The 52,462-nt window shown below is 38.1% G+C and overlaps 1 long non-coding RNA gene across 1 annotated transcript; it reads right to left on the bottom strand.

The window, feature by feature from the left end:
- Window positions 1–16,857: 16,857 nt before the first annotated feature.
- On the bottom strand, window positions 16,858–48,882 carry LOC122142558. Its single transcript, XR_006158678.1, has 2 exons — window positions 48,724–48,882; window positions 16,858–17,057 (listed from the first exon to the last, which is right to left on the bottom strand). It is a non-coding gene; the product is annotated as an uncharacterized LOC122142558 (long non-coding RNA).
- Between the last annotated feature and the right edge of the window lie 3,580 nt (window positions 48,883–52,462).

Genomic DNA, 52,462 nt, shown 5'->3' with positions numbered 1-52,462 from the left:
TATCTATCTGTCTCTCTATCTACGCATGCATGCCACGATACATACATACATATTTATATACATACATGTGTGGATAGATAGACCCTCCAACATAAAAACACTCATCTCACCCCCCACCCCCATCCCCAAACACACACATACACATACACACATATATATAAGTATATTTGTTGCTAGCAATAACGTGCCTGTGTGAAGTTGAAATTAAAAATACTGTTGTTTATGCACATGCACACAAATGAACGCACACGTTCTTAAGTTGTCTTTAAACGTTTTGTTTACTTACGCGACGCCACCGGCAAACAGACAGCTTCTTTTCTTAGCGGTTGGCAACCAATACAAATTATTCTTCTTATCGATGCTTCTTCCTGTTTCAAAATGATTGAGAATGTGACGTATTTTGACATGGGCGTGGTCTGTGACGTCACACTTGGATGTGGGCCGGGTTGGATGTCCACCGCAGGCTGCAGCGAGACGCTCCTCAAACAAAGGGGAAACTGAAGGCGGCCCATTCAAACCAACACAGACTCTGCTACATGAGCTTAAAATATCATCTTGTTGTGATGCTGGGAGCCAGAATTGACATAATACAGCCTCAAGTTAGAAATCTGATTGCATATCTGCTGCCACTGCCAGACAAAAAAAAAAATATAATAATAATGACGACAGCTGTGGTTAAACTAAAATAAGTAAACTGGACAGAAACGAACTTCAAAAATGCTTCTTATCAGAAAAGGTTCAATAAAATATTGTCTTTTGTTTTTATGGACACGTCTACAGATTTCTTGCCATATGTTTCTTGCATCTCACGATAATGTCGTATATGAAATAATGTCTGTGTGCATGTGTGAAAAACAATAAACTGATTATTTATATATAATCATTTGTAATTGTATATACATTGTGATTAATTGTGGCCGGAACAATAATGTAGCTGTAAAAATAGTTGCCTGCTGAAATTGAAATGTATATACATCTTCATCATGACTAGATAGACACCTTTTCGACATGTTTCATGTTTCAACCTTTTCGACATGTTTCAGTGCTGTTGTTACTCAATGCTCAGCAGTGGCACGGACGTGATGTTGTCTGGGTGTTTGACAGAAGGAGAGTGGGACGGTGGGTGGTGCTCGGGATGGTGACTGAAGGAGGTCACTGTGTAGTTCTGACTAGGGCTGTGTATTGCCAAGAATCTGGCGATACGATACATATCACAATACATGGGTTGCGATACGATGTGTTGCGATACATTGCGATACTGTCAGCAAGGCGATATATTTGGATATTTCTTATTTTAGGAATAGGATATGTTTTTAGGAAAGCTGTCGTTAGGAACACAATTCAATTCAAGTTTATTGTATAGTGCTTTTTACAATACTAATCGTTGCAAAGCAACTTTACAAAAATTTAAGTTTCTACAATATTTAGTAGTAGCTTATCAGTGGTGACTGTCAGTTTATGTACGTATGGCAGAAATAAAAAAAAATACGACAGAAATGTACAGAAAAATCAATAAAACACGTAATCAAACAGACGATGGACACTATTAACAGGAATTATTATATGATGCAATCAAACTTATAGCAAAATTTGTTAGTTCTGTATGTTGTAAGAATACACCACAATATGGAAACCTTAGCAATAAGTTAATAAAAATTATTTAACCATAACACGGTGGGATCTGCATTTGCAATAATCAGTCCCTGTAACATTCAACGTGAACCAATTTTTGTGCAGTACGAGTAAAGGTTGGGGGTGTTGGGAATTAAAGTGCTTGCAGTATCCTTTAGTTAAATCAGAAATCAGAAAGAGCTTTATTTGCCAAGTATGCTTGCGCATACAAGGAATTTGTTTTAGTGACATAAGCGTCCAGTAAACAGAGACAACAACACACAGAGAAAATAAAAAAATAAAAAATAAAATTTCACATAAATTGTATGAACAGTTGTGCTATAGATGATAATGGAATAGAGTAGAGTGAGATGCAGAGATGTACTTGGATGAAGGGGTAACAAATAAATATAAGGATATTGCACATTTTTATTGCACAAGTGGGGAACATTTAACTGTTCATGAGGTAGATTGCCTGGGGGAAGACAAACTGTTCTTGTGCCTGACTGTCCTGGTTATTTTGCGGCTCTGAAGCGCCGGCCAGATGGCAAAAGTTCAAGAAGGGGGTAACTTGGATGAGAGGATCCAGAGTGATTTTCTGAGCCCTTTTCCTCACTCTGGATGTATACAGTTCTTGAAGGGTGGGCAGGGGAGCACCAATAATCCTTTCAGCAGTGGTCCGAACCGTTCTCTGTAGTCTTCTGATGTCTGATTTTGTAGCTGAACCAAACCAGACAGTTATTGAAGTGCACAGGACAGACTCAATGACGGCTGAGTAGAACTGTTTCAGTAGCTCCTATGGCAGGTTAAACTTCCTCAGAAAGGAACGAGAGTCGAGAGTATAATACATATTAAATGTATTTTATAAAAAGACCATATACAGTAGGAGGCCAACCAAAACAGTGGTTCTACCGCCGCCCATACTGCCGCCGCGGCGTCTGTAAAGTGCATTTGCAGCTTTTGACCGCTGATGTGTTACATTTGACAGCTGCAGTCGGAAAAAATGAAAGAAAACCACTGTAGTTAAAATATTTAATATTCACAGATGAAAGTTTGGTACTTATGAAGTTATGTGCATTTCTTAGAACGAATTCAAGCAGGATACATGTCAAGCCTGTGCTTATATTTTCTCTACACCATATTTTAGATTTGACACATTTAATAGGTGTGCAGTATTATTTATATAATATGAATTATGTGTTATATTATTCTAAATTAATTGTGGTTTACTTTGCATCGGAGCATTAAAAGTGCGGTCCCTTATTTTTAGTGAGCTAGGCTACATGGGTTTATATGCAAAATGTCAATATTCTCATATATTAGGCCTATATTTTAATTTATATTTTAAAATTCCTATAATAAAACAACATGCATTTTTTTTATTCAAGTCAAGTCAAGTCAAGTCAAGTCTGCTTTATTGTCAATTCTTCCACATGTACAGTACATACATACAGAGAATCGAAATTGCGTTACTCTCAGACCCCCGGTGCATACAGATAACACTAACAGTACAGCCTAAAAATCTAGATCAAATATAAAATATAAGATAAAAGTATACAACAAGGGAATGTAAAAAAAAGACATAATAGAAAAAAATAAAATAAAATATGGTGGTTAAATAAAATAAAAGCAGCGCAAGGCCACATGGCAGATAGAGTGCAAACCAGTGAACAAACAGTGCAGATAAAAAGATTTTTAGTGCATAAAAAAATAGCTTATTCAGTCTGATTAAAGTGACAAAGGACTCAAGAGCATTTATTTTATTTAAAACTGACTGATGAGGAGCGTAGAATGACGTCAGTTCCATGGTGAATGAGGTAGTGAGCAGACCAATGCTGACACAAAAGTGACTGTGCATGTCATCGTATGTTAGGAGGGAGGGGGGGTGGAAGGACCTGGAGATGTGGGATCTGGGGGGGGGGTGGTTCATAGTTCAGTGGTGCCTGGGGCAGAAGAGGACGGACGGGGGGGGGCAAGTTCGGGAGCGAGTTCAGCTTCCTGACAGCCTGATGGATGAAGCTGTCCTTCAGTCTGCTGTGTCCTGGCCTGGAGACTCCGCAGTCGCCTCCCTGATGGCAGCAGACTGAAGAAGCTGTGTGACGGTGAGTGGGATCACCTGCATGCAGAGGGCTTTGTGAGTGAGACGGGTTCCATAAATGTCCTGGAGGGAGGGGAGAGAGAGACACCAATGATCTTCCCAGCTGCTCTCACTATGCGTTGCAGAGTCTTCCGGCAGGACGCGTTGCAGGCGCCATACCACACAGTGATGCAGCTGGTCAGAATGCTCTCGATGGTGCCTCTGTAGAAGGTGTACATGATGGGGGGTGGGGCTCTGGCTCTCCTCAGTTTGCGGAGGAAGTAGAGACGCTGCTGTGATTTCTTGGCCAGTGCTGCAGTGTTGTCGGTCCAGGAGAGGTCCCATCTGTGATGTGCACACCCAGGAAACTTGGTGCTGCTCACTCTATCCACAGTCGCACACGTTGATGGTCAGAGGAACATGCTGAGTGTGTGCGCTCTCCTGAAGTCAACAACAATCTCCTTCGTCTTCTCCACGTTCAGAGAGAGATTGTTGTCACTGCACCACCCGGCCAGGGGGCTCACCTCGCTCCTGTAGTTTGTCTCATCTCTGTTGCTAATGAGACTCACCCACAGTCGTGTCATCCGCAAACTTAATAAAGAGGTTGGAGTTGTGTGACGGTGTGCAGAGTTGTGTGTCAGCAGAGTGAAGAGGAGGGGGACTCAGCACACATCCTTGGGGGGCCCCAGTGTTCAGTGTGATGGTGCTGGATGTGTTGCCCCACACACACACCCCCAGATCTCCCACACACAAAGTCCAACAGCCAGTTGCACAACGAAGTATTGAGCCCCAGCTGCTGGACCAGTTTGTGAATGAGCTGTTGAGGGATGATTGTGTTGAATGCTGAACTGAAGTCTATGAACAGCATTCTGACGTATGAGTCTTTTTCCTCTAGATGTTGTGAGTGCTGAGTGGAGGGTAGTTGAGATGGCATCATCGGAGTCGACCGGTTGGACCCGATATGCAAACTGGAATGGGTCCAGGGAGGGGGGAGAGCCAGACTTGATGTGGTGCATGACTAGCCGTTCAAAGCACTTCATGAGAATAGGAGTAAGTGCAACAGGACGGTAGTCATTGAAGCAGGATGGCTACGGCTTCTTCGGGACTGGAATGATGGTGGTAGCTTTGAAGCATGTGGGAACAACAGCTTGACCTAAGTGAGATGTTAAAATGTCTGTGAAGACATCAGAGAGTTCTGCTGCACAGTCTCTCTCAGTACACGCCCAGGAATGTTGTCAGGACCCGGAGCTTTGCGTGCATTGATCCTGCTGAAGGATCTCCTCACGCTGTCCGGGGTCAGCGTCATCACCTGGTCACCAGGAGGAGGTGGAGTCTTCTGTGCAGTGGTGCTGTTTTGTTTCTCAAAGCAAGCGATGAAGGTGTTCAGCTCGTTCAGCAGAGAGATGTTGCTGTCACAGGTCCGCTGTGGGGGCTTGTAGTCCGTAATGGTCTGTATCCCCTGCCACAGGCTCCGAGTGTCTCTGCTGTCACTGAATTGATGGGCTATCCTCCTGGAGTACTGTCTCTTAGCCTCTCTGATGCCGCGGGGATAGGTTGGCCCTGGCTTGTTCTCAGGCCCCCCTCATCTCCAGCTCTGAAGGCAGCGTTCCACGTCTCCAGGAGTCCCCATACCACCCACGTCATCAACCTCCTCAATCTCCTCTCTAAACAAAGTAAAAAATGTTATTACCTCGTGTTGGAAAGTTAATGTGTTGGTGTATTTTAAGAAACACACTCTTAACTCTTTAAGTCAGCATGGTTTGAAATCCCAAGCTATGATGAGAAAAGCACCAGGGTGTGCTGTCTGCTGCTCACTGATGTGCTGGTACAGTTCATTTAGTGCATCGTTCCTGTTGCTGTTGTTGTTGTTCAGGGGAATGTAAACCGAAACGAGCAGTATGGCAGTATATTCCCTCGGCAGATAGAACGGCCGGCACTTAATAATCATAAACTCCACCAGGGCTGAGCAGTGTTTGCAGATCACAACAGGATCGCGGCACCACGTGTCATTGATGTAAACACAAAGCCCGCCGCCGTGGGTTTTTTCCTCCCGCAACTAGAGCTCTGTCTGCTCGATAGCACGTCAGCTGGTCGAGCTGAATGGCGCAGTCCGGAACGCTGTCACTGAGCCATGTTTCCGTGAATACCAAACACACAACAGTCTCTTACAGTCATCTGAGTTGAGCGTAGTAATCGGATGTAGTCCAGCTTATTGTCCAAAGAGCGTACGTTAGCCAGTAAGATGATGGGGATAGATGGCTTGTGTGGGTTAGCCGTTAGCCTAGCCCGGATACCTCCGCGCTTACCCCTCTTCTGCATCCTCTCACGCCGCTTGTGGCGCCTCCGCTGTGGGCGAGATGCAGTAGTGGGGGTCGGTGATGATGAAGGCCTCCGGAGCAGACCGAGGGCCCGCAGCTGTTCTGTGTGCGCGGAGTTTAACTCTAAAAATGCGGCCCTGACGACATCCAGCAGAAACTCGCGACTGTATTTGCGCTTAAAGACAGATAGACGCGATGACGACGTACATAAACACTTCGACTCACAAGACAAAAACACGAAAACACCGTTCTGTCGGGACAGAGAGAAGCCGCTGCGTGTGGACGCGCCGCCATCTTGGTTCTAAACTCGTTACCGGTCCTTTATTTTGACAGATAACTTCTTGGGAAAATATATTTGTCTGTAGACTGATTAAGAAATTGTTGCGTGTTTTATAAATTATTTTCTTTATTTTAGTAAAACGTGAGGCACTGTATAATTTCGTTCCCATTATTTAGGTCTAATTAAATCAAGAAACGAATAAATTAAACCTGCACGATTTAGCTAAATCATTGAAATTCTAAAGAATGGACGGATTAATAAAACGTCCTCACGATTAAACTCAAGTTCTCTCATTATAATCAACAAAATACACACGACGTAAATAAGAGCTTCATTAATAGACAACTTCAGTGATTTTAAAGGGAGCCTTCTTTACTTGCTTTCATATAATTTAAGTAAAAAAATAAATAAATTGCTGCCGCATTTAAATGCAGGTGTGTAAAATGTCTGCGTGCAAGATTTGCGCGGCACGAGTGATGCTGAGTGCGACGTGCAGCATTTATTCTTATTTGTTTTATCTTCATTACAAATCTTGTTTGGTTTTATTTTGGATAGGCATGGCCCAGTATGAGATTTTGACGGTAGGATAACCTTAAGCAAAAATATCACGGTTTCACGGTATCACGGTATTGTTGTTATAGCTCTGAAATATGTTATTTTTAAATGACTGGGTAAAAAAAATAAAAATAATTCTGCTGGACACAATATATTTTGTTTTTGAGCAACATGCAGAATATTAGAAACTGTAGAATTAGTTTATTTTTTCTTTGATTTGTTTCCTAAAAAAATAAAAATAAAGACTGACATCTTTATTTAACCTAAATCTGTAATTACTTAGTTTTATAATTCATATACATATCATTTCATATAATATAGTTATATAATAATATTCATACACATAATTTGATTTAATAATAACCCAATTTGAAGCAAAAACAGAATGTTCTGAGTCTGACAAGCTTTGTTAAATTATACTACATGCCTGAAGGAAACAAACAGCAGAAGCTCTGAATGAGATGCAGATTCACTTTCTGACAGCAGGAGGCGCCTCTGGAACACCAGACACAGACCAGATACAGAGCTGCGCTGCTGAAATGCTGCTATTGTCAAGTCAAGTCACCTTTATTTATATAGCACTTTAAACAAAAAAGATTGCGTCAAAGCAACTGAACAACATTAATTAGGAAAACAGTGTGTCAATAATGCAAAATGACAGTTAAAGGCAGTTCATCATTGAATTCAGTGATGTCATCATGCAGCTCAGTTCAGTTTAAATAGTATCTGTGCAATAATTTGCAATCAAGTCAACGATGTGTATGATGAACTTACATTATACAGAGACGATATGAAAAGAAAATACCACGTAAACTCTTCAGAAGACAGTCAGCTCCCCTCAGAAACACATTCATATAAACCCCCAAATCAATATTGAGAATTTTCTTCCAATAGTTCATGCATCATGAACAGTGAGTGATCTGACTGCTACAGTATTTTTCTCTGTGTGTCCATCTTCAGCGTCTCTGGCCTGTGTTAACAGGCATTAACAGACTTCATATTTTCACATAAATGACATTTTGAAAAATTACAGCATTAAAACGCAGTTTGTGCAAGTCCAGAACAGAGAGTTGCAATAAAGCAAAACATGGCCACTTGCCGCTTGCGTAAAGGCCAAAGTATATTTGCGCGCACTGTCGGTATTACGTTATTTTTGTCATCAAGAGGGCTCGCAGACAGCCGCACACCCCGCGGTACTGCACATGTGTCGAGCTCATCCGTCCGCGCTCATCGGTTGAGTATACTTTTGAAAGCTGTGCGGACGCGGCTGTGCACGAAACGGAAAGGAACGCTGAATGTGAAGTGTGCCCGGGCCATCTTACACAGACGTGACTGACCACTCGCTCACACCAACAGGAGGAGAAGGGGTCAGTGTTACTCTCTACACTGCACTCAGCCTGAGGGATTCCTACTCTTTCAGTCTCTCAGGAGACATGGAGAACAGCGCATACCACAGGAACGGTATAATGGAAAATATTAGTGGTTTTGAAACCGCGACATTTTCAAATCGCTGTGTACCTTGAAACCGGTAATCGGCCCATGCCTAATTTTGGATAATTGCATGTAAAAAATAATTTACGTTGTAATGCATATGCAAAATGTGAATTATTATTCATATTCAAATGTTTGTGCGAAAATTATTCATGCGCGTGCATGACAGGGAGGCGCCCTCTAGATCACGTGATTTTTTTCCTAATAATGAAATAATTTAAAATTGTGGTGTTTCACATACATGAGAAATATATCTACAGAAAGCTTGAAATGTCTTTTAAATGAATCAATTCAAAACGAAAGCATTATGTAATCTGTGAAGGTTGTATTTATCTCTAAAGGCTCATCCATGTGGAGAGAGCCAGCACTGTGAATTTCATCTTGCAGCCGACAAGAAATTAAAATGTCTCCTTTTTCACAATTATTGGGCTACTTCTGCCTGTGCTTTGTGGCAAACTTAATGCATGTGCTTGAGCGCGGAATATATTAAGGCTCATTATGGATTATAGATGTTAATTTAATATATACCTGCAATTAGTTGAATAATGACAAATGAACGACTAGTAACTAGAAAAATCTTACGTGGGGGCAGACCTATTAAATACCCTCTAGACATCTCTGTTAAAGTTTTTAAAGCATTTTATACACGTTTGCATAAATTCTGCTTTCAGAACGGTCTGTAATGGAAAGATGCCTTAACACTGATTTTTCCCTCTGAAAACACAAAAAACGAAATTGAAATAAAATTGATATTTTATGTTTTGAGAATGGCCAACCCTTCTCTGCAGATATTGTTGCTTCTGGTTTGTGCATTGTAAATAGGCTACAAAAAAATGCATGTGTATTTCCCAAATCTAAAACAGCCTATAAAACATGTTCATAAAACATGATGTCTGGACTCCGTTTGGGATTTAGAAAAACATAAAGAGATGGTTCAATATATTGGTTATGAATAGGCTACATTCTGTGAGAATTTATATTTCATAGTCTAAAAAATATTGTTTAGACGAAACAAAATAAAATTAATGCAACAGTTTGCATCTTTTTTTTTTTTTTTTTTTTTTTTTTTTTTTAGTTAGGCAACTTCCTCTGAAATTAAGTATCAATAACTAAAAAAAACGATATTGCACTATACAGTAGTCAACATTTGAAGTGGATCAAAACCTTTCTTCAAAGTTGTCCTAAAACCAAAATGAGAGTCCTATCTAAACCTGTTCTGCAAGTTTGAAACCCTCAAAAGACAATGTGCATATGAAAAACCAAGAGATTCACACATTTATATCAACCCCCACAAGCTATACAGAACTACCCCCCAAAAACCCCAACCACCTTTTTTTTTTTAAACTTGAACTTCTATACTATTAAACTGACTTTAAAATCTCAAGGAGTTTATAAGTTAAAAAGGGTAAAATGTCACAGTGCATGTTAAATAGCCTAAATTAACTTGTGTTAACAATATAATTAGAACTAACAATATATTTCAATTTTTTTTTTAATGAACATTTCCTGTATAAAATGGGACAGCAACCTTTATATCAAACATTTTTAAATCGTCCACAGCTGATCAACGCTGGAGGCGGATCTGCGGCAGAGCGCATGAAGTGAATGTGCTGCACTAAGTCATTTTCAGATGCAATGAAAAAAGAAAAAAAAAACCTGGTTAGCCTAGATTAGGCCCAGACTCTGTTCCTAAGTATATAATAATTATAAAAACTGTTAACCCACAGTAACAAATTTTAACTGATTAATCACCTATTTTCGTTTGCTGCATTTTTTTTTATTTATTTTAAACATGCTAAAAAAATTAATTAAGTTTGTGAGAGGAAAAAAATATATAAGTCATGTGGAAGTTGCATTTTATTAAATTCAGAAATAATAACGGCTGGCCTAATAATGTAATAATGTGCCAAACAGGATATTTTTGTTCCCTTCACTTTACAACAAAATCCTATTAAATTTAACAAATTTATCAGAGCCAGAAACACGAATTAAAAATATATAAGTCTAATGGATAAATATAATGCACAGTATATAATAATATAGGCTTAGCTAAAACAAACAAAAAAATAATAAAGAATAATAATTTACAGCGATAACACTAAGGTAAGGTTGGGCTCTCATTCGGGAGAAATCCAAACGTTGCCATATTCGTGATGTTGTCCATTGGAAAGCTTAACTATTATTCATTAGGAAAAATAGGCTTTGTAGTTCACGCGTGTTTCAGTATCGATGGGGAAAAAAATCATAATTAGCAATATGCCAAGGTGGACCACTGCTCGCGCCAGATGGCACGGTGAACGACTGTTTACAATGAATTTGTGCGCGTGAGGCTCCAGCGCGAACAAACAGCTGAAACAAATAATACTAAATTTTTGGTCTCACAGTTAAGGCATAATTCAAAAATGCAAAGCGTTAGCAGTTTGAAAAATCAAGAATAATAACAGAGTTAATAATAATTATTGCTAAATGCTGGACCGTGTTTCATTTCCGATCTGCATATGGAACCTGAAGATTTTTTTTAAAACCAAGAAATGAACGCGAAAATGAAAACATTTAGGCTTTTTAAAATCACCCGTGTGTGTATATATATATATATAATATATATATATAGGCCTTATATGGTAAGGACTGTTTAATAACAATAGCAAGCAGAGAGTCCTTTGTGGTAAAGGGCTCTTCATATTTTTGATGAGTAGACTGTAGCCTAAGACTATCCTACCTTTTGAAATGAACTCACTGTAGGTTTTTTAATGGTTTTTAAAGATGTTACAATGTCATATCATAATGTTATTGTTGTTTTACTTCCTCTTTTCATCTCATTTTACAATTACATTCATTTCGCAATCCGTCCCTTTGCGCCACCTGGCGATAGTTATGCGAATGATTTTAACACGCGACTGACTTGCAGTTAATGCCGCGGCGGTCGGCGGTACATGCGGCGGTAATACCCATTCTGGTTGTCTACCTATTGTATATATATTAGAACCTGCTTTAAAGGTTCACAGTTTCAGTTTACAATTGTGACATACAATGTCATAACATTTTGATCTGAACAAAAAATTACATCTGCTTAATATCAATAAAAAAGTGCTTACAGGATTCTTAAAGAAAACAAAACAATTGTAAAACAATAAAATAAATACATATGTCGAACCTTTTCACTTGGATTTCGCAGGTTTTTCAGTTTGTATTTATGGCCCGTGTGGAATCGCCAAAACCATGGCGCGAGCACCGCCCCAACTACACAAAACGCCCCCAAAATGACAGAAAGCTGCAGTCGCGCCGTGCGGCGACCCTACCGCCCACCTCGACCCGCCCCGTGCGAGCCCCTCTTCACACAGGATGCGGCGTCCTTGCCACGGTCCCGCGGTGGACGTTACCGCAAAAGCCCAAATGACGGCACACTTCATCTTTGTACACCGAACCAGGAACGGGGACAATTCTTTCATCTTCCATTACTACCAGCGAATAGCGATATTAATGCTAACATTAGTGGCATGCCCTAATGCTAGTATTTCCTGTTACTCTCACTGTCGTTCAGAGATGAAGACTGCCGTCTAGCGATCAGGATGTAAACTCAAAACGAAACAACTGCCATGAATCTTGTATGATTTTTATTTTTATTTTTAATATCAATATTCCATTTTTGAGAATCGATACAGTATCACCAAACAAAATATTGCGATACTCACGTGTATCATTATTTTTTATACCCCTAGTTCTGATGTCAACTTTTTACGGAAGCCACAACACTTTATCAAGGCTGTTGTGCATTTTACTGTGGACTGACTGTTTTGAAACGTATATGGTATTTAAATAACACCTAGACCCTAGTTATCCTTTAAAAAGCCAGGAAACTTCAGTTTTGACAATATGGGACCTTTAAACCCATTATATAGAAGAACCTGGGTGCCACCCATAAAATTCCCAGTCACATTAGCAGTACTGTGATAATATTGATAACCATGGTCATTTTGCTCACTATAATCATGATGCAATTTCAATGTCATTTTCTCTCAAATAGCTATAGCTTTGTAAAATAATTCTGATAAAAACGTTAAATACTTTAAGATAATAATTTAGGCTGAAGGGGTTTAGCTGACAAAAAAGTTTGAACACCGCTGTATTAGAAAATATATAAAACATTTTAATAAGTTTAAGCTATTAATTAGTGTATAACATCTGTAAAATCTTTTGTATTTTTTTTAGAAAGTGCATAATTATATATAAATTAAAAGTATAATAATATTTGTAAGCATTTTAATTTACATCAGGGATGTGCAAATGGTGGCCTACACAACGTGAAAACTAGGTCCGCTATTTGGCCGGCTAACCAAGACCCTATTTGGACGTCAATATGGAGTTCAACATTTGAAAGTCGGACTAGGTAACTTTTTTGGAAGTCTAAGACGTAGAGGAAATTGACATTATTAATGAATGTAATATTTATTTGATTTAAGACCAATATCAACAATGTTGTTATCAACATTGTTAATGAATATCAATATAGGTTATTTGTGATGAAACATTATTTGTTATTTAATTATTTATTTACTGAGTATGTTTTACATTTTACTGTTTTATTTGTATTTTTTTATTTTATTTACTTGCTTGTCTCTTGACCGGTTTATGTCATATCGTCTCCGATTGTTATCAACGCAAATACAACACTGTAGGTTAGAAAATTAAGCATTCTAACTTTTGAAGCGGTGGAACTTGCGTTTGATAGGCAGCATGTCATCATAACCCAACCAGTAAACGCCACTCTGATTGGCCGAGGCAACAAGCACTCTTTTTATGTATTTTATGTATTTATAGTGTAAGCTGTTTTAATTAGCTTTGTTGTCTTAACTAAACCTGATGTGGCTAAGTTACAATTAGCATTGCATCTCTCAGTGATTAACAACAAGACTGTATTCCCTTCCAAGATATAACGTTACAATATAATAATATAACGTGTAATTTGATCTGTTTCTTTGAGAGTTCAAAGCACAGCGCGACTGTATTCGCGTCCATCATAAAACGTTATACACTATAATCATGCATTATGTAGTTTCAAAACAAGTTATAATGTGTTTTAAAAATGACTGAACCTAATATTTGCCATATTCTGCAATTCAGAGAGAGGAGCAATGCCTCTGTGATGCACAAGCCTTTGATACCCTGGCAAGTTTTACAATTCTGGAAGTGATGGATAGCTTAGCATAACACAATTCAGTGCACTCTTACAACTGTAAGGTTCCTCTGGGGAGTACCAGTCAAATTTATCATAGATTTATTCCAACAGGTGCTACAGATTGCAAGAATTGGAGGGACGAACACCAAGGACTATGTCCACAAAGTCCTTGACAGGCAAGAAAACCTTTCTTTGAATGAACACACATATACTTCAGGGCATGTTGTTATTGTTTTTTTTATATTGTCTTTTGTGTATTATATATGTTTTATTCATGCTTATGATAGATCACTAGTTAATATAACCTCATCTATACAATGTTTGGTACATAAGCAATATATTAGTGTTCTAAGAGCCTTTAGTAATTTTTCATTAACTCTCTAAAGTTCCATATGCAAATTACCATGCTTTCAGACAAAGGGCTGTAAAACTCTTCATTATTTCCAACCTCCTGCTTGGAATTTCAGCCATTCTCATTGGACAAGCCCATCCTGAGAGGTGTGAACCTTCGCAGACTTTAAAAGGCTCACAGTTCCGCTCCGCCTCGGTTCTTCTTCTACTAGTTCTAGTTCTTCTAGTCCTCTGTTCTTCTACTTCTGCTAAGTCTTCTGTGTCTGTGTGGAGAGCCTGAGCTGGTGCAGGCATGCCCCGGTGGGTCCCAACACATAGCTCACCCAGTCTGTGGGTTGGTTAGACTCTGAGCAGTGAGGATGCAAGCTAGAACGCTTCTGCAACCAGCTAAGTCTGCGCCAGGCCTCATGCCTTGACTTTCCATTTACCAAAGGTTCTAGGATCTCAGCTGATGTCTCTTTTAGCTCTTTTTCACCTTCCACTGGGAAGAAACTCCCAATCACCATCAAGTCAGAACACCTTTAGGAATTCATCACTCTTCAAAACCAGAAGAACATGATTGCGACTCCTACACCACACAGCAAAATCTCCAGTGTTAATTTAACACTCTGAGTGTGGACTCATATAAACACTGAAGTAGTGTTAAAAGTAACACTGAAGCAGTGTTAAAGTTAATGAGATAATTAGGTGTTTGATTGAGTGATGATTGACCATTATTGAAGACACCTGATGTTAACAAGCAGAATCAACAAAGAATAAAATCACAATTTGTGTGTCACCATTATAGTGGTCAGTATTAGCTTTAGTTGAGATCTTGACACTTGACTTTTTAACATTAAATTTTGTTTGGCTGATATAACTGAGTTATAACAGACAGATAAGCCGAGAGTAAATGTCATCAGGTTGTGATGATTATGTTTTAATGTAATCATTATGTGACCTGAATCACTGAACTCATTCAGAGTCTTTTCTCTGAGTTATATTTCCTTGATTGAATATAACAACTTTTGATGCCACAGTGAAGAAGTCTGTATCTGCTATACATTTTGTAAGAGTCCCTTGCAAACTGTTCTGATTTCTTTTTCAAGATTTATTATTTTAGGCACACACAGACATCAAGAATCAGTGTATGAATCTCAGCATGTTTTATTGGCTATAACATGCTTTTTTGATGGTCACCATTGTTGTGATGCTCACGCTGATTCTTGATGTCTGTGTGTCTAAATAAAAACGTATTTATTTATTATATAGCTGTAACTTTTAAAAACATCTGTCTGAAAATGCAAGGTTTTGTATTTTTTATTTAACTTATGTAATAAACAAAGACAATCCAACTCAAGTATTCAGACCCAAAACATAATCAATACCACATGACCACATTTCCTCTGGTCTGTCTGTTATAACTCAGTTACCACAACCACACAAAACCTAAAGTTAACCACTAAAGGGTCAAGATCCCAACTAAAGCTAATACTGACCACTATAATGGTGACACACAAATTGTGATTGTATTCTTTGGTGATTCTGCTTGTTAACATCAGGTGTCTTCAATAATAGTCAATCATCACTCAATTAATCACCTAATTATCTCATTAACTTCAACACTGCTTCAGTGTTACTTTTAACACTACTTCAGTGTTTATATGAGTCCACACTCAGAGTGTTAAATTAACACTGGGGATTTTGCTGTGCACCGAACCTCCAAACCATCAAGACTTTGCATCCAGACGTATCATCCATCAAATCTCATTTGCCCTTTCCCCTGTATGAGTGATTGTATGTATGTTTGTTTGTTTGTTAGACTAGTTTTCTTTAGTGTTTAGTTAATAAAAGGCCTGTGCACAAATTACATTTTTTTACGAGTTTCTGATTCTGCCTTGCAAATTAATGTCCCTTACGATTTTGATCCTCGCTACAGTACATGCTCTGATACGTTATAATAATGATAATAATAATAATAATAATAATAATAATAATAATACATTTTATTTGAAGCACCTTTCACAAAACTCAAGGTCATTTTACAACAAGTATGAAATAATAAAAAGACAATAGACAACAATACAAATAGAGCAGTGCAGTTACAAAGAATAGGCCATTTTAAGCAGAGGGAGAGAGTCAATGTTACAGATGTCTGGTGGAAGAGAATTCCAGAGTTTGGTAACAGAGCAACTGAAAGCTCTGTCACCCATGGTGCTGAGGATCTAAGGATGGAGGAGGAGGATCTAAGAGAGCTAGAAACAGTGGCAATACGGAGAAGATCGGACGGATAAGCAGGGGCAAGGTTATGGATAGCCTTGAATGCAAAAAGGAGGATTTTGACTTTAACTCTGGATTTTATCGTAAGCCAGTGCTGATTATGTAAAACTGGAGTAATGTGGTGAAAGAAGGGGGTATTGGTGATGATGCGAGTGGCAGAATTTTGGACCAGTTGAAGCTTATGGGTGTATTTGTGAGGGAGGCCATAGAGAAGAGAATTATAGTAATCAATACGGGAAGTGACCAGATTATGAACAAGGATAGAGGTGGAACGGGAAGTGAGAAAGGGGCGGAGACGATTAATGTTATGAAGATGGAAATAAGCAGACCCTCATTATTAATATGTGGTTGGAATGATAATAAACATCTAATACTGATAATTATTAGATAAGATAATTAATACTGTATGAAAGTATTTTCTGTGGCCACAAAAATATCCTTTCGTAGAGTTGATATGAAATTACACTAATTCCTGTGTTCCTGTGACTCAGTGGTAGAGCATTGTGTTAGCAGCGCAAAGGTTGTGGGTTTGATTCCCAGGGAACACATGTTAGGTAAAAAATGTTAGCCTGAATGCACTGTAAGTCGCTTTGGATAAAAGTGTCTGCTAAATGCATAAATGTAAATGTTCACTGGATGAACATACTGGCAGCTCATATAAATAATTGTAATTAATTGTTATATATATACATTTCCCCTTTGAGCTTTAATTTACTACAGCATAATAGGACACCTTTAATAACTTTTTTATGAAAAGTATTTTAATGTTTCCATAATTTTGTTGTGGCTTCACCATTGGGTGAAAAAATTGAACATTTATTTATTTTTTTTAAGTAGGTAAAGCACCTGGAATGAAGGAATCCTCGCGGCAGTCATACAGCATACCAGGAAACAGAGGTCTTCCTAGGGCTGCCAGTTCAATGGGTTTTGATGCCATGTCTGTAGTAAAAAAAAACGCAAGAACAAAGAGAATATTTTTAAATTGTAATTCTCATAATTTTATCATTTTAAACTTCTTGTTAAAAACTTGTTAGTCAAGATTTCTAAAAAGATAGTTACAGTCTAACACAGCATAGCATGGCATACTGCTCAATAAGAGGGTAATTATCAGATTCTGTTTACAAACCTGTCAGTCTAACACACTACCTCCTGTGTTTTGATTTTGTTCCTTGGTGTGTCCTTTTATCTTACACCTTTAACCCTAACCGAGATCAACTTGGTTAGACATTGGATATTAGACAAATATTCAGCCGTGAAAAACTGAGTATAATAAAAAATTGAGTTCTGGGACTAAAACTCCCTGCCCATCCATGCAGCTTGTTATGAATGAGCAGAGAGAACAGCAATAATAACCCCCTAGAGTAAACAGAACAGAACAAAACAGATATCATTAATGTTCTTGATATTTAAGTGTTACACAATTCAAGGGAGTCTGATTCTATGAAGAATATCAGAAAGCCAAGTGCCGGCTGTGGCGAAAGGAGGAGTTGGGGATGGAGGGGGGTAATTTGCTCCTGAGCAAGCAAAATAGCTGCTGAATAATACGGAATAGAGCTGATATTGGTATGCCGTGATAGGTGTCATATTCTTATGGGCAGAAGTGTATCAGCTGAGACTAAGCCAAGGAAAGCTTGACTCACGTCACCCGGCAGAACTAACGCTATACGCTTGATATACTGTATATATACACTCAGGGGCGCAGATAGGATTTTTTAACTGGGGGGGAACCAAGCTATCCAGCAGTCAATTTTTTTCAGTCCAGAAAAATCACCAGCTCAGTCATAGATGATAGTACAGGTGCATCTCAAAAAATTAGAATATCATAGAAAAGATCTTTATTTTTTTGTAATTTAATTCAAAAAAGCAAACTTTCTTATATTCTACAGTCATTGCACACAAACTGAAATATTTCAAGAGTTTTTTTTTCTTATTTTAACAACTAACATCATAGCAATACAAAAATCAAAATACAAAATAAAATAACTCAAAAAATTCGAGTATTCCTTTTTGAGCTTGATTAGTATGATTAATTTTGAGTATAAATACTGGTACTTCTTGGGCTAGTTTAGAACATGCAACAGTTATCCAGAAGACGATCATCGACACCCTCCACAAAGAGGGTAAGCCACAGAAGGTCATTGCTGAAAGGGCTGGCTGTTCACAGAGTGCTGTATCAAAATATATTCATAGAAAGTTGACTGGAAGGAAAAAGTGTAGTAAGAAAAGGTGCACAAGCAGCAGGGATGACCACAGCCTTGGGAAGATTGTCAGGAAAAGCTGATTCAAAAACTTGGGAGAGCTTCACAAGGAGTGGACTGAAGCCAGAGTCAGAGCATCAAGAGTCAACACACTCAGACGTCTTCAGGAAAAGAGCTACAGGTTTCACATTCCTGGAACCAAGCCACTCCTGAACCAGAAGCATCTCACCTGGGGTAAGGAGAAAAAGAACTGGACTGTTGCTCAGTGCTCCACAGTCCTCTTTTCAGATGAAAGTAAATTTAGCATTTCATTTGGAAATCAAGGCCTGGAGTCTGGAGGAAGACTGGAGAGGCACAGAATCCAAAGTCCAGTGTGAAGTTTCTGAAGTCAGTGATGATCTGGGTGCCGTGACGTCTGCTGGTGTTGGTTCTTGTGTTTTATCAAGTCCAAAGTCCATGCAGCCATCTACCAGGAGATTTTGGAGTACTTTAGTCAAGTCAAGTCAAGTCATCTTTATTTATATAGCGCTTTATACAAAAAAGATTGCGTCAAAGCAACTGAACAACATTAATTAGGAAAACAGTGTGTCAATAATGCAAAATGACAGTTAAAGGCAGTTCATCATTGAATTCAGTGATGTCATCATGCAGCTCAGTTCAGTTTAAATAGTATCTGTGCAATAATTTGCAATCAAGTCAACGATATCGCTGTAAATGAAGTGTCCCCAACTAAGCAAGCCAGAGGCGACAGCGGCAAGGAACCAAAACTCCATCAGGAGAGAATGGGAGAAAAAACCTTGGAGAAACGAGGCTCAGTCGGGGGTCAGTTCTCCTCTGACCAGACGAAACCAGCAGTTCAATTCCAGGCTGCAGCAAAGTCAGATTGTGCAGAAGAATCATCTGTTCCTGTGGTCTTGTCTCGGTGGTCGTCTGAGACAAGGTCTTTACAGGGGATCTGTCTCTGGGGCTCTAGTCCTGGTCTCCGCTGTCTTTCAGGGCTGTAGAGGTCATTTTATGCTTCCATCTGCTGACAAGCTTTATGGAGATGCTGATTTCATTTTGCAGCAGGACTTTAGCACCTGCCCACAGTACCAAGACCACTTCCAAGTGGTTTGCTGACCATGGTATTACTGTGCTTGACTGGCCAGCCAACATGCCTGACCTGAACCTCACGGGAATCTTTGGGGTATTGTGAAGAGGAAGATAAATAACATCTGAAAAACAATACAGAAAAGCTGAAGGCCGCTATTTTGAGAAAATATTCAAATTTTTTGAGATACTGAATTTTTTTTTTTTTTCTAAACTGCAAGTGGTAGCCATCAGAATTTAAAAAAAAAAAAAAAAAAAAAAACTCTTGAAATATTTCAGTTTGTGTGCAATGAATCTAGAATATAAGAAAGTTAGCTTTTTTGAATTAAATTACAAAATATAAAGAACTTTTCCATGATATTAAAAATTTTTTGAGATGCACCTGTATATGATCACTATGGTTACCGCTACAGGCACAATTGAGGCAGCTACCAGCTCCTCATAGGACCCCGGGGTCAGGAGTCATAGCACATACACACACACACACAGAGAACATAAACATCGTCATGTGTGTTTATTGACAACAGAACAGCGTGTAGTGAGAAGGTGGGTAAAAGTAATGTTAGATTATTATTGTGCTTCAGTCTGCATCTGTCCTGATCCGATTCTTCAGCACCAAAACAAACACATCCATACCCCAACAGGACCTGCTACGGTGGCCGAGAGAGCTAAACACACTGCAAATGACAAAAACACCTGAATATTAAGAAAACATCTTCATCAATTTGACAACACGTGCTGCAAATATACACAATACAAACAAATAAAGAAATGTGCTGCAAAAACACAGACCACATCGAAATATTTAAGGGAACCGTAAAGTTCCCTTAGATTCCTTAGCTTTTGTTGTTGTTGTTGTTGCTTTTCTTGTGTGGATATTATTAGCCTAAGTAAGCTGACTAAATACACAATTACTGTAACTGTGAACGGTTATGTAAGCTGGCTAACTTCCTTTTACAACTTACCTTACAAAAACTAACCATAGCCTGTGGTTTTACTATTGAAATTAATTAATTAATAAATACATTTATTATATAAAAAAAGCAAACGAAAATGGTTACTGTAATCATGCGCAAATTAACCATGGATTTACTACTCTAACCATAGTTTAACCATGGTATTTGTACAACTGTGGTTATACAAATGGTAATTTAAGTTTTGTTGGGGTAATTTTGTTTGTGTTGAGTATTTGCAGCTCGTTTCTGTATTTCATTGTGTTGCGAGTATTTGCAGCACATGTGCTGTCAAACTGATGAAGAAGTTTTCTTAATTTGCTGGTGCTTTTTCTATTTGAATGTGTTTTGTGAAGTTGCAGTGCGTTGAGCTCTCTCGGCCACCGTGTGCCGCGCTCATATTTTGAAATCTTAGCCCCACAAGTACATACGCAACCATGGCAACGACGATCGCGGAAACAACACAAGCATATTCAAACAAAAGCCAACATGGATAATCCGTTGTGAAACAAAGCAAAATCAACGTCACTCACCTATCAAAAAGAAACAAATCAACCTCGCCGTCCGATTCGAGCCCTTCCCACTCCTTGAGTTTCTCTCCACCGCTGGAAAGCTGCTCCGATATTTACGCGGGTCCTGCCTCTTGCCTGATTGCAACCCTTCTTTTTAATGTTTTGTTTCTCTGATATTTTCCTCTTTTTGTATCTGCCATCTCTCTCAATCTACAGTCGATCTGCTAATATGCTAATTTTGAATAAAAGCGTCTGCTAAATGACTAAATGTAAATGTGATGTAATATGCATCCTGTGCACTCAAATTGAGCGCTCTCTTCTCACTATCAGGACAAGACACGCCCCCTTACCGCTGATTGGCTGGAAGTGTGTTTTGGGACTCGATCAGACACTGCGGTTAAAAGCGTGTTTCAAAAATCGCTTAGTACACGTTTAAGGAATGGCGGGCAGGTTCGCCAGTACTTAGGCTAATGTACATAGCGGAAACCCTGATTAATCCTCTGTTTACCAATAGAGCCTTTCATTGAGACAGTGAGGGGGATGGATCGGGTCACTATGAATCTGGGGGGATCATGTCCCCCCCGTCCCTAGTGCCATCTGCGCGCCTGTATACACTACTGGTCAAAAGTTTAAAGAATTATCTTCTGCTCATCAAGCCTGCATTTATTTGATCCAAAATACAACAAACGCACAAAGCAAAATCCCCAGTGTCAAATGAACACTGCTGGGTGTCTATATCTGTCCACAATACAGAGTGTTAAAAGTAACACTGAAGCAGTGTCAAATTAACACTGCTAGGAGTCTATATGTGTCTAAACTACAGAGTAAGCCTGTCAAAATGGCTGAAAAGCTAAATTTGATTTTTTTTCTTAAATATTAGGAAAATTCTAATTATATTCAAATTCTAAAGGCAATTCTTAATGTTAGAGGAAAAAAGTACTGTATTGTCTGCTATGCCCACAAGAGGGCGCAGACGAGCGCAATAATGAATTATAAACCAAACCAAGCATTGCATCTTTTATTGAAATTAAATGACATTCACTTTTTTGAGAGGCACAACTTTTCAACAACAACAACAACAACAACAACCTTTATTTATAAAGCACATTTAACACAATAAAAATGTATCCAAAGTGCTGTACATAGTGCATAACAGTAAAACGAAAAAAGAACAACAATTACAAATTTCCAAAAGCTAAAGAATAAAAATGTGTTTTCAGAGTAGATTTAAAAAATATCCAATGAAGGAGCAGACGTCACATGATAAGGGAGAGCATTCCAAAGCTTGGGCCCAGCCACAGAAAAGGCCCGATCACCCTTTAATTTGTGGCGACTTCGTGACACATTTAAAAACAAATGATTTGAAGATCTAAGTGCCCTAGCAGGACAATACGGCACAATAAGATCACAAATATACTTTGGTGTACAGCCAGACAACGCCTTATAAACAAACATAAGGATCTTAAAATCTACTTGAAACTTAATGGGAAGCCATTGAAGGGATGCCAAAACAGGAGATGGTCCCTCTTTCTAGACCCAGTCAAAAGTATTGCAGCAGCATTTTGAACAATTTGTAATCGAAATAGTGAAGTTTGGGGAAGACCACAATAGAGAGAGTTGCAATAGTCCAATCTTAAGTTACAAATGCATGAATTGCAATTTCTAAATCTTTGCTTGAAAGAAGATTCTTCAACTTTGCAATAGATCTTAAATGGAAAAAGCTTCCTCTAATAATCGCACTAATTTGTTTATCAAAAAATAGTGAAGAGTCAAAGATCACTCCAAGGTTTTGATTTTTGATTCAAACAATTGTTCTTAAATAAAATATAATTTCCTTAATGTACATGAAAGGAAAATTAGGTAACAATAGTGTGTAAAATGGTGTATTGTGTAAGTGTATCAATAACCCGAGAAAACCCGCTTCAAGAGACAGCGTAATGTTTGTACAACATGAACACAAAATAGCAAGCTGCCATTCAGAAACAATTAAATTAATGCATTTAGCAGACGCTTGTATCCAAAGCTACTTACAGTGCATTCAGGCTATCAATTTTTACCTATCATGTGTTCCCGGGGAATCGAACCCCCAACCTTGCACTTGGTACCGCAATGCTCTACCACTTGAGCTACAGGAACACTGTCACTGAAACAATCTGCTCACTCACTACACATCTAGCCTACATATTGTTCATCAAAAAGACCAGACGGTCCACTTGTTCTGCAGCAAGTGCTGGGCGTTTTTTGTTGACAACCCAGAGAGCAATATAGTGTTGGCCCAGATCCGGCGTACATCTGGCCCGCGTAAAATCCATGCGGGCCAGATGTGGGCCGGATCTGGGCCGAAACTGCATGCTGTGTGGGAATGTTTCCAGTTGATGAAAACATGCGCTCAGCTCTGCCGATGTGCCAGGTATGGTCAAGTATGTCTTTGCCAGCTGCGCAATATGTGGATACATGCTGCACGATTTTTGCCACCAACTAAGAGGGTTTTCGTCAGCGGGTAGCATAGCTTCTTGTTCATACATATCCATCTCATGCTCCAAAGCCCTGATGCCTTCTTCTGCATTGCTCTGGGTCTGACTGAATACGCCATCCAACAGGTTGCCCATGGCAGACAGCGCAGTCTTTTTTCTTGCGTCCAGTTGTTTTACAACATCAGCGCTCTCACTTGTTTACTCTTCCATCATTCCAGTTGTTAACTCGGATAATACCTTCTCCTATACTTGTTTTCTGTGTTCCATGGGCGAGCACCCCTAAAAAGGGGCTCAGCACCCCTAAAACTTGGAGTAAGAAATATTGTTATTCTAAAAATTTTGTTCGTCTTTGACAAGGTTAAATAATGTCCAAAACATACTCCGTAGTTTGTGGTTTAAAATGTATATGTTAAGGATGAAAATCATCCCCGATTAGGAAATGGTGTCATCCTCTTCTCTTCTTCTACTTCTCCTGTGTACCTGCATCGCGCTCAGCCCGACCGTCATCCACCGCGAAACACACGCAGAGTGAGAATCCGTTTTGTAGTGTTGTGATGCAACTTTTTTTGTGTTCAAAACTTACAAAATGTTTATGTTATGTTTATAATGAGCGACTACATCATGTTACTTATCAGTCTTCCAAGCCGTGTTTTTGTCTTATCCTGAATCACCATGGTACACCTATAATAATTGTTTATTTTTAGGACGATATTTTAGTCCGGCGGGTTGCCGCCGCTGCGGAGTAGCACAGTACCTGGGTGACTCATCCATAGACATAAACGGAGAGAAGCAGCGCCCAAGTAGGGCTCGCTGCAGCCTGCGGTGGACATCCAACCCCGCCCACATCCAAGTGTGACGTCAGAAGTCACGCCCATCCCGACACAACCCCCCCCCACATCCCAGTGTGTAGTCAGAAGTCACGCCCATCCCGACACAACCCCGCCCACATCCAAGTGTGACGTAAACGAAAGCCACGCCCATATCAAATACGTCTCCTCATGTGATTTCCCCATCCCCGTACCTGGAAAACCCGGGAAGTATGTTGAAGCAATTTATGGAAGTTAATGGGATCTAAATAAAATAATATTGTCCTTTCGTTTTACTAATACACGTTTTCTTATTTTTGTAAAGGATGTCTAGGCTAAAATGGGCACAACACTTAAATCTAATATTATATTTAATATGTCTAATATACGGAGCTGATTTCATCATCATAACAGCTCCTAAAACGCTTATGTTGATTAAAGTAGGCTAATTGTCAATTAAAACTTTTAAACCTTACCTTGTTCATTTATGTAGTGAGATAAATTCTTTATTATTTAAAAAACGATTTTGACCTACCCAAGGCAAAATTTGAAATGCATCAAATTTAAAGGGGACAATCAGATTTTGGTATTGTAAAAGTATGCTAAATTATTGTAAAAGTTGGTATTGTATAATTGTCATTTAATTTTCTAAAGATTTTATTCCACTTATCATAAAGTGTTAACATTTGAATGATAGAAATCAACAGTTCCCCCATATGCAGTAGGCTACACATACTTAGGCTGAATAAAGATTGCATTGATAGATTATATAAGTAACATGACATTGACCTTCAGGCCTTGTTCATCACAACTTGATATGAAACATGTCCAGGTCCTCCACATACTTAAAGATGAATGAAAAAGACATCCATTGTTTATTGGGCATTTTTATATTTATTATTTTATAAAAATAATTACATGTACAATTTTACAAAAAAAATAAAATAAACAATAATAATAATATACACCCACCAGTTTTTTGAACAGTAAGATTTTTATTATTTTTTAAAGTCTCTTCTGCTCACCCAAGCCAGGATTTATTTGATCCAAAACACAGCAAAAAACAGTAATCTGAAATATTTTTACAATTTAAAAGAACTGCTTTCTATTTGAATGTATTTTAAAATGCAGTTTATTCCTGTGATCAAAGCTGAAGTTTCTTCATCATTACTCCAGTCTTCAGTGTATTAACATAATAATAATAAAATGTTTTTTGAGCATCAAATCAGCATATTAGAATGAAGGATCATGTGACTGGAGTAAGGCACCTTTGAAATCAGCAGGAATACATTTCATTTTAATACAAATATAGAAAATTGTTATTTTAAATAGCAAAATATATTACAAAAGCAAAATATTATACAAATATTTTAAAAATTGGACTGTTTTTGCTGTACTTCGGATTAAATAAATGCAGGCTTGATGAGCAGAAGATATTTCTTTAAAAACATAAAAAAATCTCACTGTTCAAAAAACTTTTGACTGGTTGTGTTTAACAAAGATATGCTCCAAATATTATAAGTCTGAGCAGCTGAATGAGCAGCTGAAATGATCAGATAAACAGTTCTTGACATGCAGTACACACACATACATACATAAGACTACACAGAGAGATTCCTTGCTTCAATATAACTCCTCCGATTCTCCCTCCAGGTAGTCTTTGATGGCATTCTGTTGAATTTTTACTGTCCATCTGGAGAACGGCAGGTCCCTGTCACCTCCCCACAGAATAACCCACGATGACTCTGTACCACGCTGGACCAATGTCCCTTACAAACTCCACTTTATGTCCTCTTGGCGCTCCTGTTAAAAATAGAGAATACATACGTGTTGGGGGTATATGTGTCCACTAAAAATTACTTACCTCATCATTCTACATAAACATATTTATGATTTTTAAACAACAAAAAGTCAATCAGTATCTAAAGAAATGCTCTCACCATACCTCCATGCACCACTGCATGCCTTATGTGGTCCTTCAAGTGAACTGTAACAAGTAATTTTCTTTACTGGTGAAACTGCAGCAGGGACCCCTTCACCCGGGAGAACTGCCCTGAATCAGGCTTGAAGGCGATGAAGTGTGTGTGTCTGAGTGGGTGAGATGAGTGTTATGTGTGGGGGGAAGGGTATAAAAATATTGCACATTGATTCATAATTGATTTTATGTTGTAAGACGTGTGCCTTCTATCTATCTATCTATCTATCTATCTATCATCTGTCTCTCTATCTATCTATCTGTCTCTCTATCTATCTACACATGTATGTATGTATATATGTATGTATTTGTGTGTGTGTGTGTGTACGCATGCATGCCCACGAATACATACATACATATATACATACATGTGTGTATAGACCCCCCCAACATAAAAACACTCATCTCACCCCCCACCCCCAACACCACACACCACACACACACACACACACACACACACATATAAGTATAGTTGTTGCTAGCAATAACGTGCCTGTGTGAAGTTGAAATTAAAAATAACTTAGCCTGTTTAAAAAATACTTACTGTGTTTAGTGCACATGCACACAAATGACCACACGTTCTTAAAAGTTGTCAACGTTTTGGTAAAGACCAAAGATATTTTTTTTTACTTACCGACACGGCAAACAACAGCTTCTTTTTTAGCGGTTGGCAAACAATACAAATTATCTTCTTATCGATGCTTCTTCCTGTTTCAAAATGATTGAGAAGTGTGATGTATTTTGACATGGGCGTGGTCTGTGTGACGTCACACTTGGATGGTGGGCCGGGTTGGATGTCCACCGCAGGCGATGTGCGCCTTCACACTAGAGCGCCTGTTACAATGTTCTTCCGCAAGACGCATGCAGTTCTGTTATTAACCCCTAGAGTGTGAAAACAAAAAACAGCAGCGCGACAACAATAAACTGCGTACCTACGTTAATCTGAGACTCATTTTTTTTTCGTATTCAAAATGAACAAACCAGGTAGCACAACAGGACATATAAAGAACAGAACAAATAGAACATCTACAGGAATTAAATTATATCAAGAATATGTAAAGCTTCACATATATAAAACAAATATAATAAATATATATATATATATATAATATATATATATAAAGGAATACACAGAGGAAACATTATTCATCAGTGGGTAATACCAACAATATCATAATATTTCAGGAATCTGCCACTTTTCTTGTTTTTAATTAACCTTAGAGACTTCAGACATGCATCAATTTCAATTAAAAAATTAGGAAAAAGGTAGGCTGGACGCGATTTAGAGAATTTTTGCTTGCGAATAAAAAACTTCCCAAACAAAATAAAAAAAATAACAATATAATTAATTGAAGTGCTAGCTTTATCTTCTTTATAGTAACAGATTATATCCTTTAACTGAAAGGATTTGGAAGAATCAAGGTGCTTGCCAATATGAAGATATAACCTATTCCAGAAGTTATTAGTTTTTTCACATTGGAAAAATAAATGAATCAGTGTTTCATCCTCATTCCCACAAAATGAACAAGAATTGTCAACATCCATATATTTTGCAACAGTATCATTCACTGGATATATTTTATGTAAGATCTTAAAATGAACTTCCTTAGTTTTATTTGAAATACAATACTTATGAGGTAACATCCAGGCTTCCTTCCAGTCTATATGTTCAATAAAAGAGGCCCAATAAAATTTGCCTTTAGCAACATTATATTTTTTTACTCTGAAAAATATGTCGAATATGCTTATTATTACATTTCTTACTAAGTATATTTATACCATCTAAAATCAAATCAGGTTCTTTGGTGACACTCTTATTAAAGGTTAGATGACATTTAACAAGTTGACTTAGACCAGAAGGAATTGCTTTAAGCACTGCATTATATTCTTTAAATGGTAAAGGGAAATTATGAACAGACATAAATAAGATAATTATTATGAGATAAAAAATTACCAGATTTATCAATAATTGAGAGAATTCCAATTATATTTCTGTTAAACCAAGAAGAGAGAAAAACTGATTTATTCCTAATTTTTATATTAGAGTTGCTCCATAGAAAGGTTTTATGAGGTGAAAAATTGTGGGTGTAGCATAACTTCCAAGCAAGAAGGGCCTGCTGATGAAATTTAGCAAGTGCAACTGGCAATCTGTCCGGCAAGTAATTACATTTCAATAGAAAGGGAAGGCCACCAATTTTGGTAAATATTTAATTGGGGATAAAAAAATATATAGAATTAGGATTTGTTAAGCACTTTTTTATCCAATTTATCCAAAAGGTATTCACTGTATCACTAAAATCTAACACTTCAAGTCCACCTTTTTTGCGACAATTTGAAAGAACTGTTTTTTTTTTAGCTTGTGAGGTTTGTTTTTCCATATGAAGTCTAGAAAAATTGGGTTAATTTTCCTTTAGCAGTAGAGTCATTAACAAAAAGAGAAAGCGAAGGATATACAAAACGAGATAACCCTTCTGCTTTGGACAAAAGAACCCTCCCATAAAGGGAAAAATGAACTCAGTCGCACAAATTTAACAGGCTCTTCAAATATGCTTCATTCTTTATTAATGTTTTTCAAAGATTCGTTTTCGCTAATCGTGGATTCTGAATGCATTGCCACAGATTTCGCTTACGCTTCGCAAAGCTTTTCGTTTGGTGTTTTGACACAAACTTTCTCGTGGGGGCGGGCTTAACAGTGATCTACTCTGATTGGATAGTGAGCTTTTGATGGGCAGGTGCTCTCTGACCGGGAAGCACAGACATCACTCAGTGGCGCGCATATTTGAAATGCTCTCGCGGTGATTTGTATTACTAAATATGTAAATAATATTTGACCTTCGATCGTCTCAGTCTGTAAAGATGAGCTCTTGTCCTTCAAGGCAGCTTGAAGTAAGCTTGTGTTACTGAATGACAACAATAACCCACAACGAACCGCTGCACACTGTAACATGAATAAAACTTGTGTCGATGTTATTGGTTACTTCAGTAACACAAGCTTACTTCAAGCTGCCTTGAAGGACAAGCGAAGGAGGAAGATGATGCCGCTCCGTGTGTCTTGTGAGAGCTCATCTTTACAGACTGAGATGATCGAAGGTCAAATATTATTTACATATTTAGTAATACAAGGCACGACGTATTGCATACAATCACCACGAGAGCTTTCTTTTTCTTCTTTTTTTATTAATGCAGAGAACAAAAACATGAAAAAGTATAAACATACATCACATAATATCAACCTCAACAAAATATTCTTCTTTATTCTTGTTTTCTTTAAATAAAGAATATAAAATAGAACTAAAGAAAAAGAGGGCCAAAATCTAAACAAAATTACACAAGGAGATCAAAGGCGGTGCAAATTCTAACAGTCCTTATAGCTTTCTTATTAGTAGATACTGAGATTACATTCAAATAGTTTTCCCATTTCTTTTAGGAAAACAGAGAAGACAGGTTTACAGTTGGAGAATTAGCATTTGTGAATGTGAAATTTGTTTAGGAAAAAATTTAAATTAATAACAAAACTGATATTTTCGTTTGTGGGGTCAGAGTCATAATACCCAAATATAATTAGGGTGACCATATGCGCCATTCATACACGTCCCGGCCAGGATTTTAATACTGCCTAAAATATCCAGGTTTTGGCTGTTTGCAGGTCGATCGTTGTGTGACATTCATGAGAGCTAGAGAGCAGAGCAGACGGCTCCCCTTATGCCTTCGGATCGCTCTCGCACGAAACCTTTGCTGTCTTGGTCTTTTTTTTTTTTTTAGCAGCGACGCTTCAAAGGTCAAACGAACGAACAAACACGTGCTCATATTTGCATCGCTTTGATTGTTCCCTGTAGATCTCCACCTTCTCACGCGCTCAGCCGGCCCCCACGATTGGCCGATTATGTATAATACCTGCATGTTATTGGTCAAACTGCTTTGGTTGTTTTAGGCAATATTAAAATCCTGGTCGGGACGTGTCCCGTATGTATAGAAGCCCGTTTCCGCCACTGTTGAGTAAAAAAAAAAGATTATTTAAGTCATAATAATGAGAAACTTTCTCATAATAATGACTTAACATCTCATAATAATGAGAAATATTCTCGAAATAATGACTTTCAACCGTCGTAATCGTAATGAAGAAACTTGAGAAACTTTCTCAAAATAAGACCCTGACTTAACCATCTCGTAATAATGAGAAACTTTCTCAAAATAAGACTTAAAATCTCGTAATAATGAGAACTTTCTCGAAATAATGAGAAACTTTCTAGTAATAATGACTTAACATCTCGTAATAATGACTTAACGTATCCTATAATAATGATAAACAAATTGTGACGGCATTGTGCGCTCGAGCTACCCCGTCTATCGAGCTACCCTACAGACTAGGCTCCGGTTGTTGCTGATGCTGATTCTTGCTAACATTGGGCATCTGCGTGATCCATGGATTTTAAACAAATAGAGCAGTATTTCAGAAGAGGACTAACAAATCGTGAAATACTAACTCTACTGAAAGAGGGTACATGGAGTCAATTTAGCAATCGAACCCTTGAGCGACTTTTGAGTAACACCACCAGCTTGGAGGAGGAAGAACAAGACCGATGAAGCTGATGTGGCAGCTTTCCTTCAGCAACAACTACAAACATCAGGACAGTCGCATGGTTACAGGTGGATGCATCAGAAATGCTGGCTCAATGGAATTATCACTGACAGAGAGAGAAGTGGCGGGCTGATTTTACGGTTGCTAGATGGCGAGGGAGTTGACCTGAGGTCTAGGAATCGATTTCGCCGCCGAGTGTATTTCAGCCGTGGACCTAATTATGTGTGGCATATCGATGGATACGATAAATTAAAACCATATGGAATTGGTATAAGTGGGTGCATAGACGGGTTTCAAGAAAAATGATGTGGCTTTGAAGCTTACAGAACAAACCAATGATCCTCGGGTTATTGCTGGGTACTTTATGACAGCTGTCATAGAGGCGGAGGGCTGCCCTAATATGGTGAGATTGGATCTCGGCACAGAGAACATCAATGTTGCAGAGATGCAGAAATTTCTGCATCATGGAACGCATCCCGACTCTGCTTGCGTCAGTTTTGGGCCAAGCACCAGCAATCAACGGATTGAGAGATGGTGGCTTACACTTAGTAAGTCAGTGCATCCTTTTTGGATGAACCTGTTTGACAATATGAAAGAGGATGGACATTATGCTGACACTTTCCTGGACAAATGTTTTGATCCAATTCTGTTTTCAAAAACTTAATACAGGTAAGTCTGTTTTATTTTGTTAACCCAGTTGTTTTTTAAAGGGAAAGTTCACCCCAAAATGACCATTCTGTCATCATTTACTCACCCTCATGTTGTTCCAAAACCTGTAGGCCTAAATATGTTTCTTTCTTTTGTTAAACATAAAGGAAGATCTTCTTAAAGGATGTTTTGTCCCCTGTTTGACTTCCAAATAGTATTAAAAACTAATATGGAAGTCAATGGGGACCCAAAAACTGTTTGGGTTATCAAACATTCTTCAGAATACCTTTCTTTTTATGCTCAACAAAAGAAAGAAACTCATATTTAGGCCTACAGGTCTGGAACAACATGAGGGTGAGTAAATGATGACAAAATGTTCATTTTGGGTGAACTATCCTTTTACATCTAAACCTGTTGACAATTACTTTGTGTCTCTAAAGTAGTGAGTAGATAATTTAAGAAATGCAATCTGGTAGTTACATGGCACAACGCATTAAACCCGTGCGCAAGACTCTACAGAAGTTTTGGTTCAATGACTCATTAAGGCAGTGGCTTTTTGCCACTTACTGTCAGTTTTTAATTGTGTATTTAAATGTATAATTGCATATCTCTATAGACTATTAAACATTTTTACATTTAAAAAATTTATCTCATAACATCATTTCTGCAACTGTAATTGTTATGTAAATGCATTGTCACTTCTGAGATAGATTTTTGTTGATACTAATTTCATTTGAATGGTTAAAACCTAAAGTGTCTTTCTATTTTTTTTATTATTATAAATGTAAGAATTTGACATAAAAAGATGAAAAGATACATTTCATAAGGCTAGAAAAAAATTTGTCTCTATAAAGGTTAAAAAAAAGGTCCTGGATATCAATTTAAGGGGACATGGACCCCACAGCCCCCTAAAACCTGCCCTGCAGGTTAAGCAATCTATGTATTCAAGTAACTGTAAGCGGCAAACATGCGCAGCCTTCAACTGCCCAACACTGCACACAATAAAGTAACTGGTAAATTATATTATGGAAAAATAATATCTTTTTGTAGAAGTGCTTTGGTATCCTTTCTGACTAAAATGATGAACCCATCATGTAAAATAACCTTTTATTCATTTTATTTTTCAGGAGGAACTGGATCAAGTGACTTCATCTTGGAACAATCATAGAATAAGACCAATTCATAACTCTCGATCTCCAAATGGCAAGAGATTACTTACACCCTGTAGGCCCACAAGAAGTTGAAGTGTGTCTGGAGGAATGTGTATTCAAAGACTACCCATGTGACAAAGACGTGTTTGATGCCTGTGTTCACCTCATTACAGAACACAATCTGGATATGCCAAAAGATGTCTATTCAACTGTGGATTTTTATATTATTAAACTTAGGGAGTTGATAAATAATGAACTAAGTGCCACAGACTAAAACTATTTGTGAAGCATATCTAAAAACAAATGTTATTCGCTGCTTAGGCGTCGTAGACAAAATGTCGGGCAGCAATACCTTGATATGATCACACAGCAATGCATCTCATTTGACTTGTACAATGTATTTCACTTTATTGGTGTCACCTTTACATAAAATTTTTAATTCTGTGGAACACATAATTGAAATGAAAAGGCAGGCCTACTAATGTTCAAAAAAAAAAAAAAAAAAAAAATGCTGTATGGGTTTTGTGCTGCATAAGCAAAGCAAGCAGGCAATTCTATAACCAAAAAAAAAAAAAAAGTGTAAAGTTTATGGTTACAGTATTCATGAAACAGGATTGGGTGTGTACTGTTGGAAAACAGCACAACATATATTTGCATTGCAACATATCCTTAAGACATAACATATTGAAAGGAAAGCAATGCTCACTGTAGTCAAAACAAATTTTTCAACTTACATGTAACGCTATAAAAACAGCAACGCTAAAAACAGGTTTGGATGTAGTGCTACTGGGTCAAAGAAAAAAAAAACATCCATATCTTTACACTGAAATTGTGCAATATTTGTATATCTGTAAGACATCATATAAGTAAAGGAAATGCTCATCAGTGAGCAGCAACTGCAAACAGTCTTACAACTGACAATAACATTGCCACGTTATAATAGTTACAAAACTCTTTAAACCTTTTTTCAAATGAACAGTACAGATGCATGTACATTCAAACAATTCAGAAACAACAGTTTAAAACAAACAGTGCATAAGGCAAGACAACTTTTATGGTGGTACATAATGTGAATTCACAAAGACTACAGTCTTACATTTACAAGCAGTAGTCTTTTCTAATTCATTAATTAGATAAAGTCCATCACCCACACATTGCACTCTAAGACGTTTTAATTTCGGATTGCTGAAATCAGGATAAACTGTCATAGAAAACTGACAGCTCCAAGACAACAACCACAAGTGTGTGCAACTGGGCGTCGTTGGAAAGCCTTGAACCTGTGTGAAAGTTAATGACGATAGTTTTCCCCCAAAAAAAAGATCCGAACCAGTGCAGAATCTAAGAAAACCGAGACAGACCTTGTGTGCCAGATTCCCTAAGGTAAGCGGTTTAAATACCTTTGAATCTCCATCTGCTGGGTATTCATGTTCTCTGGGAAAGAAAGAGCCCTCAAAACCTTTCTCACAGTGGGGGCTGCAAGTTTTCATACACAGAGGAAATTTTCATCAAGATGACTGATGGCAGTGGAAAGCATGTTTGCCCACTGCTCAATGACAAAGGCAGGCTCTTGAATCAGTTTTGTTGTGGGCAGTTCTTGTAAGATTTCCTCTGCATTGTTCTCTGTTGGAGTTTTAACGACAGCTATGGCCATCCAAAACCTCAAGCAGTTCTTCTTTGTCAACAGTGGTGAAGTCGGATCGCCAGGCTTCAAAGACTGCTTGTTTCTGATTCTGGAACAAATTTCAGGAAATTCTCAATGACATCGCTTTTCGCACTTCCAAAAGCGGCCTGCTCCACGATTACTGGAGCTATTTTCACAGGAAGGTACCTTTTCCTTTTTCCATCCAAAGGCAATTATTGACGGCCTACACTTTCCCGTGCATTTGTCCAAAATCAATTCCAAAGGAAGGCACCTTGAAAGAGCTGCCCATAGTGCACTGTTTATCAGCGTAAACTCATTCCAGAACTCAGAAAGACAGTCTCTCACAACTCCTCCTTCATCATGGCCCCTCTCAAGTTTTCCGTCTGGTGCAATAATTTGAATCTTTATCTCACACCCTAACATGCTTTCATCCAAAAAATGAGCAATGAGTTTTCTGGGAGGACATGACCACGGTGGACAACTAAGATCCCATTTTTTTGTTCACTATGTGCAATAGTGTTCAGAGGTGAGAGAGCTTACACTAAGGTATCATCCAAAATTTGATCATCCACCAAATAAAATGAGTCTCCAGTGTCTCCAGTGTCAAATGTGACAGTGTTGGCTGTCATCCAAGCACATTCTCATCTAGGGTGGAGGAAATTATCTCTGTTGAATAAAGGAAAGGCATCTCTGGTTCCATGTTGCTCCCTATGTAAATCACATCTGTGTTATCTGTATTTCCTGATCTTTCAGCTGGCATTTTTGTTGGGGAACTGTTCAGTTCTTGTGTAGTGAGAGCCACATCTATTTCCTGTTGCATATGTTGAGCCAGAGTTTACTTCTCTTCTTTGTTGTGAGGTAGAAACCGTAAAATGGCAACCTGGTGTCTCTGCATACAGTTTTCCAACTGTAAGTCTTTCACAATAGACATTTCTTTGTAATCCTTTAAATCTACTTCAAACTCAAGTGATGTCTCCCTCAAGGGCTTTTTCCATCTGCTGCAAAAAAACAGCTTGACTGCTTGCTGAATCAAATCAGATTTCTTGGATTCTTTTGATACATCAACTTTTCGTGTGCCACCCCTTCTTGTTTCTCACTTGTTAAAAGACTTCATTTCTGTATCGTAATTCATCCATCCTCCTTCTACCTTTCTCATAGTCTTCTGAGCATTCTTTGCTGTGTGTTGTTGACTTGTTGTGACAGAATCATCATACTTCGATTTTTTGGATATTTTAGATTTCAATCGCTCAAAAAGTTTTGATTTCCTTTTATTGGGATCATTCCTGTTACTGGCTTTTCTGTCTGCAAAATCCCAAAATGGCCAAACGATCACCATGTGTGGAAAGTATGTCTTTAGCTGTTCATCTGTCATTTGATTTCGATGACACTGGCATCAGTCTAGAAAAAAAAGGAAATGCAGTTTTATATTTGACATTGAGTTTGCCTGTCAACATACAATTTTCACTATAAATGTTGGGTGCAAAAAAGTGTGTGTGTGTGTGTATATCATTGTATATATATATCTATCTTAGATCTATATATACCCACACACGACCCCTAAAATATATATACACATAATACATCTATATATACAGACATTCGTGCTGTCAATGTTTAACCGCATAAGATAGATTTTTTGTCCTGTTTAAACACGCGCTAAAATATTTAATGCAGCATCGTGTTTTTTTAACTGGTCCTCCTTTAGCTAGCAATTACATAGAGGATACCATGCTATCATTCATGCTTTAAACCATTCTTCACTTGCGCTGCCTGTGAATGGGTTTGGGTGCAAAAAAGATGCGTGCCAGTTTGTGTTGCGGCAAATAGAGTTATATATCGCACTTGAAGTATACACAATAACACCCACAATAAAAGGTATCATACAGTGATCACCCCAATACCCTCTATATACTAGCCGACACTTAGCAATGAGGCTGGTCAATGATCTACACGTGTAACCTCACACAGCTCATCGATTTGTTAATGTCCTTCGTTGTAACGCTGCTCAAAGCAAATATGTGTACATCCAGGGTCAAATTTCCCTTCCTGAGAGAAAGTATAATGGGTAGTCATTTAGCGCGTTGATCGCATAATCCTAAGCCCTGCAGTCTTTCATCGTGCCATGAATACGTTATTGCTACATTCTCTATGCCTTTTCTTGTTCCAGTTTCTCAACATCGTAAGAGAACGCGACATTGGCGCATAACTCAATTAATCATCCACCGGTAGACATACCTAGGATTTTTATGCTCATTAGGCCCTGCGGCCCATATGACAAAGTTATATTACGCACTATGAATTAACAGATAACACACAGACACTTGATTAGATGCTATCAAAACATAGATACTACCCCAACCATGGTGGATGTCAGGCATGGCGGTTGATGTGCAACTCCTGATGTGGTGTCACGGTTTTTCTCTGAAAACGTTGTTTAGAAATAGGGCCTGTTTTGCACTTGCTTCCACACTGCATCATTGGGGTTCTTTATGGGCAGAGTAGGGACATCCCTAAAAACAACAAATTAATAAAATCTTGTTCTACCGTGTAATGTTTCTAAATCCGGCCTTCTACTGTGAGCTCGAACGGTCTGCAAGTTACCCCCCTGCTCATTTCCTTCATCTGTGGGCCTGACATTTTTGGGGCGCAGGCTAGCATTCTCTCAAGACGAACTTTTCCTCCTTGCGTGTCCCACGTTTTCTGCAATTAGTTTTCCCTGAACTCTTCAAGATGTGCAGCCAACTTATTAACACCATGTAGCTCATCCATCTGTAAGATCAACTACATGATTCACACCATGCCTCTTTTGTGCCTTTACGGTCGCATTCGTTAAACCGTACAACGGTTCTTGATATATCAAACTAACGCATAGTGGCCTATGATTACTACATTAAACCTTCACTGGTCAGGAGCTTTTGTGTATGGGCCGCATGGTTGGATGTCGTACAGTCACTTTAGATTGATATCAGTTTTGTCCTGGCTCCGTTGGTTCATCTGAAAACGTTTGCACAATGCAACATTGCTGGTTTTGATTAAGTCTTATTACGACAAGTTTCTCCTTGCCTCATATGAGATCTTTATCGATCATTAGGGACAGTCCCTTCGTTCTGGGGCTCAGTGTTTAAAAAAATGTTTTCTCGTGGATACGTAAGTTAACCATTATTTAGTTCGAGAAGTTGATTATGACATTACTCTATTTTAATTCTTATATAAAACTCAGTTTGCTGCATTATTAGAGTAGAAAGTTTCATGCTCATTATTACGAAAAGATTTGTCATTTTACGAGCGCTCGGCGCCGTCTATGTTTTCAATAGCTATAGGCGACTATTTCATTACGAGACATTATCTCATTATGTGCGATGTTTATTGTCATATTTCGATATAAGTTCTGCATGATTTTGCACACGTTATACTTATTATAAACGGAGGGTCAAGCTTAATTACGTATTTTCGTGGCGCATTTTTATTCAATTTCTCTTAGTACCATCTTATTCGAGACCAATTTCTCATGATTTTGAGACGGTTTTTTCTCACAACCAAGAGAAAGTCTTGTCATTATTACTCAATGCAAGCAAGGGTGACAGAAAGTTTCTCAGACAAATCGAACACACACACACTTCTCATTATTACGAAAGAACGTTTCTCGTTATTACGATAAGTGGCAGAACGTGTTATCTGATATTGCAAGTCATTATTTCTTGGCCGTAACACTCATTATTTTACGAGAAGTGTCTCAGCTGTTTATGATGCATAGCATACTTACATATTCAAAACAGTTCCTGGCCTCATGATCTGGCAGGCACTCATTGCTGCAAATGCGGCATCATGCGTGCACTCCATTGTCATCACCATTGTTGCTCATTAAGCATGTGCGCTTGTCGAGTTAGTTTCTCATTAGCCGAAGAAAGTTTTCTCTTTCGTTCGTTAAAGTTTCTCATGCGCGGAGAAAGTTTCGTCGTATTACTAGATTTTACGTCATATTTCGAGAAAGGTTCTCGGGAGACGAGTAGTTTCTCCGGCTTTTATTACCTAATGTATCTCATTATTTTGATATACTTTCTCATGTATAAGGAGATGTTAAGTCATCTTTTCGGAGAAAGTTTTCCATCATTATTATCGAAAAGTTTCTCATTATTAATTACGAATGTTAAGCAATATACGAGAAAGTTTCTCATTACGAGATTTTACGAAGATTTGAGAAAGTTTCTCATTAGATATTTTGAGAAAGTTTTCTCATCTATTAGAGAATATTAAGGCTCTATTCGTCCCCCTCTCATTATTTCGAGTCAGAATTCTCATTAATTAAGAACGTTTCGCATTATTTGACGTGATTCAATTTTCCTCCATTTTGTTTGGAAAGTTTCATCATAGTTTGAGAAGTTTCTCATTATTTACGAGGATGTTAAGTCAATTATACGAGAAAGTTTTCTCATTTATTACGAGATTTTTAAGTCATTATTTCGAGAAAGTTTCTCATTATTTTTGAGAAAGTTTCCTCATTATTACGAGAAGAGTTTCTCGTTATTACGAGAGAAAGTTAGTCCGTTATTACGAGATTATTAAAGTCTATTTCGAAGAAAGTTTCTCATTATTACGAGAAAGTTTCTCATTATTTTGGAGAATAGTTTCTCATTAAGTAAGGTTTCTCGTTATTTCGAGAAAGTTTGTCATTATTACGAAAAAGTTTCTCATTATTTTGAGAAAGTTTTTCGTTATTTTGACAAAGTTGAGATGTTACAGTCAGATCGTTATTACGAGAAAGTTTCGCCATCTATACGAGATTTTAAGTCGTTATTTCGAGAAAGTTTTCTCATTATTTTGAGAAAGTTTCTCATTATTACGAGATGTTAAGTCATTTATTACGAGAAAGTTTCTCATTTATTTCGAGAAAGTTTCTCATTATTACGAGAAAGTTTCTCGTTTATTACGAGATGTTAAGCTCATTATTGTTCGAGAAAGTTTCTCATTATTACGAGATGTTAAGTCATTATTTCGAGAAAGTTTCTCATTATACGAGAAAGTTTTCATTAGTTACGAGAAAGTTTTTCATTATTACGAGATTTTTAAGTCATTATTTCGAGAAAGTTTCTCATTATTTTGAGAAAGTTTCTCATTATTACGAGATGTTAAGTCATTATTACGAGAAAGTTTCTCATTTATTACGAGATTTTAAGTCATTATTTCGAGAAAGTTTCTCATTATTTTGAGAAAGTTTCTCATTATTACGAGATGTTAAGTCATTATTACGAGAAAGTTTCTCATTATTTCGAGAAAGTTTCTCATTATTACGAGAAAGTTTCTCGTTATTACGAGATGTTAAGTCATTATTAAAATTAAAAAAAGTTTCTCATTATTTTGAGAAAGTTTTTCGTTATTTTGACAAAGTTTCTCGTTACTTCGATAAAGTTTTTGTTATAGGGATACTCCACCCCAAAATTAAAACGAGAAAGTTCTTCATTATTACGAGATTTTAAGTCCTTATTTCGAGAAAGTTTCTCATTTATTACGAGAAAGTTTATCTTCATTATTCCGAGAAAGTTTCTCATTATTAACGATGATTATTTTAAAGTCATTATTTCGAGAAAGTTTCTCATTATTACGAGAAAGTTTCTCATTATTACGAGATTTTAAGTCATTATTTCGAGAAAGTTTCTCATTATTTTGAGAAAGTTTCTCATTATTACGAGATGTTAAGTCATTATTACGAGAAAGTTTCTCATTATTACGAGATTTTAAGTCATTATTACGAGAAAGTTTCTCATTATTTTGAGAAAGTTTCTCATTATTACGAGATGTTAAGTCATTATTATGAGAATAGTTTTCTCATTATTACGAGAAAGTTTCTCATTATTATGACTTAAAGATCTTTTTTTTTTTACTCAACGTGGCGGAAACGGGCTTCTATACGTATGAACGGCGCATATGGTCACCCTAAATATAATGTTTTTCATATGTACTGAGAAGCCTGGCAAAATATCATCCCAAAGTTTCTGAGTGTAGTGACATGACCAAAATAAGTGTACAGTTTCTTCAGAACTCGAACAAAAAGAGCTTGTAAAATCAATGTCAGATTTAAATCTTTGTATAAACTAATGTACACGGTAGAACCTGTGTATGAGCTTAAAATACATTTCTTTCAGACCAGATTTAATCACCGTGAGAGCTTTCCAATATGCGCGCCACTGAGTGGGGTCTGTACTTCCCGGTCAGAGAGCACCTGTCCATCAAAAGCTCACTATCCAATCAGAGTAGATCCACTGTTAAGCCCACGCCCCCACGAGAGGTTTGTGTCAAAACACCAAACGAAAAACTGCGACGCGTAAGCGAAATCTGTGGCTCAATGCATTCAGAATCCCACGATTAGCGAAAACGAATCTTTGAAAAAAACATTAACAAAGAATGAAGCATATTTGAAGAGCCTGTCTTTGTAAATTTGTGCGACTGAGTTCATTTTTTTTCATTTTCATTGTGTTTTTCTTCTTTTGTAATGGCATATTTTTGATAGTTTCTGAAAAAGTTACGTTCAGTTTTATAAAGTTAAACCGGGAGTCACTGTACTGTATACCACCAGTATGTGTGAAATCACTAACTGTGGCTTTTTAAATGAATTGTTATTCATTCCTAGATTTACATCTGTTATTTTTTCATTTGTGTCTGACTATCAAACTAGACAATAAAAGAAAGAGTTTCTTTTGCTGTATTTATTATATATTATGTAAGATGTTTTTTTTTAGTTTGTCACACATAGATTAACATAAAGGGGATAACGTTTTTAACCCTTAGTACAGGAGTCACAATAAGTGTTTTGTTTTAGACATATAGTTAAGGTAATGGTTCAATTAAAGGACTGTTAAATGTAAAGCTGTTAATTAACAAACTATTAATAAACCTACCATATGTTGTAGGCATAAAAACGTTATAAATTAGGAGATTAGCTATCATTTTTGACAAATGGCTTGAAACAATACACTGTATATTCACACAAAACCATACCCGCACTGCTGCTGTAGCCCCACCTTTTGTCCTGTATTTTATAGTGACCAGTTGTTGGCAACCTTATATATATGCCTCAGGAGACTTCAATATGGCATTAATGGCAAAAAAGTGCTAGCTCCCCATTTATCAGAAGTAAAAAGGTTGGCAAAAAGATGCATCTCAAAATTCATCAGATTGATGCTTTAAAATATGTAATTTTCAAAATGTTCTTACAGGGGAGCATGCCCCCGGACCCCCCTAGAGGGCTAATATCCTTCTCACCTTTTTCACCCCTGACCCGTTTTCATGCCTGAAAGGTCTCCAAAAAAAGAAAAAAAAAATCTGGATTTTGGAGTTAGTTGAACCAATGTTAAAATGATAAAGTTACTATTGTAGTTTTACAATAGACATATTTTTTGTTTTTGTGTGAAAAAAGGAGAAGCACCCGGCTGCAGCCTGCAGATCGAGGCGGGGCTGCATCTGGGGCGGAGTTGCACGTGTCGCCCCGCCCCTTACCTACTCTGATTGGTTTGATCGTCTTTCATAGACATACATGACAGTAAATGTGTGTAGTTGGTGTAGGACAGAGTATGTTGTTTAAAAAGCTAAAAACGCTGTGCAGTTTTACAAAGCATTCATTATAATGCACAGAAGAAGAAAAAAAAAAAAAACATTAGCCTGTAACTCGCCATGTCCCTGAAATGATTGTTTTGCTAAATTAAACCGATCTTTAGGCTAACAGATGAACAACCAACTACATTTAATAAATGAATTGGGTTTAATATCCACAGTGGGAGGATCAGGTCTTCAGATCGAAGAATGAATTATGAATTAAATAATTTTTGTAAATTTGATCCTTTCATATCATCAGAGAATGAGAAAGTATTGTTTTAATTTATATAGCATGATGAGACAATTATTGTTACGTGTAATTATCTGCAACAGGGTAATATGTCTGCTGTGTGCTATTTCAATTTTTATGAAACTTTTAGACTTTTCCTTCCTTTTATTTCAGGAAAATATGCTGCTCCTCATTATTTTAAAGTGAAGAAATCGAGAAACTCTTATTTCTACCGTCCAGTGATGATTCTGAAAGGACATACCAGTAATCTGTTGCTATAGTAACGAACGCAATTTCATGCGCATCGTGTCTGATTTTAGTGCAGTTGTCTCACAGCCACTGTGGTCAAATATTGAGATAAACTTTATAAAGTATCATCTATTTATATTAAATTGGTATCTTCTCCGATATCAATTTTGTGACCACTATTGAGCCGATTCTTTTAATTCAGCTGGAATGCTTAACGTGAAAATGTTTTTTTTTTTTAAAGACCAAACTCAGTAAACACATTACTAATAAAGTATTCTATTCACAGACAAGCAGATGAGTCCAGAATAAGAATGCAATGCGTTTAATTACGTGTAAAGCTTTTTCCTCCCATAGAAAACCATTAGACTAAAAGGAAAACGCTTAACGTGGCGTAATGCATTAAAACGTGTTTTAAAAATACCAAACTCAGTAAACATTTTTAATAAAGCATTATATTTACAGATAAGCAGGTAATGGGAGGAAAATGCTTAACGGGTAATTAATCGCGTCGCGTTCGTATTCTGGGCTCATATCTGCTTGTCTGTGAATAGAATGCTTTATTAATAATTTGTTTACTGAGTTTGGTCATTTTAAAACACAGTTTTAATGCATAAGTCCACGTACTTTCACGTTAAGTGCTTTAGAATGTCCCAATGATTTGCAACTTTCATTTTCATAAGTAGCTTGCTGTGTTTAGTAGCAGAAAGGCCTGCTTCTCATCAGGATAACAGCTTTTTAGATCAGCTGCAACTTTCATTTTCATGTTTTTGCAGTGCTATCATAAAGCTTAGCAATGCCAAGCTTTATGGTAGCCCGGGAAGGCAAATTATACCGTGGGTTGAGTGTTCAAACAAAGTTTTGAAAGCCATCGCCATCCACGATACTTATCGGGCGCATGTCTTTGCAGATGAATTCAGTAAGTGCTTGGGTGATTTCTTCCTGTTTTGCAGCAGGTAGCGGATTTGGGGTATTCGTGGTGTAAAATGAAGTTACCCTATACTGCTTTAATGTGGGCCCCTCGTCATGACACTCTTGAGAAAACAAGACTGCATGTGTGTTCTCATGTTAGATGTTATGGAGTGAAATAGCAGCGGTTTCTTACACAACTTACAAACGACACTGGTTTTGTCAATAGTTTCACCGTTGACACTCCAGAAACCAAAGAAATGGCACACAGCACTTTTAAGGTGTTTTGGCGTAAGCAAAATTCTCTCTGACTCCGAGTCTTCAGACTCTTTTTCCACCATTTTTCAAATTAACGCACCCGCACGCCGCACCGCTCTGCACTGGATAACAACCCGCATCAGTTACGTCATCATGTGTCGCACGCTTCTTGACACAAAATATTTGAATGCAAGGTTTTTGCTTTCGAATGTGCCTTTTTTTTATTCGACAAATATTCAAAATTCCTACTACAGAGTGTTAAAAGTAACACTGAAGTGGTGTCAGATTAACACTGCTGGATGTCTATAGCTGTGTCCCAAAGTTGAGTGTACACACTTCGAAGGTCACGGACTTCGAAAACCAGGTCTCCAAAGTGCATGAGATGCTCTGCCTTTGCAGGATTTCCTAATTCCACCTACAGGTGTTTCCGATTATCACTCTGTTGCATAGCAACGGTGCGAGAGGAGAGCTGATGCACTGTAAAACCTGACAAGTCACAGTAACTTAAACCGTTTGAGTAAACAGATTGCCTTTACTTAAACCATGTAAGTTTTAAAACTTTGCAATTATGTAATCAAGTGATTAATTAAGTGCTGATTGAGCTTTAGTGATGAACAGCTGCTGTTAACAAACCAGCATCACCAGCTCCACTTATTAATAACCAGACTGACTTTATTTCTGTCAGACGTCTACAGAAGATCTTATTGAGAATTAACTAAGGTTTAGATGTTGATTTATTGTTTCATTTGAAGTAACCATGTTAGAGATCAGTGTTTGCTTTAGTTGGGCTCTTGACCCTTGACTTCTGTCTTAATTATTTATTTTTTTGGACGTTGTAACCATGTGTTTTTGAAACATGTTTGTTATAACTTAAAAATAGAGGTGGGCAGATCGATACTAATATTGATAATATCGAGCATATTGGTGATGATAATCATCAATTATGGAGCTGTTCAGAGTCAGGTCCTTCTCAAAAAAGCTGCTCTATAGTTAGTTCAGTTGATTACAATGAAAAACCAGTCAAAAAAAGTCAGTGGTTCTTTCATAATCAGTTAATATAAATGACTTTCCAAACAGTTTGGTCTTCCATGGTGTCAACTAGTCACACACAGACATCAATAATCAGAATATGAACCTCAACAATGGTTTACAAAAAAAAAAAAAAAATGCTGCAATGCATGCTGGGTACTATTGTAGTACAAAACTCATCCATGGCTCCCAGCATGCTCTGCTGCATTGTTTTTTTTATGGTCACCATTGTTGAGGTTCATATGCTGATTATTCAAGTTCAAGTCTGCTTTATTGTCAATTTCCACATGTACAGTACATACATACAGAGAATCGAAATTGCGTTACTCTCAGACTCCGGTGCATACAGATAACCATTAACAATTAAAAGCCTAAAAAAATAACTAGATCAAATATAAAATGTAGATACAATTATACAATAAGGACTTTATAAAAAAAAGACATATAATAAAAATAAAATTTAAAAATAAAGTTAAATAAAGCAGCGCAAGGTAAATGACAGATATAGTGCAAATCAATGAAGTGAACAGCAGTGCAGTTAAAAGATTTTTTAGTGCAAAAAAATCACTTATGTATAATATCTTAAGTCTGATTAAAGTGACAAGTGACAAGTGACCAAGAGCAGTTATTTAACTGACTGATGAGGTAGTTTCCATGCCGAATGAGGTAGTGAGCGGTGAGGTGAGCAGACCAATGCTGCACAAGTGACTGTGCATGTCATCATATATTTAGTGTGTGGGGGGGGGGGGTTCATAGTTCAGTGGTGCCTGGGGCAGAAGAGGGGAGGGGGGGCAGGTTCGGGAGGGAGTTCAGCTTCCTGGACAGCCTGGTGGATGAAGCTGTCCTTCAGTCTGCTGGGTCCTGGCCTGGAGACTTCGCAGTCTCCTCCCTGATGGCAGCAGACTGAAGAAGCTGTGTGATGGGTGGGTGGCCATACCACACAGTGATGCAGCTATTCAAGATACACTGGTTCCATAAATGTCCTGAAGGGAGGGGAGAGAGACACCAATGATCTTCTCAGCTGCTCTCACTATGCGTTGAAGAGTCTTCCGGCAGGACGCGTTGCCCAGGCGCCATACCCACACAGTGATGCAGTGGTCAGAATGCTCTCGATGGTGCCTCTGTAGAAGGTGTACATGATGAGGGGGGTGGGGCTCTGGCTCTCCTCAGTTTGCGGAGGAAGTAGAGACGCTGCTGTGATTTCTTGGCCAGTGCTGCAGTGTTGTCGGTACCAGGAGAGGTCCTCTGTGATGTGCACACCCAGGAACTTGGTGCTGCTCACTCTATCCACAGTCGCACCGTTGATGGTCAGAGGAACATGCTGAGTGTGCGTGCTTGATGTGGTGCATGACTAGCCGTTCAAAGCACTTCATGAGGATGGGGGTAAGTGCAACAGGATGGTAGTCATTGAAGCAGGATGGAGACGGCTTCTTCGGGACTGGAATGATGGTGGTAGCTTTGAAGCGTGTGGGAACAAACAGCCTGACTAAGAGAGATGTTGAAAATGTCTGTGAAGACATCAGTGAGTTTCTGCTGCTACAGTCTCTCTCTCAGGTACACGCCCAGGAATGTTGTCAGGACCCGGAGCTTTGCGTGCATTGATCCTGCTGAAGGATCTCCTCACGCTGTCCGGGGTCAGAATCATCACCTGGTCACTGGGGGGAGGTGGAGTTCTTCTGTGCATGCAGTGGAGCTGTTTTGTGCCTCAAAGCGAGCGAAGAAGGTGTGTCAGCTCGTTTACAGGCAGAGAGATGTTGTTGTCCACAGGTCCGTGGTGGGGGATTGTAGTCCGTAATGGTCTGTATCCCCTGCCACAGGCTCCGAGTGTCTCTGCTGTCACTGAATTGATGGGCTATCCTCCAGGAGGAGTACTCTCTCTTAGCCTCTCTGATGCCGCGGGACACGGTTGGCCCTAGCTGTTCTCAGGCCCACCTCATCTCCAGCTCTGAAGGCAGCATTCCGTGGTCTTCAGGAGTCTGTAGACCTCCCCCGTCATCCATGGCTTCTGGTTGACCCGGACAGTGATAGTTTTTGTGATCGTTACATCATCAATACACTTATTGATGTAGGCAGTAACAGTCTCTGAGTACTCCTGGAGGTCAGTGGTGTTATTGCATGTGGCAGCCTGTTTAAACATATTCCAGTCAGTTGTGTTGAAGCAGTCCTGAAGAATCTCTGATGATCCTTCTGGCCACACATGAATCTGTTTCTGAACTGGTTTGGCGACTTTAACGAGCGGTCTGTATGCGGGCATTAGCATGACAGTGATGTGGTCTGAGGCACCGAGGGTGGGGGAGGGGGAGGGCTTTGTAAGCTCCTCTCTGTGTGGTGTAAACAAAGTCTAAAATGTTTTTACCTCTTGTTGGAAAGTTAATGTGTTGGTGTATTTTTGGAAACACACTCTTAAGGTCAGCATGGTTGAAATCCCCAGCTATGATGAGAAAAGCATCGGGGTGTGCTGTCTGCTGCTCACTGATGTGCTGGTACAGTTCATTAAGTGCGTCGTTCCTGTTGCTGATGTTGTTGTTCGGGGGAATGTAAACCGAAACGAGCAGTAGGCAGTATATTCCCTCGGCAGATAGAACGGCCGGCACTTAATAATCATAAACTCCACCAGGGCTGAGCAGTGTTTGCAGATCACAACAGTATCGCGGCACCACGTGTCATTGATGTAAACACAAAGCCCGCCGCCGTGGGTTTTTCCTCCCGCGACGAGAGCTCTGTCTGCTCGATAGCACGTCAGCTGGTCGAGCTGAATGGCGCAGTCCGGAACGCTGTCGCTGAGCCATGTTTCCGTGAATACAAACACACAACAGTCTCTTACAGTCCTCTGAGTTGAGCGTAGTAAACGAATGTAGTCCAGTTTATTGTCCAACGAGCGTACGTTAGTCAGTACGATGGTGGGGATAGATGGCTTGTGTGGGTTAGCCGTTAGCCTAGCCCGGATACCTCCTCTAACACCCCTCTTCTGCTTTCTCTCACACCGCTTGTGGCTCCTCCACTGTGGGCGAGATGCAGCAGTGGGGGTCGGTGATGATGTAAGCCTCCGGAGCAGACCGAGGGCCCGCAGCTGTTCCGTGTGCGCAGAGTTTAACTCTAAAAATGCGGTTCTGCCGACATCGAGCAGAAAACTCGCGACTGTATTTGCGCTTACAGACAGGTAGACGTGACGACAACGTGCAAAAACACTGTGACTCACAAGACAAAAAACACGAAAACACCGATCACCCCTGAAAAATACAACCCTCCGCGAAAGTACGACACACAAGTCTTGTAACAAATTATTGATGTCTGTGTGTGACTAAGTGACACCACAGAAAACCAAACTGTTTGGAAAGTTCTTTATATTAACTGATTATCACAGAACCACTGGCTCTTAGAATCACTTTTACTGTAATCAATCCAACTAATTACACAACACCTTTTTCATCAGAGATTAGACTCTAAACAGTTCAATACCGAGTCCAGGTAAATTACACTGGTTTGCTGCGTCCTTTGTCGGATTACAACTTTAAATGCAGGTATTGGCTTGGCGCTTTCTTGAATAATGTAATGATACATATGAAAAACTACAAAATACACACAAACGCATAGCAGTTCAAATGGTGACTGATATTTTACAAAGGTGTGATTTTGTATAGTTTATTGTCTTGACCAAGGAGATCATACACAGTAAAAACCCCAGTGTTAAATTAACACTCCCAGTGTTTATATAATCCACACTCAGAGTGTTAAAAAAGTAACACTGAAGCAGTGTAAAAGTTAATGAGATAATTAATTTAGTAATTGAGTGATGATTGAGCATTATTGAAGAACACCTGCTGTTAACAAAACTGAATCACTGAAAGAAAGAGAAACAAGAACAGAAAAAAGAGAGGAGCAGAAATACAAGAACTACAACTGACTTCAGCCACAGCCACAGATGAAATCAACACAAGATAGAAGACATTAAATCTCTCAAGATCTCAGCAGAGGATAATCAAACAACTCCACAAACAGCATCACCAGCTTCATGCATTACTAACAACATTGACATATGCACCGAGCAGTGTTAATTTAACACTCAGGATTTTACTGTGTGTGTTTGTTTGTGTGTGTATATATATATATATATCTCAACATTACAATAGTGAAAGACACATCTCTTACTGATCACGTCTCTTGCGCAGCGGGATGTTGAACTCATGAAAAATAATCACGTTGTTTGTATTCGATGTCGAATTACAATGATCCAAGTTTGAAATCCCATTTAACGAAGAACAAAAATGACACTTCATTTTAGGACTACATGATGATATGAAGAAAATATTGCTCACTTACCATAAAACGGGTGGCCGTTTGAATCTGCAGTGTTAACTCGTTTTTCTCCTCGAAATGACGTTGCTGATTTTCGTCTAATTTCACTTTCGTTTTCAGCTCCACTCCTCTGAAGTTCCCTCGCGCTCCCTCTAGTGGCGCAGAGCTGCATCTCATTCTCATGTCAGACTCCAAGCGTGTACGTCTGCAAGACAGGGGCGTAACTTGAAAGAGGCGTAACTTGAAAGAGGCGTAACTTGAAGTAGGAGGCGTAACTTGAAGTTGTCCAAATCACACAGAACCACGCGAGATGTTAAAACGAGATGTTGTTGGCAATATGGCCGCTTTCAATAGGGCACAGAGTAGAATATTGATAACGTTTTTAAAGAAAGCAGGGGTTTTAGGCAGGATTTGATGCATGATGTGTGTGTGGATATTAATTGTTAGGGGACAATGTGAGTGATGTGTACGTTTAGTAGGAAAACCTATTATCTGATCCACACTCCGGGACAGAAGAGGGCGGTATTGCACCAATAAGCTGGATGCCAACCGCCGTTAAACTGGAAAGAAGAAGAATATGACAGCTTGCTGCCGAGAGACAACGGTGAGAATATATTTTTTCCCGAAATAATTGTTTAAATTGAAAGTGTATAAGTCATTTTTTTTCATAAAGTGGTATCGTTTTTTTGGAGTTAATAATCTATTAAAACTAAGGTGTAAAGTCAGCAACATATAAGCGAAAGGCGTAAAGACGCTATCCCCGTTTCACAGACAAGTCTAGTCAAGACTAATTGAACTATGGCCTGATCCTGGTTCAAATCTGTCTGTGACCTAAATAATATAGCATATTTTTGATTGTGCTGCATAACTAACAGGAGAGCTCTATTAAGTACACGACTCAAAAGTGGATTTACATAAACCATATATACATCTTGAAGACTATTACTAAATGTCTATTTATCATCTGACAGGATCGTCTTTGATAAGTATTGCAGATGAGCTCATTTAATATACATGACACAGGCATCTGACTGATGTGTGTGTGATATTGTGTAGAAATTCACTTTTGTCAACACTGCTTTAGATAAGTGTAAGTCATGTAAACAAACAAACTAAAACTAAACATAAGTTATCTTTTTTTTGTCCATTTGCACTATTGATCATTTAAGGAACATTTTTGTTGGATAAAAAGTGAGTTACATCAGTTACTAACTCAACATGTAAATGCAATATTGAGCAGATAAATCACAGAGACTGACTCTTGTCTGGATGTTACAGGAACACATGAGACACACGTGTGTTTATCTGCTGCAGAGTAACTGATGAAGAAATGCTGCCTGTACAGTACAAAAATAAATGAAACATTTTAAATCTTAAGTTGTAGTTTATTTTAATGTAATTTTAAACAACTATTACAGGACTTTTCTGATTCTTGATTTCTGTGCATTTGCTGCAGATCTTTTGTGGTGGAGCAGACCCTGCAAGGAAAGGGGAAAAAAAGGAAAAACCTGAAACAAAAGACTAAAGTAAGACTTTTTGTATTGTGTGTGTGTATTTCTGTAGGTTATGAAAATCTCTGCAGACTGGTGTGTGCACTGAGGATGGAGAAGTCCACTGCAGCATCCGGAAATGGTCCAGAGACACGGATGAGACGCTCCATCACTCCAGCTCTTACTGTCTCATCAGGACCAGATGCTTCTGTGGTCTCTTCATCATCAGTGACCCCAGAGCAACGAGAGCATCTAGAGAAAGACCAAAAGACACTGAGGATTTGATTTTGGTAAAAATGTGATGGAGCTTTTATCTGAAGTGATTGACAGTGCTCTTATTACAGAGGCCTACAATCCTCTGATCAAGCTGGAGAAAAAGGAGCCATGCTCAAGCACAGTTTTGAACCAGTTCAGTGGTTTAGCACACTACAAAAGTAATAAATCAATGCATGTACTTGTAAACTCTGTAAATGTTTTCCAGGTAGTGGTGCTCATGGAGAGTTTGAATGAAGCTTTGTTTCATATGTTGTTGACTTGTACATGTATGCATTTATTGTGATGCTAAACTTTTATGGGTCAAAGACGAAAAAGGGTTTAAGCATAAAAATGATAAGTGTAATACTGCTTTAAATTGTTGTTGCCCCCCCCCCCCAAAAAACAATTAAAATGTTTAATTTAATTGCAATTTTGTTTTTGGTTTTTCTAAAACAAAAAATAAATATCATACATTTTCCCCTGATTTACAGAAGACACCCAGTAAAATGTCATTCAGTGTAACAGTCTTGTCAGGCATACAGGTTCGTAGCCAGCCTATTGAAAGGGGGGGTTCTTTTTTTCAAAAAGTGGACCTTTTTGGAGTTTTTCTCCACCTTTTGTATTTAATTATGAGGTTCAAATACTTCATTTTGGTGACCTTTTATGCACTAATTTGTGCTGGATTAGCTTATCTGCTGGTATCTTAACGAGCACGCTTTTTGATGCACCTAAAATATTTACTGCATTGTTGTCAAATTGCTTCCTCATGTAAACACCTTTGTCAGTCCATACACAGTTACAAACATACGTTTTAAAGACCACACTAACAACAGAATAGATTAATTAACTTTACTGAAATATTAATAATAATTTTTAAACACTCCACCCCATACTCACTATTTGGTTGTACCGCCTGACATAAAAACAGTCAAAACACCTTTTTTGAAGCTTTGTCAATGACTAAACACTCCAATTTCATTCATTAGATGAATGTACATCCAACTTCAGATAGACTGGTGTAAAAAAAATCTGAACATTTTAGTAACTAAGCAGAATTTTATTAGGTTTAATAACAATGTTTATTTTGTTATATTGTTTACATGGTACACAATTGCTGGTTAGCCACGTTTTTTGTGCTTGACAAATTTTATGATTTCAGTTCAGTGCTTGTGATTTGAATCAATATTGACTCATTTGGATAAATATTAGGTAGACTACACAAGATATAGGCATTCATTTTTCTCAAGACAAAAATAAACTCACCTAATCAGTCCTATCAGCTGGTAGTAATTTTTAGGTTACATATAACTCAAATGAAATATATTGCATTTTATTATTATAACAACAACTGTATTTAATGATATAAGTAAAAATATAATAAAATATGTAATATAGTAGGCCCCTACAGATAATTAGCTAAATATTCTCTATAGCTCTTTTTTTCTAGCCAACTAACGTGCTGCATATATGGTAATTAAATGGCTTTCCTGAGGTAAATGTTATGTGACACAATGGTTCTCCAGCAGTTTATGACCTCTTTGCGCATTGAAAAAAAAACTGATTGATCGATTTGAGGAGGAATATACATTTCGGTAAGTAATGTATCTTTCAACATTGTTCATTCCTGTTTATGTACTATTAGCTAAAGATGATCAGTCACGTGCCACTAAAGGGATCTGTCACGTCACATTTACAAGCGCCAAAACGTATTGCTTGAATTTTGTAATAAAATTGACAGAATCTGAGAGCTGAGATTATTTTAAGTATCCTGCTCTGTCTTGTCTGTCGGTCTCCGTGTCCTCTTTGCTTTGCGATTTTACTGTGCGTGAGAAAATGGATGTGTGGCGTAAGAGCGTGTGGAAAGTGTCAATTGCGTGTGTCTCACGGTGAAAGCGCGAGAGTTGGCAAGCATCGTAAATCAATTAATCATTCCAGATAATTTACCTCAAGCGGTCTGCTTTGAAGTTCTCAGAGGAATAAGACGCGCCACGGAAGGAGAAGCATTTCCATTGGCTCCA

Source organism: Cyprinus carpio, unplaced genomic scaffold (assembly GCF_018340385.1).
Source record: "Cyprinus carpio isolate SPL01 unplaced genomic scaffold, ASM1834038v1 S000000001, whole genome shotgun sequence".
Lineage (NCBI taxonomy): Eukaryota > Metazoa > Chordata > Actinopteri > Cypriniformes > Cyprinidae > Cyprinus > Cyprinus carpio.
The sequence above is the reverse complement of the archived record's forward strand: the minus strand, read 5'-3'. Positions and strand labels throughout refer to the sequence as shown.